The 72,089-nt window shown below is 43.8% G+C and overlaps 1 protein-coding gene across 3 annotated transcripts; it reads left to right on the forward strand.

Moving 5' to 3' along the window:
* Positions 1 to 24,130: 24,130 nt before the first annotated feature.
* CD83 (CD83 molecule) lies at positions 24,131 to 59,951 on the forward strand. 3 transcript variants are annotated; one of them, XM_087438033.1, is made up of 6 exons: positions 24,131 to 24,554; positions 28,488 to 28,584; positions 40,655 to 40,770; positions 52,725 to 52,956; positions 55,324 to 55,430; positions 56,771 to 59,951. In XM_087438033.1, the coding sequence occupies exons 1-6, from the start codon at positions 24,525 to 24,527 to the stop codon at positions 56,897 to 56,899; spliced, it is 711 nt and encodes a 236-aa protein (XP_087294159.1). In that variant the 5' UTR covers positions 24,131 to 24,524; the 3' UTR covers positions 56,900 to 59,951. The 3 variants fall into 3 exon arrangements, with proteins under 3 accessions (XP_087294159.1, XP_004432163.1, XP_014644229.1); XM_004432106.3 differs by lacking the exons at positions 24,131 to 24,554; positions 28,488 to 28,584 and adding an exon at positions 40,436 to 40,563; XM_014788743.2 differs by lacking the exons at positions 24,131 to 24,554; positions 28,488 to 28,584 and adding an exon at positions 40,436 to 40,563 and having other exon boundaries at positions 56,774 to 59,951.
* The last annotated feature ends 12,138 nt before the right edge of the window (positions 59,952 to 72,089 follow it).

Here is a 72,089-nt window from a genome sequence, read left to right on the forward strand (position 1 = left end):
TTGGGTCACATGTTGAAAGAGAATACTAACAGTTTGTGTTGACCTTCTGGCCGGAAATCGCTGACCCCAATAGGGAGCTCTGCTTTATTTCACTTGCTTCCTGGAAATAATATTAGGGAATCCACAGATTTGTGTCCCTTAGAGAAAGAGTTTGTGTTTCTAGTGTTCAAGGCCAAATGAATCCTTTCATAAGAAGAGTAAAATTTAAAATTAAAAGGGAGTGAGAGGTGGAATTAGAAGATTGTCAAATCTCAATAGAAATATCTTAGTAAACTAGAGGCAAATTTTCTTGAATAGTTTCAGTATGTAAACTAACTAAAGGTGGATCAAAATATTCTTTCTCTCCCTTAGGGAAAACCATTGACCAATTCTAAGAGGGGATGTTTTAAAGCCATTCCTTTTGAGCCCGTCCTGTAATCACAACATCCAGGGAGGTGTTTTTATTACACTTTCTAATCATAAGGAAAATGTCCCACATTGCTTCTTTTAGATGCTTCCCCTCCCTCCAAGTTAATAGCATTATTGGTACTTGTTCAACATGTAGGAGTGTAGGCTCATGTAAAGCCTCCAGTCTAGATAGACTTGAGGTCCACTGTGGTCAGATGTCCATGCTGCGGCTTTTCTGCACCAGGTTAGGGGGAGAACTATGCCAGGACAAGGAAGGCAGCCTCCTAGGTGCAGGCCAACTCAGAAAGCTGGCCCCGCCTTGGTCAACTCTTCAAAGCCAGGCCTGGTTGTAATGGGTCGGGCAGGAGGGAAAGGAGGACCATGGAGAACATGGGACAAGCTGATGGTGGAAGGAAGAAGGAAGAGAAGGGCAGCCTATGGAATTCATTTAGAGTTTAAAAAAAGTTAGGTATCCCAATGATTCTTTATGAAAAGGGAAATTCTCAGTGTGACTCAGGCTTACCTACTCATTTCCCTAATTCTATCTTGGTTACCAAAAAAAGGCAAAGGGAGTTTTAAAAGCACATGGGCCACATCCAAGGAATAAACCGGACGTGTGCTCAACTGTGTCCAGCATTTGACTCATGTCAATAGACAGACCCTAAAGCTCTCCGAAGGAAGCAGGAGTGCAGCCTGTGAAAAGACCTCTTCATTTTTAAGGGTCTTTATTTTTTGAGATGAGAGACACTAAAATAATCTGGAGTGAATAAATAAAAAATACATCAGAGGATGTAAAATTTTTTATAATTTAAACATTTCATTTTGGTAAATATCTTTTTAGTTTTTTTGTCTATACATAAACATTTTTATACAAATCTAAACATAACACACCCTTTTATATAATTCATATTATTTAAATATTTATATTATGTACATTTTCTCGTGATGGCCTGTAATCCTTTTATCAACTAGTTGTATACATGGAGGTAATATACTATAATTTATTTATCATGCTGCTATGATTGCACATGCATTTCTTTTCCAATGTTTTGCTGTTTTGAAATATTTCCTCCATAGAGCTTTTTCTTCATTTAAATTAAGGATAGATTTTTAAGATAAATTCTCAAGAACTGCATAACTGGATCATGAAATATGAATATTTTATCTAAATCAATATATATTATCATTTTGCTTTGCAAAATAGTTGTACAAATTGACAATGTCACCAGCAATGAAGGGTGTTCTAATTTCATTACAAATTCACCAGCACAAGGTCCTGTCTTAAAAGAAAAACTTTGCTGGGGCCAGCGCCCTGGCGTAGTGGTTAAGTGCGTGCGCTCTGCTGCTGGCGGCCAGGGTTTGGATCCCAGGTGTACACTGATGCACTGCTTGTCAGGCCATGCTGTGGTGGCGTCCCACGTAAAGTGGAGGAAGACCAGCATGGATGTTAGCTCAGGGCCAGTCTTCCTCAGCAAAAAAAAAAAAAAAAAAAGCAAAAAAAAAGCTAAAGATTGGCATGGATGTTAGCTTAGGGCTGATCTTCCTCACACACACAAAAACCTTTGCTGATTTAGCGGGTACGACATAGTTCTTCTTTTAATTTACATCTGCTTACTAATGAGATTGGATGTTTCGTCAAATATCTGTTTCTTATTTGTATTTTCTCATTTTGGGGATTATCTGTCCATATCTTTCCCAATTTATCTAGTGTGTACTTCATGTTTTCCCACTACATTGGAAGGACATCTTTATAGATATTAACCTTTTGCTATTAATATTTATGGCAAATAATTATTTTTTTATTGTAAAGAAATATATTTTACATGATCAAATGTGTCAATCTTTTTATTTATTTGTGATTTCTCCTAGTGTTTCAAATCTTAGAAAAGTATCATCTCCACAGGTTTGTTTAATATTTTAGTCTCATTCTTGATTTTTAAAAGCAATTTTTAATTTTTTTTTTTTGTGAGGAAGATTAGCCCTGAGGTAACATCTGATGCCAATCCTCCACTTTTTGCTGAGGAAGATTGGCCCTGGGCTAACATCCATGCCCATCTTCCTCTATTTTATATGTGGGATGCCTGCCACAGCATGGCTCGATAAGTGGTGCATAGGTCTGTGCCCGAGATCCGAACCTGGGAACCCCCGGCTGCCGAAGCGGAGTACTCAAACTTAACCACTATGCCATCGGACCAGCCCCACGGCTAGATTATTTTTAAGAACAAAAGACTCTGAAAGAAATTTTGACTTTCCCCCTAACTGCCTAAAAGAATTTAAGATAGAAGGCCTGTCCCAGGAAGGAGCCATCACCATAGATAATTCTAGATGTGGTAGACAGGAAGGCACTAGCAAGCTCATTTTTATCAAAGTTCTGTCTCTCAGATCCCATTGTCTATCGATGGCCCAGCAAACACTTGTTTATCAAACATTTGCATTTCCATCTCCATGTAAATTGCCTTCCTCCCTTTGAAGTCCCAAACCACTACCCCCAATACCCTCCTTTGTCATTAGCTGAAGATGGTATTTAAGGTGGCAGCATGGTGAGTTACTCAATTTCCCTGGGTTTCTCCCATGTATACATGTTATTAAACTTTTTTTGACTTTCTCCTGTTATTCTGTCTCATGTCAATTTAATTTTTAGACCAGCCAGAAGAACCTAGAGAGTAGAGGAATCGTTTTCCTCCCCTACAGATACATGTTAAAAATCTAGATTCCTGGAAACCCTAGATCTACTAAGTCAAATCTATTGAGGCAGCACCAGTGCCACATTGAGAGAAAACATCAGAAAAACCCAAATTGAGGGGCATTGTACAAAATACCCAGCCAGTACTCCTCAGGACATTTGAGGTCATGAAAATCTAGGAAAAGAACAAGAAATTTTCATGGACCAGAGAAGCCCGAGACATGATGACTAAATCAATGTGGGGTCCCAGATTGGATCCTGGAACAGAATAAGGACGTTAATGGAAAAACTGATGAAATCCCAATAAAGTCTGAGTTCAGTTAATAGTAATGCACCAGTGTTAATGTCTTTGTTTTCGCCAAGTACCATGATAATAACATTAGGGGATGTTAGGTAAGAGGTATACCGGAACTGTCTATCTTTGCAACTTTTCTGTAAATCTAAAATTATTCTCAAGTAAGTTTGTTTTTAAAAATGTGTTGAGGTGGGGCTCAAGGGTCTTTATTGTAATAAGCATGCCAAGTGATCCATACAGGTGGAAGGTATGGTCCACGTCTAAGTTACAACTGATGCTGGGATGGGTGAGTGTCACAGAGGTGGGTGGTCAGTGGGGGGAAAATCCATCTTTTCCCTCCTATTTTGAAAAGCTTACTTTAGTAGGGTCTGTTTGTGATTTCTCTGTTCTTTTGCTCAGGTCCATGGTTTGACTTTTGGGGCATTGAAACTGTTCTGACCCAGAGCTCAGTGGGCAGGGGTGCCATGAACCAGCTGAGCTTGGTTAAAACCAGCAGAAGCCAAGCTGGGATGGAGGTGATCCCAGTCCTGGCTCCCAGCCTTCCCACCTCCTGGAGGCCTCTAGCTCCACCTCCGTCCTCAGAGCCCTGCTGTAGATTCAGCCTCTGTCATTCTAATTCCTTGATTTTTTCTTAGCTCAGCTTCAACTTTGGGCCCTGAGCTCAGATGCAAATGTCCAGGGCTGGGGGAACAGAGGCAAGGGAATGGCTGCTCTCCCTGAGCACATTTTAAAGAAATGCTAAGACAGTAAATTGTCACGATATTTGTTTAAACGATGGCAAGATGACCCGAGAAGAAACAAGGAGAAAGTAAGAGTGTGAGACATTCAGAGAAGGTAAACAGGAACACTGCCTTTGATCCCAGGTTGTGTGATTCCATTGATGTGAGGAGTCCAGAGAGGGCAACCCACCCAGATGGGAGGCAGAATGGGTGCCAGGGGGACATGGGGAGTAGCTGTTACTGGGTACGGGTTTCCTTTTGGGGTGATAAATGTGTTCTGCAATTAGATAGTGGTGATGATTGCACAACTCTGTGAATATCCTAAAAAGTCCTGAGTCATGCACTTTTAAAGGGTGGATTTTATGGCATGTGAATTATAGCCCAAAATAATGAGTGCTGTCTTTTAAAATGCATTTACTAATCCTGCCCCAACCGAAGGAACAGACCCTGGCCCTGTCACAGGCTCTCCTCTCCACATTAGAACAGAGCTGTGTCTTGCTTCATTTCAAGGCTCATCGAGCCAGGAACCTGACACCCATTAATGCTCAGCAGTGAGAAGCACAGACTGGATTTAAATCTTGGCTCTATCAGTTGCCAAATGGATGACCTTGAGCAAGTTACTCAACCTCTCCGAGCCTCAATTTCCTCCTCTGTTAAATAAGGATGACAATAATATTTACCTCATAGGTTATCAAGGGATTAATACACCCATTAAAACAACACTATTTGTCTCACCCGTCCTAATTACAGCAGTACTTCTACTACTGGCACTTCCAATTTTAGCAGCAGGAATTACTGTACTATTAATAGACCGTCATCTGAATACCACCTTCTTTGACCTGTGTAATAGTGCCTGGCATGGAATAGACGCCATGTAGGTGTTAGCGCCTGTTCTCGTTCATTCATTCAACAACCAAAAAACACTTTCTCCCTCTGTACCCTTGTCTGTAGGGATACAAAGGTGGACAGGACTCGGCTCCTGTCCTCAAGGACTTGCTGTCGGACTGAGGCAAAACATATCTTACTTGCTTCTGAGGGCTGCTCAGAGACAGGACTTGAGACTGCCTCCTTTCTGAGGATCTGGAGTTGGGCTAAGATGGGTTGTCCAGGCTTTCTGTGGCATGTCGTGTGCACAAGGGTTAACCTTCCCCTTGGTATCAACGAGGTATTTCAATAGGATTCTGTGGTTTTTAGCCTGCAAACTCCACAAAGAACCATCTTGTATGAGATTAGAGGCCAAGGAAGAACAACTAAGGGGCACGTTTATTTCCTGGAGAGACTGCCAGGTCTGAAGGCCCTGAGGAGACAGCCCCCAGTATCCAGGGTTCCAGCGCAACCAGGCGTCTGCACCCTAGAAACCCAGAGATGCGAGGCCAGCAGAGAAAGCAGTCGTGTGACAGCTCTCTGAGGTCTGTCTCATGCTCTGGGGGTCTGCTGACCCGACCCCCTGCAAGTGAGTGTTCTCCTGACCATTGGCCTTGAGTACCAACATAAAGTTTGCTGGAGTTTATTTCCTTGTGAAAACAAAGCCTGCAGGCAAGCCTACCAGGTAGCGGGTCTAGACACTGAGGTTCTAGTCCAAGTTCTGCCCTTCCCTTGCTTTCTGTCCTCACCAAGCCATTCAGGAATACGGAATGGTAACGTGCACTGGGACTCTAGGTCTCTGAGAGCCTCACTTTCCTCCTTTAAACAACAAGTTTGTGGGGTCGGCCCCATGACCTAGTGGTTAAGTTCGCACACTCCGCCTTGGTGGCCCAGGTTCGTGGGTTTGGATCCTGGGCACGGACCTACACCACTCATCAAGCCATGCTGTGGTGGCGACCACATACAAAATAGAGGAAGATGGGCACAGATGTTAGCTCAGGGTAAGTCTTTCTCAAGCAAAAAGAGGAGGATTGGCAACAGATGTTAGTTCAGGGTGAATCTTCCTCAAGCAAAAAGAGGAAGACTGGCAACAAATGTTAGCTCAGGGTAATCTTCCTCAGAAAAAGAAAATGAGAAAAATATTTGCATTGGCTCAGGGCTCTTCAAACCGGCCTTTCCAAACCCCTTAGGGACCAGGGAAAAGGACTTAAGATGTAGGCAGGGCTCTAGGTGCCCCACCGTCTTCATCGGAGCCACTTCAGTTTACCAGGACTTGTGCGGAAGCTTCCTTTGGAAGAAGGAATTCCAAGCTTTAAAGCACGACAAGCCTCAGGAATAGACCTCTCTGAGGTCCCTCCTAGTCCTAACCTGTAATGTGAGAATGGAGGGTGACAAGGTGCTTTTCATTATGAAGACTGTGTATAGAGCAAGCAACGTGTCACCTTTGTCACCATCAGACAATCCCAAGCAGTTCCACACTCCAATTCCTCCAACCAGTGCCTTTACTCCTCGGCCTTTCAGAGAGCCAGGCCCGAGCCGAGCCACGTGAAGCCTGCCCTGGCCCGCTGCCCGGGTCTCTCCCCAAGGCCACAGGGGAGAAGTTTACCCCGTCAGCCACAAGTAGGGGTTTTCTGAGGTGGTGCTATTTTTAATACTCTGACATTTTAAGGCCAGGAAGGCCTTGTCTAAACTCATGGGAGTGGCTTTTTCAGCACTATTTCCTGCAAAGTCCTCTTTAAAGAACTGAAATCTTCAAACTCCAGCAGGCCTGAATTTGCCAGATTGGTTACCAATGTCTCAAGCCCCTGAGTTTGTGGGGTTACAACAAGTAAGGTTGGACTTTTAATCGCCTCCATCTTTTCCTGCAATTTTAAACAAGATAACTAATTAAATCAGTTCTTAACTCTGCTTAAACATCCAAATCACCTGGGGTGGGGGTAGGGGTGGGGGGGCAGAAAAACATTGATGCCCCACTGCCACCCCAGGGAGTCTGATTTTATTGGTCCAGGGTGCGGGGATCTGTTTTTAAACTCCCTCTCCCCCTAGGATTCTACTGTGCAGATGAGTGTGAGAACCACTGGGCTAAGGAAGTATACTGAGACGGGTAGGACACACACACACATATACTGGATTTAATGTCTTCAAATGTGTCTGTTCAAAAATACCATTTGATAATTTCATCTCTCATTGTCTAAAAGGTCACAGGGAAAATATAATTGCTTCAAAGAAAAATGACTTCTGAATCACAGAATTGATCAACTTAAAGGGAATAGCTAAAGTAAAAGTCAAGGTCTAATTTATCAATGAGGGTTATAGTCCCACTTTCCCCCACAGTTCCATCTTGCATTTTAGATCACATAATAGATTGTCCAAAATGGGGTCCTGTATTCCTCCAGGCACTGTGCTCTAATTGTTGACTCTTGATAAGGACCAACCATCACATAAATTAATCAGAGATACAAGTAACCGTCAGTCAGAGAAGCAGCTATTTGTTGGTTAAAATGTCCTTATTTTATACAGTAAAACTACTGTTCAAATCCAGTCCATGGGCATAATGCGTTGTACACACTGAGTATAAGAGGTACCTAAACTTCTGTTAAATGAAGATGTAGTACATAAAAATACAGCCCCACTCTCTTATAAATTCAACTTAAAACTAAGTAATGCCAACTATGGTAATTACCTCAAAAGATTGTTCTGAAAATTAAGACAGGGTAATTAATGTGAGAAAGCTTATTGAAAATAACAATTATAACCACTACATTTTAGGTGTCGACTATATGCCAGGTCCCGTGCCTGGGCACTGAACAGACCTCATCTCATTTCGTTCTCGAGTTAATCCTTTGACAAGGAATTAACTTGCCCCTCGTTCAGGGGCACACAGCTAGGAAGCCGTGACACCAGGACTGATGCAGCTTGGCCTCACCTACAGTTCCTTCCCATAAACCCTGCTTTGCTCAGGTGCCATACAACTGCATGGTATTTTTATTAGATAATGTTCTCGTAGGATTTAGAAAGTCACTCACAGAATTATTTGGGAGACCCAGAAAGCTTTAACAAGTTGCCTAAGGAAGTATGAGCTCATAGTTTCTTTTTCACTTATGAAAAACTCTGACACCAATAGGGGCATTCCATCTTTCTGTTGACCTTGGAGCTGTTATGGTAGGAAAAGGTTTTTGTGCATGATGATGAAGGTCATTATTAAAAGGAAGACCTCAAATTTCAACTCTCTCCATAGACGATCTAGGATATCGTAAGTGAAAAAAAAGCAAGGTTTCAGAGCAGATAAAAGTTAAACTATATATAAGAAGAGGGGAAACACACACACACACAGAGTCCTATTTGCTTCATTTTTTGTAGGGAAGGATAGAGCAAAAACTAATAAAAACGATTACTTATTGGGGGAAGGGACAGGTTGGAGAGGTGGGAATGGAAGCCAAGGCTCTCTGAATTTACCTTGTTTTGTTGATTTGACTTTGGACTTATGCAAATGCTTTATCTAATTACAAAATAAAATGAGACCAAAATAGAAAACAACCCTTAAAAATTGAAAGCAAGTTAACCTGACCACGTATTGAGTCAAGGAACTATTTCATGTGACTTTAAAGCACAGTAATTTAATTGTATAACCCTAGTGGGTCATACCTTAAGGGACTAAACAACTACACATAAATCTCAAATTGTGTTAATAATAATACTTACTAATCATATATTTATTTGGTAATAAATTGATATTGTTCATCTGAAATGTGTGTGTCTATGTTTATAAGTGCAAATAGGTAATTAACATTAAAATTATTAGGAACCAAGGTTTTCAGTTTAAAAGAGATGCAAGTCTAAAATTAAACAATTTAAGTAAAAACTCTATAATTCTAAATGTTAGTTGAAAATATTTGTATGAACTCATGGTATATTTTTTCTTAAAAAAGTATTTCCCACCACTGCCCACCGAAAAGTCTAGAAATAATCTAGCAATGCACATCCCTAGCACTCAGATATTTGTCTCTAAGTACCAATTTCCAATAAAAGGAACCAGTGTTTCTTGGAAAAATGGCTAATTCTAGGTCTGGGACAAGAAATGTACAAGAAGGACCTAGAACACGTTGATTTCCCAGAAAGCAAGGAGACCATCAAAGACTTTTAGAGTTGTGCCAAAAGAATTCAGAGCCAACTTGAAGGGGCTCTCACTGTGCAAAGATGGGAAATTATGAGCATCAAAAATAATAACTACAATGAATTGTATATATTCAAATCCATTAGTTAATTATAATACTAAAAAACAATCCTCACTGTTTCCTTTTGGAGGATGCTCAGGAACTCATTACTTTGAAAGCCAGTTAATAAAGGGAATGAATGAAGCATTTATTCTGTCTTGCCTGCATGAGCTGTACTTCAGGATAAGCAAGTAGTTGGTGTCAGAAAAGTTCTTTATGGACAATTTCAGATAATAAATGCAACAGAACTAAGAGAATTAAAAGTTACATTTTTCAACACCTAGAAAAATAATGGCTCTAAGCAATGGTCATCAGTGGCCATTAAAGCTATTAAATGAAAGGCTGGTGGAGAACTTCCTATGGATGGATCAGGCTACCAGTCCTTGAGGCTGTGATCAGTCATAATGTCACAAAAGGGGAGACACAGACATTAAGGGTCTCCTGGTGTATTCTTGCTAAAATAACCATCCCTGAATCTGGTCATGGGTTTAGGTCTGCCTGCCAGTTTACAGGAAATATGGGGGGACATAGAAACATGTTGTATAGGATCATGGAGAAGATATCAGCAAAATCCAGAAGAAACTGGACAATGTTCTAGATTCTTTAACAAATATATCACAAGGGAAAAAAAGAGAAAAGGAAACTATTATGGGTTGAATTGTGTCCCCCCAAAATCTATATGTTGAAATCCTAATCCCCTTTACTTCAGAATGTGACCTTATTTGGAGATAGGGTCTCTATAGAGATTATCAAGTTAAAATGAGGTCATTAGGATGGGGTCCTATTTAAGATGAGTGGTGTCCTTATAACAAGGGGAAATTTGGAGTCAGAAATGCACACAGAGGGAATGCAGGGTGAAGATGAAGGCAGAGATTGCAGGGGGATGCTTCTTCAAGCCAAGGAACGCCAAAGATTGCCACAAACCACCAGAAGCTAGGAGAGAGTCATGCAACAGATTTTCCCTTACAGCCCTCCGAAGGAACCAACCCTGCTGACACCTTGATCTTGGACTTCCAGCTTCTAAAACTTTGAGACAATAAATTTCTGTTGTTGAAGCCACTCACATGGTGGTACTTGGTTATGGCAGCCGTCGCAAACTAAGATAGAAACCTATTGATTAAAAGAGACTCAAGATATATATTAACAAAAAGTGCGTGTGACTCGTTTGGATCCTGATTCAAACGAATCAACTATATAAAAATATTCAGTTGAATATTTGATGATATTAAGAAATTATAGGGTCTTTTATTTGTAGTAATGTTATTTTGGATATGTTTTAAGAGTCTTTATTATTTAGAGACATATATTGAACTATCTATGGGTAAAATGATAAGATGCCTGGGATTTGCATCAAAACAAGCCCTCAGGGACAAGAGAAGTAAGTGAATATAGATGTAAATAAAACAAGATTGGCTAGCTGAAGGCTACGTGATAGGGATAGGCAGTGATGTGCCAGTGGGAAGCCCTAATTTGGAGCATTTGCCAGTTTCTGTGATGTTCCCCCAATGGCCGATTCCAAGCTACCAATGGTTTAACAGGCAGCTTGCAAAATTTCTGAATATTTAATACTCAGGTCCTGGGAGCTGGTAGTAGGAACTGGTTCCAGCACACCACAGTTCCATTCTCTCTATTTTTGTATGTGAAATTGTCCATAATTAAAAAAAAAAATAAATAGCATAACCCGACTAACATTTGTACTCTTCATTTTATCTTGGAGTTTGGTGTTGGAAAAAGAGCACCTGGCCTTGGAAGAAGCAGTCCCAGTTGAGTCCCAATTCTACAACTTACTAGCTGTGTGACCTTAGGTAGGTCACTTAACTTCTCTGATCCTGGTTCCTCAGAGGAAAATACTATCTCATAAAGTTATTGTGAGGAATACTTGAAGTAACATAAATGGCTTTTCAAAATGTCATGTATTGTTATCATGGTGATTCATAGTTGTTGATTATCAGTCCAAAGACTAAAAGGAAGTAAATGAGATTAAGATTTACAGTAGACTATTAGAATTTTCTACAATCCCTTGAAAACCATAAAGCCATTACTGAGTATTAGCAAGAACTTTTTAAATGGATCTTCCGAGCCCCTTTCAAAATCGCAAATAAAGGCATTGGCAGCGTGGCAAGGACATTGAAGAGACCGTGGGGCACGTGACAGTGGCAAGCAGGGATGCTGTCTACTAGGGAGCCTTGAATAAATGGAGTGTGAGAAACCAAAAGATGGGGGCAACCTGGATTGAAAAGTACTGCCCAGGACCACAGAGTTGGGGGGGGAAAGAGGAGCGTTTAGGTGAATCCTTTATACCAGGAAACCAACCACACACACATTCCAGAGCACTTGGGTGAAATCCGGTGAGAAGGAGCAGCGTGGGCAGCCCCGCTGGGCAAAGACGTCACACAGAGGTTGAGTGCGGGGTGGAGGAAGGACAGGGAATGCAAGGTGGGTACAGCAAGCCATCCCTTTTGCCCGGGTGCTGGTTGTTTGCATGTGAAAGTCCCTTTCTCTCTTTTTCTGAGCTTGGAAATGCCTCTCCTTCTCTGATGAGTACCCTCACTCCCTGGCCCTCGAGATGGCTCTGAGTAAGCCTACCCCTCAGCAGGTCTGCAGAGGGATAGCCAGATGGGGAGGCCAGAGGATGCGGACATCGACTGACACCACTGGGAAAAGTTTGGAATTGACATTCCCCCATAACGGCCCCTGACCCTAAGAAATGACCTTTTCCTCTACCAGTAAAGACATGACTCCCAGATCTCCAGAGTGGATGCTGTATGGAGAACTTTCTAGAGCGGAGGAGCACTGAGACCCTGAAGCCTGGCTTCTGCCCTCACATTCATCTTCCCTGCAGAGAACATGGCTGGAAGGGAACTCTCTGCATGGCCCCAGCAGCCGCCACCATGCTGACCACAGGGGGCGCCATTGCCATCTGACCTTCTTGCCCAAGGTGGGGGGGACGGGAGTGAATAAGTGGGTCTTCCCACTTCCTTCTGTGGCACTGTAAACTCTCCCCTAATTTAAATAAGTGGTTCCTAGAGAAGGAAAAGCCTCCAGGACAAACAAAAACTAGCCCCCTAGATACAATGGCCCAGTGATAGGAGATGGGGCCATGGTGCTGTTACCATGTCCTTAAATCACATCTTAGTGTAAGGCTGGCTAAAGGCCGCCCAGAGGGTGTGGATGCTTTAGGAAATGAGCTTCTGTTCATTCATTTGCTCATTCATTCAATACAATAAAAACTTGGTACACACCTCTGTTAGTGTCCTCTGACACAGACACTGGGTTTGCCGAGATAAAAGAACATAGCTCCAAGCTCTGAAAGGCAAGGTAGCACAGTGTTTAAGTGTGGGGGCTCTAGAACCAGGCTGCTGTGTGACCTTGCGCATATTACTTCATGTCTCTGTGCAGCGGTTTTCTTATTGATGAAATGGAATTTAATAGCATCTCCCTTCCAGAGATGTTGGGAAGAACAAATGAAGAAATACATGAAAAACACTTAGAACAGGATCATGCACTTAACACACACTCAATAGATGCTTGTGCTATTATTATTATTATTGACACTCTAACAGCAATTCTTCTGGATTTCTGGGTATCAAAGTAAATTAAAAAAATAATACTCCATCCATGCAAGCAGTTTTTTCAAAAATCCACAAACTGCCCCGTTGCAGGGCCTGGCCTGTGGCCTCAGAGGTGACATCAGGAGCTGCTTCCTCTGTAGCTCAGAGATAACTTGGTTCAGATTGGGCATTTTCCCTTCAAATAGCTCACTTTTCCAGCGAGCACCATACCCCCTCACCCTCACTACCCTTCTGTCGACACACAGAGTGGCCGCCGTGAGACACTGCCAGCCACGCTGCTCCGTCAACTGTCAACTTCTCTCTCAGGCCCAGCACACCCGGCACAGCCCCGCTTATCTCTCAGCTCAGCGCAGAACACATATGTGTCCCCACTCATCCGGCGCCTGAGCCCAAGTCCAGGTTTCCTGACAGTGAGACAGAGCAACTCAGCCTGTCTTATCTTCTACTCACAACACCCACGATTTTCTGTGCATCCTTGTTCCTAAAATCCCTAAAGCTCCTGCCCGTGAGGATTTCAGCTGGGAAGGGGAGAAATCACACTCTGTAATCGTGCACCAGTCCACTCTCTGTAACAGAGGAATGTGTGAAGTTTGAGCAAACAGAACCTCCCTGACGGGGGTGGGGGTGGGGGTGGTGGGGGTGGGGGTGGGGGGGCTGCTGAGGAAGTGCCTTTGAGCTCAGAGGCTTCGCATTTCACTGGATGAATGGGACAAGGGAGGTGTGAGGGGCTGGGCATGCCCAGAAAGACAATTATAAATATTTTTCCCTTTAACATCTGCTCCTCCCTTTGTGTGTCCTGATTTAATAGAGGATTTTATCTTCGCTCCATAGGTGAAGGAGGGATTCCCACCCTAGGGTGACAGGGATGGCTGGACATACCGCCCCCGACACTGGATAGATGAGATGGCAGCACTGTATTAGTCACACACCCTCACAGCCTGGGTGAGGACACTGCATACCACGCAGGGCCACATAGGAGTTCCCCCTAGGAAGAGAGTGAACAACCAGAGGCTGTGGGGACAGGCTTTGAAGTAGTGACAGGGCGGGTACCCCTGGTTCCCATGGGAGAACGTGACTGGCTTGTTTGAATGATTCCTTGGGCTGGCAGGGAACTGAAGCCCACCACTCAAAGAAATGCGTCTGTTCCCCTTGAAGGGAGGGGTGTCAGGCCAGGGGAGCTTATCCTCAGGAGCGGTGGGGAGGAGAACCTGCACTTAGACCATGAGAGGCCCTCCCAATTTTACCAGATGTCAAGGCAGCACATAATAGTTTTAGGCTTTACGCCTGTTGAAAACAAGACAACAGGCCCCAAACGGAGTCACTTATGCTAAGCCGCACGCATGTCACCAAACCGAGATTTAACTTAATTACAGTTTCGGCTCTCCCAGAAATGGAATCTTAAACCAGTCAATCAGGAATTGCCCAATCTGCACTAATGAGGTTGTCTGCCTCACAGACCCCTGTCATCCCGAGAGGAAAGTGACCTTGCAGTAACCAACCCGCTTTTTTGCCCAGTACAACTTCCTTGCTCCTGCTCCCATCTGCCTATAAAGGTCTTTCATGTTGTACAGCTCCTCAGAGCGCCATTTTATCTTCTGGATTGGATGCTGCTTGACTCATGAATCGTTGAATAAAGCCAATAAAATCTTTAAAATGTTCTCAGTTGAATTTCACTTTTCAGCACACAACCTCATCATCCACTCGGCTGCACGAACCAGAGAGCGGGTCTCCAACTTAACCCCTCCCTCTTTCTCACCACCCACAGTCGATCCACCATTAAATCCTGTTGCTTCTACCTTTTAAATATGTGGAATCCATTCACTTCTCACTGTCCCCACAGCCGCCACCCTAGTGCCAGTCACTTCATCTCTCACATACTTTTTGCAAAATTCCCTTTGTCCATGTTTTCTTCCAGCACTTATGTAATTTCATTTTGCGTCTAGATCTCATATTCATTTGGCAATTATTCTTGCGTATAGTGCAGGATATAGATCTAATTTTATTTTGGGTCTCTCTGTTACAGCTGCTGGCCGCTACAGACTTTTTCCTTGCCAGAGCACCCAGCTTGGCGAGCACAGCTGTGCTGGTCTCTACCCCACTCACCTTGTGGGGCTGGCACCTTGCACAACCTCTGGTCTTATCTCTAATCCTGTTGCCCTTTATATCTAGAGAGCTTTGGAAGAAGGAGATATGACTATATCATTGCCTATTTGTTTCAGGAAAATCCAAACTCATTGCCTTTGGTTTGAAGTTCTTCATAAACTGGCCCCTTCCTTCCTACTTTGCCTCCCATTCTCTCTCCTCTTGCACATTTTACCTGAGTCAACCACCATAAGCTAGTTCCAGTTCCAAGATATGCACCTCCCACCTCAGGGCCTTTGCATGCACTGGCCCCTTTGCTGGTCTTCTCTTCTCCTAACGCAAACTTACCCTCTAAGTCTCAGGGGAGACCTCACTTCTTCCACAAGATTCCTTGGCCCTGGCCAAGTTTGGTTTGGGCACCTCCAGTGTGCCCTCAGGTTCATTCTGTGGTAGCACATCCCATGCTTTAGTATTTGCTGCTCTCCCTGCTAGCCTGTAAGCTCTCCAAGGACTGGGACTGCATCTTTTCACCACTCTCATCCCAGCATTGGGCACAGTACATGGCACATGGCAGCACTCAGTGAATCTCTGTTAACTGAATGAGGGGCATTCCGCTCACAGGGAGAGCGTTAGCCATTATCAACAATTGAGGGCTTGTCATGATCTAGCTTCTAGGTTTCTTAAAACAACCCTGTGAGGTGAATCTGTTGTGAACTATTATCATCCTCATTTTACAGATGATGGTAGAATGACAGGCCCAAGGTCTCATGGCCAATAAATAGTAGAGCCAGTTTTTAAACCCAGGGCATCCTGATTTCAGACACTTGCTCTCAACCACTACTCAGCCCTGCCTCTATGCAAACACAGGGCTGAATTTAAAAAGGATGGGGAGGTAGAACGAGGTGTGCCATTCAATGTGTTTCCTGCTCAGGGTGTGCGCAGAAAGGGAGGGGCTGGCATGGAAAAATCAGCCTGAAGTGTGGTTGACCAGATAGAAACAATGGATGTTAATGAGGGAAACTGACAAGGGCTCTCTTGGGCCTTAGAAAGATCAGGATGGAGAATGGGGCAGTCCAGGGCTGCCTCTGGAGGCAGGGAGAGACGAAGCTGTTATGGAGAAAGTCCCTCTTGAGGTGCATCTGGTGTCAGAGGAGTCTGGAGCAGAGATTCTGGAATTTTCTAGAGGACACTTTGGGATTTACACCTCAACAATCTTCAGGCTTTAACTGTGAGGTTTTGAAGCGCAGCCCTGAGAAAGAAGTTATTACTTGACGCCTGTGTTTTATGAAACACAGATGTGATATTGATGCTCAAAGCCAGTTGAGGAGTAATTCTGTGCTGGTTTCCCAGGCGATTTATTGGACAGGTCTGGAATTTGCAAAGTGGATTCTATTCAATTCATATTTTGGTTCTTAATCTACTTTATGCCAAATACTTCACATTTCAATTTGGTATTTCAGAACTTCTTTAAATAAATCACAAGAGCTTAATGGAAAATCAAAATCAAATTAAATAAATGAGTTAACTGTTCAGCTGCTAGGTTTTGCTTCAGCTATTACAGAGTTAGGAAAAACCGCAGAGCAATTTATAACCAACCCGTCTGCTCAGGGAGAGACCTCTCTATCAACCATCCCCTCCTGGGCATACTTAACCCATCTCAAATGACACATGGAGAAAACAGCTGTTCTTTGACAAATACCGGCACAAGAACAATTCCAATTGTAAACCCAAATCAATACGAAACGTACGTTCTGCTGCATTTTAAACAGAATTAGGAGATCTAGCAATGTAGAATTCATTGCGAGTCATTAAAGTTTATTTACCAAACGTAAAGCTCAGAAGGAAGTTAAATTCCTTAAAATGGAGGAAATGGTACATAAGCTGAGAAGTAAATGAGGAGAGAATCTGAGAGGAAGAAACGGGTTTCTCTGGACTCATCGTTCTCTTTGGGGTCTCTCAAACATCTTTATTTCCTCTCCCTGCCCCACACCCCCTGCCCTACTAGCTAAGCTGTTATTCCATCTCATACTGCGATTGCTGGACAAACTCCTGGAAAGGAAATTTCCCCTCATGTCTTAAGGCTATTTTCCTCCTCTTGCTTCACCTCTTAATCTTCCCTCTCTTTACTTAGATCTGTGAAGATCTGCCTTAGTTTGTGGTGTATTAGATTTTTCTGCAGTAATAAGCAACCCTAAATTTTAATAGCTAGTGAAAGCAAACATTAATTTCTCAGTCATGGGACCGTAGGTCAGTTGAAGGCTCAGCTGTGTTTCAAACACCTGAACTTGGCTGGACTCCACTGGACTGGACTAGGCTTGTTTCCAAGCTTCAGGTCAGGTTCAAGTCTGCTCCATGTGTCTTTTATTTGGGGACTCAGGCTGGGGGAGCAGTGGCTACTTGGGGCATCCTTTTCTTCACGGAGGATGCAGGAATGCAAGGCAAGAAGTGAGAAGACACAGTGCCTCTTAGAGTCTCTTCTTAGTACTGGCATGCTGCCATGGGTATCACATTCCATGAGCCAAAGCAAGTCAAATGGCCAAGCCCAAAGCAAGGAGATGGGGAAGTATGCAACTACCTTGTGCACAGGCCCTTTGTGTCTATTCATACAGTGAGTACTCTTTTCAGGCTTTGCAAACAATACAACTTGTTATGACTGTACTTCATTTCTATTTCAGTTTCTGTTTAGTGCTCCTGTTCCAAAGAGTTGCAGAAACTTAATCTTAGTCACTTTGGGGGTGGTGGGGCTGGTGGAGGTGGGTGTGGTGGGGTATCGCCTGTCAGCGCCGGCACGCTCCTGTGCGTCCTCCTTCCCACGTGGCCTCCAGTCAGGGATGTGTGTAACACTGCCGCTTCATCTACCTCATTCTGACGGGGCCCGTTGGGTCTGGCTCCCCCTCAGCCACTCCTTTGCCTTCTTGGAAGCACAGAAAACATTCAGCTGTGCTGGCACAGCCCCTTTCCTCTTTGATACGCCACGTGGCAATTTCTGCTCTACTGCCTCTCATCATGCTGGGCTCAAGGGACTTTGAGGTCTTATGGACTTCAAAGGTTTAACACGTATTCTTGGGTCTTTAAAGCTAATTGGGGTTTCTATTGCTCCTCTTCCTTCCCTGTGCTTGGACAGAGATGGAGTGGGGAGGGACAGGAGGCAGGGCTCCTTCTGGAACCACCTGCAATGACCAACCCTCTCGACTCCTATCAGTTTCTCTCTTCTCTTGACCTATGGGCTTTTATGTAGGTTCAGGTGGGCTGACCTGGCTTCAGAGAATCTTCCCAAATGTATTGTTTAGGGCATAATTTTATGCTCTGATTCTGTTACCTTTATCGCAGGTAGAGAAGTTGCTTTTGAGTCAGATGAAGTCTCTTCCCAAAGTTGACTAAGTTAGCAAGTGGGGAAAGCAGGATTCGTCAGATTCAAAAGTTGCCACTCCTCCCACTGGCTAAACTGGCTCTGCAGGAAAAAAAAAATTTTAAGCAAAAAAGGGCAAAATGGGGATCATCTGGCATCTCAACTTCAGTATGAAGATTGCAATGACTTGTGTGGGACCCAATCAAACAGCATTTCTAACTCAGGATCTTCTTTTGGGTGGTGGGAGACAGCCTCAGTTGTTGGGGCAAAGTGGAGATGGAGCATTTTCAGGGGCCGGCCCTGTGGCGTAGCGGTTAAGCACATGCGCTCCACTGTTGGCGGCCCGGGTTTGGATCCCCCGTGCTCACCGAGGCACCACTTGTCAGGCCATGCTGTGGCAGCATCCCGCGTAAAGTGGAGGAAGATAGGCACAAATGTTAGCCCAGGGCCAGTCTTCCTCAGCAAAAAGAGGCGGATGGGCATGGATGTTAGCTCAGGGCTGATCTTCCTCACCAAAAAAAAAAAGAGAGATGGGGCATTTTCAGCTCTTGTTTCTAAGTCTACAGAACACAATCTGGATGGAGAGAGTCTGAGGCAAAATTTTCTCCCTTCTAGAACTGGATCCACAGGGTCCAAGATAGTTGGGGGTCGCACAGAACTCAATGATTGCCGAGGTTTGGGGTTTGGAAACAGGCTTTAGTCTGTGTGGCGAGAGAGCAGTGCTTACACAAGGCACTGCTCCTCTCACTTTTAGAAAAGACCCAGTAAGTGTAGACGGCCATTCCGTCTTCTCTGCTCTCTGCCGCCAAGTGGTACTTCTTTCATTTCTAGAGATTCTACTCCATTGCTGAGCACTGGGAAATAAATTTTGTGACTTATAATGAAAGCTATGTTCATACACATGCACACAGACACACACACTGATGGTCTACACAAATGACTGACTTGGGCAAGACATCTCATTTTATCTTTTTTCTGTTAGAACCACGTAGTTTCCTTTTCTCTCACTCTCGGTTTCTTTCTCACTTGTCATGCATTGTGTTCATATTATTCTTGCAAGATATTATTACCAACGAAGAGAGGAAATCAGACAAATTTTCTTTTTGTCTAACTCTTCACCTTTTTCAGCCTCAACACGTTTTCAAAGAAGTTGGAAGTTAGAACACCCCCTGAGTATGATTGTTTGCCTGCTGCTTAGCTTCTCTGAACCTCATGAAATGGGAATAAGAGGAATATTGACTGGGGATCGGAAAGGGGGTCCAAGGTGCATATGTGGCATATCACATTTGTGTTAAAATACATACATGAAGAACTTGCTGGAAGAAAATATGCCAATGTGTTGATGGTGGTTATCTCTGGGTTGTGAGATTATGGGCAAATTTGAACTTCTTCTCTAGATCACATAACTTGATCTCTCCTCTTTTTCACTAAACTTGCATCCAAATGACTTTTCCAGTTTCCAAAATCACATTCATTCTCAAAGGACAGAGACTTGCTGCCTTTAATAATATTTTTTAAATGTACAGCAGGCTTTGAAGGAAATCACTAAAAAGATTTTCAGCACAGTTTTGAGTACTGGCAATTCCTTGGAATAAGTGGACAAAGGGACTGATTTGAAGGAGGAGCATTCATTTTGTGTATAATTTCTGGCATATCACAAAATCAGTCACGGTGCTTTGGTGGTTATGACCATAGATGGGAGAAAAAGCTAGCTTATTCTATTGTTCAATTTTTTTTTAAACTCCAGATCAAGGTACCATCTGAATGCAGTAATTCGACTAGTCATCTGTAAAGTTCCCGTACATGAAAAGTAAACATGTACCTTAGAAAAACCCCAGTTCATTGAATGCTTTAATATAAAAAGCATTTCTGCTTACATAAATAAAAAGAGGAACTACACTGTGTTTGAAACTAAATTGTGAAAAAAATAAATGTGATTCTGAAGAATTGTCTCTGCTCTCAAATATAGAATATGAAAATCAAAGATTATTGGCTTTCATACACAAAAGTATGTTTTAGTAACAAAAATGAAACATATAGAGCTGTCAAATTGGGAGTGAATATTTACTTTTCACAAGGTTTTACTTCATAGGTATTTTAAATGGGTAACTTCTCTAGCTCACTTCTATTTATATTAATATATTTTGGATGGGAAAGGGAAATTTTTATATTCATTATCTTGTGGAATTGGAAATTGAATATTATCTTTATCAAAAGAAGACAAAGCATATGAAATTGAATGTTAATAGATCAGAAATATTTTTCTGATTGACAAAAACTCAGTTACATTTGCCTTTCCAATGGACGTTTCATAAATATTTGAACGTCTCCTATGGCCACTGTGTGCATAGCCTTGTGCGAGCCCCTATGAATACAATGGCAATGCGTTTCCAACCAAAAATTGGAAGGCTTATTCTGACAAGTGTGGGGGAAAGTGGTACAGAATCTTTGTAATTAAAAGGGTTTTATTGCCCATGCCATACTCATATGGTCCCTATTCTCAATGACTTCACAGTCTTATTCATAAGATTTCAAATATGCAATTATTAAATAATATATCAGGCTGAGTTCTAGAAAGTGTTATATTGAATATAAATAGGTGCCAAAATATAGGACACATGCACAAAAGGTTTGAGTGGTCAAGTTGTAGAGGGACTGAAATAACCAGGGAAGTTTTCATGAAAGAGGTGGTCTTGAAGGGTCTACTACACAAGGATCAGGTAGTAAGTAATCTGGCTATAGTTTGGATTAGACCTTACTTTGGTGACAATTTGTATAGCAAATAACCCCCCAATTCTCAGTGGCTTACGTCACAGACATTTATTTTTCTTGCTCACTGGTCTATGGGTTGGCTGAGATTCAGCTGATCTTGGCTGGACTCAGCTGGGCAGCTCCAAATTACACTTTGGGCTTGCCTCCTGTATGTCGTTCTAGGACTGGTACTACCTGGGGCATGGTCTTCTCATGGTGATGGCAGAAACACAAGAGGCCAACTCAAATCATGCACACACATTTAAAGCCTCTGTTACATTATTTTCACTAATATTCTGTTGTCCAAAGCAAGTCATGTGGCCAAGACAAATATCCATGGGATGGGGAAATATACTGCACTAATTCTAATGAGGGATACTGCAAAGTCACAGGTCATGGACATATAATTCTATCACAGTGAAAGAGTGAAGAAGGGGAAACAATAGTTAATCTACCACAGTCACATATTTGAAAAAACAGTGGAAAAATTGCAAACAGTACAGATAAGAACCCCTCACATACAGGACCCGAGTGAAGAACATGGGTATATAGAGATCATTGTGCTTGGTGGGCCTGAAATGAAAAGACTAATAGTCACACTCTCATTAAGATTTTGGAAGTTTGTAATAGGACTAATGCTGACCTGTTCATCTTCCTGGAAGAAAAAATAATAGTAGACTGAAATCAAATAAGAACTTGAGTTGGAAGAAAATCTTCTGTATCTGGGAGCTAAAATGCTGGCAGAACTTGCTGAAGGAGGTGGACTATCCGTTTCTGGCTCTTCTGAGAGAAACAGCTGCATCTGCCTCATTGAGGGGCCTGGACATGATGAACCTTCAAGTCTTTTTCAGTTCTATGTTTCTGTGATGTCAGTGTTACTTCCCCTCCCAAAACCCCCAGCAGTGGCCCAGTGTCAGAACGCCACATCACAAGACCCATGACAGCTTGTGTGAGTTCTTCTTTTGGTTTCTCTGACAGAGGCTGACAGAGGAGGAGTGAAAGGCTGGAGGTCTGCTTTGGCGTTGTGATCTCGGGACGGCTAATTGATATCAAGATACCACCCCTGGAAGCCTGGCTGCCAACCCCTGGCAGAATCCCTGTGCCGAAGAGCATTGTATGTGGGGAACTACAGAGCATGAGTTGTGTGGACTGGTCTTCAAAGAAAGGCTAGATTCTACTTTCAAAGTTTTTGTACAAATCACAGGACCCTCAGAAGTAATCTAGGTGAAACTCAAGGGTTATTGAACCTCACTCTGCCTCAGTATCCTCTGTGCAATGGAGATGATACCAGCTACCTCATAGGGTTGTCATGCAGATTAAACAAGAAAATACATGTAAAGGTGCCAGCAGTGTCCAGCACATAGTAAGTATTTAATTAATGGTAGATTTTTAATTTTTTTTAAACACAACACTAAAAGTATCCTGTTATTTGGAAGCAATCAGGTGATTTTTTTTTTTTTTCCTTTTTAAAATTCAGTTTGGTGTTATATAGACACAGCTAGCCTGAGGCCGTACTGTGAATTGCAGGTTGAGGCCCTGGTAAAAAATTCCTCAGATGCTCCCAGCTAGGGAAGTCTGGTTACAAAATCCTTACAAAGAAATATCTATGGATAGGTAACATAAGCTGGCCTTGGGCCCCACTGCAGAAGTGTAGTAGGTAATTTGCACAAGCGCCCCCTCCCCGCCCCATCGATTTCCTGAGCCCCCAAACATTTGACTCTACTGGCTTGTAACTTGCTCCTGGGTGAAGGCAGTGTCTTATTCATTGTTGTGGGCTCCATAGTGTTAAGCCTAATGGGTTGTAAACTCTATGTACTCAGTTAATGAACGTTTGTTGAGTGAATGAATGAACACATCAAAAATCAACCTATATCCTCAGTGCTCCACCATCCACAGCAACTCAGGTGCTTCACTGATTTTCAAATCATGGGCTAGAAATTAACACAGGTATATGATTATACCTTATGGTATAGGCGGTGTTCTATCTTATAAGACCTTCACATCAGCTGGGTTTGAGAACCATGACTTTGTGTTGAATGAGCTGCATAATGAACAACATTGGCTGGCTCATCTGCCGGGGCGCCTTGGTTGAAATTTAATTAAGCTTTGATTGACCTTTCACCAAATGTACTGAGAACTTTTATTTCCTCTGTCAAAGCATACAACCAGATTCAGGGGAACTTCCCCATAAGTGTGTTAAGACCACCTGGCCTCTTGTGGGTTCCACATGGGAACCCACCAGAATGTCACCCAGCCTTTGTAATGTTCTGTCTGGTTTCCTGTTCCCCAGCCTGGTACCTGTTCACACCACCAGGAGACCAGGCCCTGACCTGGACTTAGGCCATCAACGTCACTAGTTCCCCTGCCCCGCACCCAGAAGCTGGGTTTCTTGCCTCTGAACTGGCTTCCCTCTGTCTTTGATCCTGTTCCTGCACTGATCACTCCCCTCTTCAAAGCTCACCTCTGGTCCACCTGCCAATCACTTGGCTATTGGAGTAGATATCCTAGGTTTGGTATCTCAACCAACAGAGCTTGAATCCTAATTCTCATTTCCTCTCTTTCATCCATGAACTTTACGTAGCAATCTGCACTTACTGTTGTGTCTGAAAACTCAGATGCCTCCTGGCGCCGAGCAGATCACTCATGAGCGAAGTTGGTGGGCAGCATAGGAAGTGGGGGCGGCAACGACAGGGACCTCTCGGCTAATCCTTTGCTTCCCCACTTTGGAGGACACACGGGTGCAGAGCAATAGTCTTCTGCTATGAGACAAACAGCTGTGTGAGATGCTGAATGGTCACTGGTTCAGCTGCAGTAGGCGGGGGTGGGTGAGGGGGACTGGAAGGCACAGTAGCCTCATGCCTGGAGAAAGGGGGCGTATATGTCACATTTCTAGCCAGCGTTCCCAAGTCTGCTTTGTTTGTTTTCAAGAGAAGGCAGAAATCTGGATTTTTATGTGAAATATCCCAATTTTTAAACACTGGCTGGCTTATTTAAAAAACTCTGTGCTGGCCAATTAACACAGCCTGTGTGCTGCGTTCAGGCCTGTGGGCTATCAGTTGGAGGACTCTGACTTACAGAGGCCTCTTAGAAGCGTCGGTTCTTTGATTCCTTGAGGCGATATTATCTCCTCCTTTCACATGCAGGAGGCCACAGATCCACACGCAGGAGTGGAAGAGCCAGGATCCAGAGCCAGGATCCAAACCCATGTCTTCTGACTCCAAGCCCACGGGTCTTGCTGCCACAGTGACGGATTTCCCAGTTGCTGAGTTTTCTCACCACACATCCTGATGTGCCTGGGATAACAGAATCTTCCTTCTACCCTCATGAACACGGAGTCCACTAGACCCCAAATGCCTGTCTGGGCCGGGAAGTCTTAGCGATCTCCAGGGAAGGTCATCCCACCATAGCTGGAGCCTTGGTGGCCCCACGCGATGGCCTCAGAACATCTCCTGTCTCCACCTGAAGGTGTACTGTGGTCCCTGATGAAATCCACTGCCTGTGAGCAGCCAGGGACAGGTTGACCTACACTGCTAAAGGTGTCAGGGACACGTTAGGCCACGGGAGGCGGAAGCTGCGCTTTCTTCTGCTAGCCGTCCCTTCCACCTTGGATGTACCCTCTTCCCCGGTTTCTCCCTCAGGTAAGCCTGGGGTGAAGGGCATCTACCACACTGACTCAGTAATCTGAACTTGGACTCAGAGGATCCAAGTGTTGGCACCACCTTTGTTATCATGTTCCAGCATGATTTGGGGTCTCTCTCTTCCCCTCATTGGGTCTTAGACTCCACTTCTATAAATGAGAGGCTTGAACTAATATGTCAGATGAGACTCTTTGAATGTGTGCGGCAGAAAGCCTGCCTCAAGAAGCAGGAAAAGGCAAAATATTTGAAATAATTGGTTAATGTAATTAAATAAAAATAGCAGGGGCCTGAACAATGTTTCCATAAATTGGTCTCGTAGATCTTTCAGCTCTGTTCTTCTCCATTTTGACGTTATTTCAAGGGCTGCTGGTTACTCCAGATCTATAACTTCCCGGATTCAAGCCCAATGAAAAAGAGGAAGGTGGCTTCTCTCAGCACAATAGTAGCCAAGGGCTTATAGCACATCAGTGGCCCAGTTTGTCTTAGGTGCTCAGCCCTGGCGAGTCCCTATGGCCAGAGAAATGCAGCAGGCAGAAGTGTGTCCCATGCCCACCACACTTGAAGCACCCATGGGTCAGCTTGTGGGAGGAGTGCTTCCCCAAGGAAAATCGGGGTGAGGCCACCCAAAGAGGGGCAAAGGGGTACTGGGTGTTAAACATCATTATCAATTTAATATTATTTTTTGATATGTAGAACATTGAAATGCTACCAAAAGTCGAAACAATACAGAAAGGTGGGCTCAGAGGAGCATCACTCCGTGCCATATTTCCTTCACCCCACTCCCCACACTCCTTGTAGGAAACCAACTACAATACTTTTTGGTTTATTTGTCCTGTGCTTCTTTCTGTAAAGAGAAGTAGAGATATGCAAGTCTTATTATTTCCCTTCTTTCTTACACAAAAGATAGCAGACTACATATGCTCTTTTATACTTTGCCTTTTCACTTCACAGTATCTCCTGGAAATCATTTCATATTAATTCATAGAGCACTTCCTCACACTTTTTTATATCTCGGTATCTCATTGTGTGTGTGTACCATATTTTATTCAACCAGTCTCCTGTGCTTGGGTATTTAGGTAGTTTCCAATATTTTGCAATTATTTATAATATTTGCAATGAATGACCTTGGACATCTGTATTTTTATATTGTTAGAGGTATATATTCGGGGTAAATTTCTACAAGTGGACTTGCTGGGTGGAAGGGTAAATGCCTACGTAGCTTTGTTAGGTGTTGCTGAGTTCCCCTCCAGAGGGGGGTTACCATATCACATTCCCTCCAGCAAGGTATCCGAGGGCCTATTTCTTTAGCCTCACCAACAGAGGGGATTGTTAAGCTTTTGAAATTTTTTTGCCAATCTGATGGGTAAAAAATGCTATTCATTGTGGATTTAATTTGCATTTTTTATTAGGAGTGAAAGTGATCACATTTTTGTATGTTTAAGGACCAGTCATATCTCTTTTAATGAATTTTCCATTCATGTCTTTTGTCTACTTCTCTGGATTGGATTTTTTTGTCTTTTTTCTCAATTTTCAAAAGTTTTAAAAATATTAGCTATTAGTCCTTTATGATCTATGCTATAAATATTTTCTGTCAGTTTTCCTTTGTGTTTTGACTATGCCACAGCCTTTTTTTTTTTTTTTCACATTTTTTGTAGTCAACTCTCTTTGTAGCATCTGGATTTTTAATCATATTAAAAAACATTTTGCTATCCAGGTTATGTAGAAGTTTATCCATGTTTTCTTCTAGTACCTATGTAATTTCATTTTGCATCTAGATCTCTTGTTCATTTGACAATTATTCTTGTGTGTACTGCAGGAAATAGATCTAATTTTATTTTTTTAAAATGACTATCTAGTTAGCCCAATACCAGTTAGCCCCAGTGATTTTGGTATAGCATCTTTATTATAATCTAGATTTCCATAAGTATTTGGGCCTATCTCTTGACTTTCTATTTTTATTCCATTGGTCTGTCTCTCCTTCTAGGTGTTAGTATTACACTATTTTGCTTATAGAGGATTCACAGAGTGTGTTAATACCTTGTAGGACCACTCCTCTTTCGTAGATGATATTTTTTTAAAGAGAGGAGTTGTCACAAAATATTTGTAGGCTGATGGGAATGACCGAGTAGAGAGTTGGACCAGGAGAGAGAGGGGACAATGGTGATGTCCTTGAATAGGCGAAGTAGAGAAGTCTTGGAAAGGAGTCAGAGAATACAGGTTCAGGAAGTTGGTAGATTTGTTAGTGAGAAGAATTCTCTTCTGATTTTGTTTTCCAGTGAAATAATAACCAAGGTCATCAACTGAGAGTGGGGAAAGAGGAAAAGACAAGAAAGAGTCAGCTTCCAGAGGGGGACTGCAGAGTGACTGGGAAGTTAGAAAATGCTGAGGGCCCACATGAAGTTTGTGGTCATAAATATAAAGCAAGACTCGTCAGCACAGTTACGTGTTTTCCTCTAGCCTCATACGATGGCCTAGGTTGGGGAGCTGAGTAGACAAAGAACTGAGTTTAAACAGAGTTGGGATTTAGCCAAACCAGTGAAACAAATGGAGACAGGGGTTAAGTAGTGGATGGAGCATGGATGCAAGAGAGCAGAATGATGGGCCAGGGAGCCAAGCTGGGTAAGGATGGAAATGAGGACGGTAGGTGAGGGGGGTGGATGTGAAGAAGATGGTAGTGTCAATGGATTAGAGATCCTGAAGGGGTCTAAGGAATGTTGGAGTCTTTGGAAGGGGAGGTAGTGATCCTGGGTAATGATCTAGGGAATGATCTTGGGAGTGGGTGGATAAGGTGGGATAGAAGAAAAGATGTCAACAAGGGTATAAAATGACTGAAGGAACAGCATGTAGGGTAGGTTGTCTTCGTGGTTGTGACAATCATGACAGAGAGACAGTGAGCCAGATCTTAAAGTCTTCACGAATCAGGGGCAGTGGCTGGGAGGTGGTAGATGACTGCAGTGAGAGGGGGTGGCAGGTGGTATCTCAATGAATCATTCCTCACGCACCTGCAGAATTACAGCACTAGGAAGCTCCAGCCCCTGTCACCCGAGAAATCTCCTCATGCTTTTCTTCAGACTGTTCTCCTGGCAACCTTCCAGGGTTGGATTTAGCTATGAAATCTGAGTCTAAGACTCTTGCCTAATAGATTTGTCTTTAAGTTTGAGAGCCTGCCATTTCTTAAAACTCAGATGCAATTAGAGATTCTTGAGGGAGATCATCGAGAGCCTAATGGGACAGTTTCTGAAGAGCTGGCGTGAGTTCCACCAGGCGAAAGATCATGGGATTCCTCTGCATTCACCAGGTGAATGGAGAGGCCGCTTGTTGTCATACAGGAACTCAAAGGGGTGAGCCTAAACTCTCAAAGGGTCAAATAGGCAAAACTCTGTTGAAACCATGGGGAGCCCTGCCTACAAGAAGAGGCACTGTATACCCCTAGGAGAGCCTACCCGGGCTCCAAAATCAAAGGCTTAGCTCTTTCTCCAAGAGCTGCTGAGTATTGAAAACCATCCTCCTACTTCAAGCTTCCTTTCCCATCCTGACTTCCTGGGAATCCCCAAATATCTGAAGTCAGATTCTGGAGGACTGTGTGTCCCAGCCAGGTGAACTGGACCTGGGCCACCTTCAGAAGGCCAAAGCTGTAAAGAGCCCCGGTGACCCCACTGTGGCTTCTGCCATGAAGCTGAGGCTGATCACTCCTGAGGTCTGTTGATTGGAAAAGCCCCAGGTCTTCCCGAGGGAAAAATAGATAGTTTAGAGGCAATCAACCTTTGAGGGAGCAGGAGTAATTAATGGTTTTAGGATGGGGTCCATGTATGAAGTGATAAAAGGGACAAGAAAAATGTCAGATCCAGTCTTTGTTAAGAATGAAAGATTATGGTCTATGACCAGTTAAGATGTTAGAAATAAAATTCAGGTCATTGTTTTTTTCGGTTGTAGCTATGTGGTAATTTGGAAGTTGGCATAGAAGGAGAAGAAAAGTGCACACTGGACTTGGGGCCCACTGACTCATGCTCTCCTGGACTGGAGAGGACAGGTAAGAAAAACCCATCTCTATTTCCATGCTGTGTCTCAGGAGAGGCAAGGTCCTATCAGGTCTTACTCTCAGGCTGTAATTTGTCAATGGGTTTGGGTTCCAAGGTTGACAGACAGGGCCTGAATTGAGGTAGGAGAAGCGGAGGTTGGGGGGAAGTTTCAGATACCTCTACCCTCACCCATTCCTGCGGTTCCTTTGCTCAGAAAGAAGTGGTGCTGGGGGAATACCAGCCCTGAATCCCCATCTGAAAGAGATGACTCAGATCTTGTAGAAACACATATGTACCCACTCCCAGATAGGCATATCCTCAAATCCACAAAGGCAGAGTTGTAGTTTTTCTCACTCAGACACAAGCTGCAGCTGAGGAACCTCTACTTGCTCAGTAATGTGAAGTCCCTGGTGAGAGAGAAGAGCATCACTATATAGAGAACGAGTTTTGAACCCCAAACACCGAAGTTTGTTAAACAACACAGATCAGTGGAGATGCCTTTTGATAAATAAAGGCTCCCCAAATCCTGTGCCTCCCACAGCTTTTGGAGAGTTAAAAGCTATTTACAACACCCAGCTCCAGGCTCAGCAGCCAAGGGGCTCAGGGAATGAGTCTGAGGGCCCTGGGTGGGAAGCTTTGCTTAGCTGGGGGGTCTTGGTCCTGCCTAACTTTGGCCTAGTTGCGCAGAGGCCTCAGGGTCAAGGTTCTGGCCTTGTTCCCCAGCCTGACTTTCCTCTCCAGAACCCTGGTCTTGGCCCCTGGCACACACTGTCATATCCCCTGATGCCAAACATCTGCTTTCCTGACCACCCGCCTCCCAACACACACACACACACACACACACACACACACACACACATACACACTCTGTCTGCCTGTTCCAACTTGGACCAACTTACTATACTTCAGACTTCATTAAGATCATGGCTTCTGCTCCCCAAACATCTCACCTTCCTTTTTCCTGGTTGGCTGACATCCTTTTACAGATACACCTTCTGCACTCATGTCCCCCACACAAGCCTGTCTTTGGAATAGTAGACAGTTGACTGTTCTATCACGTTGAGATCTTTAGGTAAGGTCTATTCTGTTAGCCATGAGACCTAAGAAAGACAGCCTTCAATTTAGTGATGTTGCGGTATTTTGCCCTTGCGTAAGCTACTGCGTATATGTTCTTGAGGAACTTTCTTTAGCTTGTTTGCTTCTCCATTACGTAAGTGACCACAGAAAAATTTGAATTCTCTCTTCTCTTTTGGTTTGATTGTCTCTTGTGTTACCTAGAGGGCATTTATAGGATAAGTTTCGTGGGGCACTAAAGAAGCGGGGTCATTGGGCTCGTCACTGGCAGAACAACAGAGTGCAAATTCTGAAGTCTCAGCTAGGGAAGAAGGTTTACTGTGGAACAGAGTATTCAAAATCTGGAAAGTTCGAGACATATGATTACCATATCTAAGAGTGGTCTCTTGGGTCAGGCTAGCTGGGCATCAATTCCCTCAGGTATAGAAGTAGGCATTTTAATACCACCTATCAGAATTATTGTAACAATTGAACGGTGCGATGTGTGTGTGGTGAGTACCATTCAGTAGATGTTACTTTCTTTTCTCTTTATGGTCCTAGTGGAATGTACTTCCCGTGGCACTGTTGATATATATTCTTGAAAATAACCCCCTTAAGAAACCTTAGATGATTTTGTGCATGAAGCACCCTCACTGCCATTACAATTAGAGATGAACGCTTTGCCATCTCGGCTCTTCCTCCGGCAGCTGCTCCCAGGTCTGTTCGGGTTGGGGAGATCTTTCCTGGCTGTCTTCAGAACCATCATTTGTGCAGTGTCCCTAGGGCTACGAACAGCAAGGAAACGAGGGAAAGCAAGCAACATCTGGTGCTAAACAAACACCATCATCTTACAAATGACTCGTCTCTGGGATAATGATTCCTGCACGTGTAGAACAGAGGGGAGTTAACACCAGGACCCGATACTCGAGAATAAACACCTGAAGGGCACTCAGAGGCCTTACTGACAGCTATACTGTGTTGACAGCTAAATTCCATTTTGGAAAAAGGAAGAGGTGCTGATGTTCATAGTTCTTTGTCACACCAGATAGAAAGTCCACCTCTTGCTCTCTGCTTTGCAGAGCAGAATTCTGCAAACAGAGACGCATGATAGTGGGTCAGTGTTTGGGGGGGTGCCTAGTGGAGATTGAATGAGCCTGTGAGCATCTCCGGCCTTGTTCCCTCGCCCTCGGCAGAGACCGTTCCTGTTGTGCTGTTGCTGATGCGGTTGGGAGTTCCTGAGACGTTCTCAAGCATCATACAGAGAGTTATGTGTGTAAATGACTAAGACAGATGCTTTATGCTGTGCCTGGTTATTCTGGGTGTTATACCCCCAAAGAAGAAAAATGTTAATGAATCATTCTATAACACTTAAGTGACTCCAATTAAGCTGTGATGGGAATGGCCCTGGGCCAAATGGTGGGGAGAACTTTGTCTTTGGCGTCCACTTGTTATATCCTCTCTCCTCTTAGCATGATTTTTTCTCTTTCAACTGAAATCCATGACCCAGCTGCATGTGAAGCAATTGGACACCTCGTGCTGACCCAGGCCATCAAGGATCCTCTCTGTAAGGTCCCAGACAAGCCTGCTGCCACCAAGACATAAATAAGAGGTTGCATACTGACAGCCATAGATGTTTTTAGTTTGTCTTGCACAGTATTTTGAACAAAAATCAATCATTTGCAGAATTTAAGAGATTTCATATAAATATCTAACTTCTCAGCTTCTCTGAAAAGAAAACAAAAACAAACCTGAACAATATGGCAACACTGGGTTAATATTTTCACATTAGCAACAATTGGCTTGAGCTGAGTGGTGGCTGCTCATTTTAGATGACCTGCTGCTGTTCAGTTTACCATAGTCCCCAATACTCCCTATTGCCTCCATCCTCACATAGGTCAAATTTATTGTCAGGCAACTGGCTCTTTTTATTCACTCACATTTACCTTCCTGGCCCCATCAGTACCAACGTTTGGAGTCTCTACTTTAGACCTTTTAAACTCCTCTGTCCTCACTTGCTTCCATCTAAACTTTGTCAACTTGTGCCCATTTCCACAAGCTATCCTGTTTTGGTGACAACCAAAGGAACTCTAATTGGATCAGCAAACTCATAGAAAAATACTAATGGTCCTTAATTTTTTGACGTCTTTATCAGTTAATTATGGCCATGATAATGCTGCTTAAAAACTAATCATAAAATCTTTGCAGGCACACAACAGAGGCATTTATATTGTTCAAGTGGTCTGCCCATTGGATGAAGGTCAGCTATTCCAGGATGGGCTCAGCTGGAAAGGAAGGGGGGAATGACTCTGCTCCATGTTTCTCATCTTCTTCCTGGGACTAGTGGCCTGGAAATGTTCTTCTTATGGTGATGGCAGAGGTGTAAGAGAGAAAGCGGAATTGGCACACCTTGATTTCTGCCTCATTCTATTGGCCAATAAGGCACATGACCAAACCCAAGGTCAAGAGGTGGAAGAATATTCCCGCCCACAGCTCAATGGCATGGCAAAGTCACAAGGCATGTGTGTAGTGAAAAGGCAACCTTACCCAGAGAGAGGTCTGGCCTTTGCCCTCTGCCCTCGGCTACTGGGAGGTGATCAGGTGATCACTAGAAATGTCCTCCCTGATAGGAGTGTCTTTGTTTGCCTGGGGGCTTTAGCCCTGGACTGTTTAACAATATGATTATAACGGAGGCTCTTGGTGGAGGTGGTGGGATCAATTCTGCCTCTGGAGGGACTGGAAACTAAATGTCAGCTATGAGAGTAGTATGTGATTTAGCCCCAATAAAACCTCTGGACGCTGAGGCTCGGGTGAGTACTTCCCGGGTGGTAACATTCCATGCATATTGTCACACACCATGGCTGGGAGGAGGTAATGCCTCCACGGGGAAAGGACCCTGGAAGCTTCACATTTGGACCCCTCCCGGACTCTACCCTATGCCTCTCTTCCTTAGCTGATTTTAATCTGTATCTTTTCCCTGTAATAAACCATAAACATGAGTATAACAGTTATCAGTGAGTTCTGTGAGTCCTTCTAGTGAATTATCAGAACTGAGGGTGGTTTGGGGAACCCCCTTGAACTTGAATTGGTGTCAGAGATGAGGACAGTCATCTTGTGTGGGCTGTTCCCCAGCTTTGCAATTGGCCTAAACTCTCACAGCATGGAAACAAGGAGAGATGAAAATAGAAGTGAATAATGCAAACTGCCAAAATATCCCTCTCACGTACCTCTTTATTCATTTAGTCATCCATTCAGCAAACATTTATTGAGCACCTACTGTATGCCCAATACTATTGTAGGACCTGAGACTAAAAGAAGTGAATAAGAAGTGAATAAGTACATCTTTATTCATTTAGTCATCTGTTCAGCAAACATTTATTGAGCACCTACGATATGTCCAATACTTTACTGAGACTAAAAGAAATGAATAAGAAAAGAATTTAAGAATAGCCTTAAATTCTGGTGAAGGAGACAAAATATAAAAAGCAAACAAATATGTGAGATAATGTCAGATTGTGAGAAGTACTATGGAGGAAAATACAGCAAGGTCGAGGTGGTGGTAGGGGTTAGCTCTTTTATAAGGGTGGTTAAGAAAGACTTCTGGAAAGGCGGCCTTTGAACAGACTTCATGAAATGAAGGAGAAAGCTGGGCTATGACTCAGGGCAAGAAGCTTCTAGAAGGATGGATGAGCAAGCCCAAAGACACAGGGAGGAGCATGTGAACAGGGCACTCCGGCAGAGGCGTTACTGTATCACAAGGAATTCATCTGTGGAAGGTTTTCTTCATGCGGTCCTTGTGGAGGAGAGTGGTGTGCCTGTGAGGAATGCAGATGAGGGAGAAGGCTTTCCTCCAAAGTGTCTCAAATCAAGGCTGAGGCCAATTTGTCTGTGTTTTCTTTTTGCGAAACTTGCTTAGGTCATGTGGTTTCTTCTTCACGGTCAACGTGGGGAACATTTCACCTGCCTCTTTCCTCCCTCACAGAGGATGAGCAGTGTCTCTAAATGCTTCTAGTTTCTCAGAAGGAAAAAAAAAAGAAAGCAAGAAAGGTACAGGAACAAGAGTTATTTCTATTTATTTTGTTCATTAAGTGAACAAATGAGCACACAGCTGGAAAGTACAGGATGACTAAGAAGTAGCCCAAAGGGAAAAACCTAAAGGGGAAATTTTATTAAAAAACATAATTTACATATCCACACTTTGGGCTTCCCTCTCAGCCTCCTGTGGTTCTCAAAGCTCCGTGAGTGCGCAGGCACTGATGCTGGGAGAAGCCTGAGTGGTGGAGAGTGTACCGAAGATGCTATTGGCTTCAGGGAAGGGCTGTGGGAGTGGGAGCCCAAGACCCTATGGCTAGCTGATAAGAGCTCTCAACTTAGGGCTGTTGTGGGGGCTGAGGATCAGAAGGAGCTTACCACAAAGCTTAACTCTCGACAGGGCTCAATAGTTGGTAGCTGCTGTGGTGGATTTGTTGGCAGGACTGGTTTAAGTGCATTCTTTTTTCTCAAGAACTCTTCTCTGGAAAGGAGGTCCAGAAGGCACCCTTGGGGCAGAGGGGAACCCCGCCTTCCCCTTTTGTAGAACTTCCTCATCCGTCATGTCAGTCAACCCAGGAGGCGAGAGGCTGGGTAGAGAGATGGGTGCATGGGACAGTACCATGGTTTTGCCCCCGGAGCAACCAACAGCGGTCACCAGATGAGCCATTCCTAGTCAATCACAAGCACCTTTTGCATATTTGTGATGAGCTCAGCATTTGATAAGTGTCTGAAGACGATACCAAAAAATGTGTTCACTGTCCCCTCCTGTGGGACTTTTCCTTAAAGGGCATGCCTTACTCTCATTTCCTTTTTCTCCTTATCCAATCTCTGCCTTCCCTGATTGCTCTTCTCACTAATTCCTTCCCTCCTTGTAAAACTGCCCTTCACCTCTGTTCATGACACCCCTCACCCCCTGCCTCAGACCTTCAGAGAGAAATTGTGTAGAATTGAGAGACAAAGCAAGGCCCACTTTAAGAAACGTGTCCTCCCATGTAAACTTCCTGAGAACAGTTTTTTCCTACACACAACTTACATGCTGCTTAGCAAATGTTTAATACTGAACTAAAACTTCCGTCTCTCCATGCCCATCCCCGCTGTGGCCCTGCCCTGGGAGGGATAGGTGAGGAGAACTAATATAATATTCTAGAGCTTTCTCCTCCCCTAGTCTCCAAACTCTGACCAGTTTCTCATATGTCTGAGTTCCAAATGTAATGACATGCTCTACTAGGATTCTCTTTGAGAGAAATACAATAACAAAGCCACAATCCTGACCTAAGTAATAATAAGAAGAGAGGGTCTGAGGGTCAGCAGAAGTGGTGAGGGCACCGGTTATCTTTGTGTTTTGCCCAAGGTTAATGAATGCCCGCCATTGGCAGAGAGAATGTGTAACCACAACGTTTCCTTATGATGTAGGGTTTTTCTCTCTTTAAAGTAACAGAGAAGAAAGACATGAACTGACAGCTAGTGGTTTCAGAAAGACAATAAGCACTTCCTTTGTATTCATTTTCCTTTGTAGTGACAGTGAAGAGCAACCAATCTGTAAACTCCTCTCACTTGTTCAAGGAGGACTCCAAGGTAGTACCTGGACCCGTGGCTCTCCCCCATCCATGGCCACTTCAGATACGTGCTGTGAAGTTCTTTATTGTAATGTGGCCTGTGGTTGACCTGAGAATGTTTCATAAGGAACGGCCTTCTCAGAAATATGTTCATATTCATATTTAGAAGATGAACAAGAATCTGGTAAGGGTGAAAATATACTTGGGTACTTCAGTGCATTAAGAGGGAGTTGCTGTGAAGTCACATTTTTAGGCTATTAAATAATAGATTGGGTACTTCTATTTTCAGCAATATGGTTTGCTGTACAATACAAAAAAAACACCTTCTGCAAATTTCTAGAAATGACAAAGTCTATCAAATGTCTAACTGTACCTGCAAGAGAGTCAGGGCAATCTGGAGGATCAAAAATGAAGAAAGAGCTATGAACTAGCATGAGCTGACCCTGGGGCTATAGGGTAGGGGTGAGGCGGGTGGGGGGTGGGGCAAGGGGTGGGGGAAAGGGGGTGCCAGTTGGGAAGAGCAGTTGTCCAGGCTCGGGAATCAGCTGGGAAATTAAGGAGCTTAGGCTTCAGTGACTAGCAGGCACATAAGAGGAAGCCTGGGCCCCAGAAGAACAGAAAGTTAGAACTGAGATCCCCCCAAGTGTAAGGATGAACTAAAAACAATTGTCTGCTCACACAGCAGGATGACTTGATTCTTTATAAACAAAAGCCTGTCTGTAAAATTCATAATCATAGAGGTGCCCTCACATGGATATGATATTTAAATTTATATTACTAGACTGGTCTAGGACACACCCTACCAAGAGATTAATAGAAAATGCTGTCACAGGCTGCTAATACCTTTGGGCACCCAGTTGAAACAACATAAAATCTCTCTGGCAGGCCACAACCTCAGGCCAGACCCTCCAGGATTCCCCTATGTGAAGTCCCAACTAAAGATTAATTCACAATTAAAAATTGCAAAACACATGAAAAAACAATCCATAAAAAACAAGAGTTAGCAAACAAAACAAAAATCAATATGAAAACCCCTAAAAGAACTTCAGATAATACAATTATCAGGAAATTATAAAATAAACATGCTTAAAATTCTGAAAGTCATAAAAGAAGTAATAAAGAACACAATAAAAGAATAAGACATCATCAAAGACGACCAGACTGAATAAAATAAGAAATCAAATATAAGTCCAGAAATTAAAAAAATTAAAATTTAAAACTTAAAAGGATAACCTCAAGATTAAATATCCCTGAATAAATAACTAGTGAATGGAAAGACAGATATGAACAATATTCAGAAGGATGAACAGAGAAATGGAGAGAGAGAACACATGAAAGAGAGGCTCAGTCACATGGAGTGTGGAACAGGAGGGTCCAACATACACTATCCGGTGTTCCAGAAGGAAACAACAGAGAGAATGGAGGTCAGGCAATATTCCAAGAGGTAATAAATGAGAATTTTCCAGAACTAATGAAAGCTATGAACCTCAGCAGGCTAAATAATACAAAATTCTCTACTAGACACAACCTAGTACAAGTAAAACAGCACCAATTACAAAGGTGAGATCTTAGAAGCACTTATAGATAAAAGACCAGATATCTACAAAGGAACGAGTATCAAATTGTCCAGAACTTTGCAACAGTAACAACAGAAGCCAGAAGACAATGGAATAATATATTCAAAGTGCTAAGAGAAAATAACCATCAACTAATATAACAATTAAATTATCATTTAAGAATATGGGCAAAATAAACATTTTCAGACAAGTAAAAAAGAAGAGCATTTACCACTAACAGATTTTTGCTGAATTACTCAAGAATGTACTTCAGAAGAAACTGACCCTAAAAAGAAGCAGTGAGATGTATGACATTAGATAGATTTGAACTAATATTTAACATATAAAAAAGCCTACTTGGGGAGTGTAAACCAAGATGGAATGAAAGTACTGGTCACAATAGAGTGTAAGATGGGCAGGGGCTGAGCAGGGGTCAGGCATTTTGGGGAGAAGGATGGCAATACTGATTAACTTTAGACTTTATTAAATCAAATATGCTTAGGAAAAGTGGTTATAATAAGAGTAGACAAGTTGTCTTTGAAGCAAAAAAAGGAATATTAGAGGAAAAAAGCGTCACTAAATAAAGATAAAAAGGAACAATTCGCTGGGAAGAGATAATTATAACTTGCAGGCACCTAAAACATAGCATCCGGTTATATGAGGCAAAAAACTGATAAAATTTGAAAGATAAATGGGCAATTTCATAGACACGGGATTTTAACATCTCTTTCAATAATTGATAGTTTAAGAAGACAAAAAGTTAGTAAGGATATAGACCTAACAGCACAACGAGCAAGCTTGATCAAAGAGACTCGTGTGGAGAATGCACATTCTTTCCAAGAACACATGACACGTTTACCAAAAGATCACACACTAGGCCACAAAGCATTTCTTGATAAGCCACAAAGAATCAGACAAACCCTATCCTTGAGCATATACAACTGCCAGACACCACTAGTAATAATGAAAACCAAAGAATATACTTAGAATTTTTTGAGGAAAAACCCTCTAAATAATTCATGACTATAAAAGTATCTTAATTGAGAATCTAAGAACAAATTGTTAACAGTAATAAGAAAGTTCAGCGAGATTGCTGGTTATACAAAAGTAAATTTTTGTTTACCGACAATGAGCATCTAGAAAAATATAGTTTAGAAAATATATATGTGAAAATAGCAACCAAAGATATAAAGGTACTAGGAATAAATCTACCAAAAGATGTAGAAAACTTCTATGTATGAAATTTTAATAATTCTTGAAGACCTACATAAATGGAAAGATACCCAATATTGATGGATTTGTAGAATCAATTTCTAAAGATGTTAATTTTCTGCAATTTATACATTGAACGTGTTCCTATTAAAATTCAAATGAGCTTTTTGAGGTTCACAAGTTGATTCTGATATGTATAAGATAGAGCAAAGAACCAAGAATGCCAGGACAATTTTGAAGAGGAAGATCAACACATGAAGGTTCACTCACTCCACCACCATAGCAAGACTTAACTATAGTTTAATTAAGTAATAAGAAAGTGTGCTATTAGGGCAGGGAGAGACAGAAACAGTGTCTAAAAACAGGCCCACACACATATGGAAATTTGTATATAACAGAGATGCTATTTCAAATCAGTGGGGAAATAAGGACTTTTAGCAAGCAGCATTGGAACAATTGGTTCTCCATATGGAAAAAATAAGTTAGATCCTTCCATCAAACCATATTTAAATGGATTAAAGACCTACATATGAAAAAGCATGACTTTAAAAGTTTGGGAAGAAAATAAAGGAGAATGTTTTTCTAATCTCAGGGTAGGAAAAGATTTCTTAAACACAACACCAGAAGCACAAACCATAAACAGAAAGACCAATAAATTTGACTACATTAAAATATTTTAAGAAGTTCTTTTGTACATTAAAGACACCATAAACAAAGTGAAAAATACAATCCTTAGCCTTGGAGAAGATATTTGGCAAGCATATAACCAAGAAAGGATTTGGCCCTGAATTTATAAACAGCGCCGATGGAAAAGGCCAAATGATATGAACAGACACCCTATGGCCTCGAAACACGCGAGGTTGTTCTTCCCTCCTCGTGTTCGATGTCCATTAAACAAAAAGGAATTACTATTTCACACTCATTAGATTGGTAAAAATGAAAAAAAAAAATCTGACGATGCGAGGCTCTGCTGAGAGGAGCATAAATGGGCACACATTTTGGAGGATAAGATGGCACTGTCTAATAATGCAGCGGGACTGCTGGCCCAGAGGATTTGAACATCCCCAGCTTCACGTGACGTTGTGTAGAACAGTGAAAAATTGGAAGAAAGCTTAAATGCCCAGGTATGGGATCTAGCAAGGGACAGGTGTTTTACTACGAATACATTGCACACAGATGTGTTGGATTCTTTTATTTTCTATACTTATTTTTGTAGGCCTAAAAATATCCTAATTAGCTTATGAGGGTTTATGGGGAAAAGGCACTTACACATGGCTGGTGTGACTGCCAATGGGTACAACCATTACCGAGGGCAAATTAAAACATCACTGTGACGCCATTCTTTTTAACCCCTTGAACGGACGAAGGTGGAAGTGTGATAATTTATGTTGGTAAGAGTGTTGGGACGCAGGCACCCTCATACATTGAATAGAGGTTGAGAACAACTCAGTGGAGGTAACTGGGGCATTATCTAACACAATTGTAAATTCCCTTTGACCTAGCATAATTTCCTCTGGGGATTTATTCTAAGAAAAGAACCACTATTAGAGCAGAGGTTTATCTACATGAAAGTTCATCACAGCAATCACAGCATTGTTTGTAATATTAGTAATTAAAGAAACGACCGAACACTAACCCTATCTGGACTAATAACACTAGACTGATAATGTCTGATGCTAATTTATGGTACAACTGTCCGATGGAATATTATGCTGTCACCAAAAGGATACTGTTGAAACTTTTTAATGATGTAGAAACTCTTGCAAAATATTAAGCTAAAATAAAGTAGGTTACAAAACAGTATGTAGAGTATCCCCTTAAAAATACTTATCTATGCACTGAAGCAAAGACGCCAAAATGTTAACAGAAGTTACTTCTGGATGGATAATAGGTGATTTCTATTTTCTTCTAGATTTTTGTTTGTTTCCCCAAAATTCTGTGCCTGTGTGTAATTTTTATTTTAATAGGAGAGGTTCCTTCTGCTGAAATAAGTTAAATAGGCTCGATGATACGGACTGATGACCCCAGAAGGCAGGGAGCCAACTACTGCAGACTTGGCGCGCGCGTTCCTTCAGAAGTCTAATGAGTTTTTGATTGTCACAGAATCGTGGAGAGGAGTGAGGACCTGGGATCACCAGTGACATCACCACGGACAGGCTGGCCATAGGCGAAGCTGCTCAACCTCTCTGAACTTGGTTTCGCCTCCCTAAAAAGGGCATCACAGCTTGGGCTGGCCCGGCTCCCGGCTTTGTTTCAAGGGGCAGCGGGAGGGTGTCACGCGTGCTAGCGCGGTGTGCAAAGCCTCAAGCGCGGTGCGTTACGCGGGGATGGTTGTCGGGCCGCAGCGACGCTAGGGGCGGGGACGCGCGGGGGCGGCGGGGGACCGGGGCGGGGGCGGGGGCGCCCCGGCGGCGGCCGGCGGGGGAGGGCGCCGCCTGCTTCTGCCGCCCGCGGGGATTCCCCCGGGCCGGCGCCCGGGGAAGTCCCTGCGCGCGGGTACAAGAGGGCGGCGCGGCGCGGGCGCGCCACAGGCCGGCAGCCCCAGCCATGTCGCGCGGCCTCCAGCTCCTGCTCCTGAGCTGCGGTAGGGCCCCAGATCGCCTGTCGCCCCCCGCCTCCCCGCGGGACCCCCCCTTTCTCGCTTGCTCACGCCTCTCTCCCGCTCCTTCTTACAGCCTGCAGCCTGGCGCCTGCGACGCAGAAGGTGAAGGTGGCTTGCTCGGAGGATGTGGACTTGCCCTGCACGGCCCCCTGGGACCCGCAGGTCCCCTACACGGTCTTCTGGGACAAGGTAAGCGCGGCGATTTGGTCAGCTCATTGGAGGCAGCGGGAGTCCCCACCTCCCTTAGGCTGGCGACCCTCTGTGGCCGGGAGTCGAGGGCGTCTCCCGCAGCTGAACTGGAAGTACCCAGTCTCCCGACCTGCCTCCTCTACCCGCGCCCGACCCCATCCGCATCCAGGTACAAGGCCTGTTTAGAGTTTGTTCCCGAGGACCTCGATCCTCTCCCTGCCCCTAGAGGTGGTCTGAGATGAATGATCCAAATCAGACGTTTTGGAAGGGCAGAGAATCTCTTGGATTAATTCTGGAGGCCACCTGTGGTTGTGGCCCGCAGGCCCGGAAGAAAGCAGCTAGGGTAGATTTGGATATCGGACGAGAAGAATGTGCCTGTATTTCTGATTTCTGGTGTTTTGTGACTATGATGCCCATAAATTTGGGGAGGAGGGAGTGGGCAATTTGAGAGGAAGGACTGAGACGTGATTCAGGCTTGTTTCTTGAGTGGTAGTTGTCTGTCAGTCATCCCCTTTCTGGGATCCCCTTGCCCCCTCCCTTACTCCTTGCTGCTCTGCCCTCTGGCAGCGGTGAGAGGTCCAGCAAGGAGGGCGTCTGTGAGGGTGCAGGAGTGGCGTCCACATGTGTAAGAACACACGTCACTGCCCCTACTGTAAGAGGGTTGAGTCGCACTGAGGCTTTTGTAAGGATTCTTCTCAACTGGAACATTTTCAGATTCTAAGATTATGGTTCTGGTGGCATTGCCAAGTCAAGCAGCCACTGTTTGCTGTCACTTTGGTCACCTTCTTTAATCAGGTTACTGCCACAACAGCGCCTCCAGTTTAAGCCAAAGGGATATGGTATCCCAGCCTTACTCTGCAGCTCTCGCTGATCTGCCGTCTTACCTTGGAGGAAGTCTCTGTGCCTTTGTAGCCTTCCACAAAATGCCAGATGTTCTCCTGCCCACCATAAAAGATGCTATAAGAACCTGCACACGTATCTGGCCTTTTAACAAGGCAACAAAGGACAGTTATCTGTGTGTTTGAGTGTGTGTGTGTGTGTGTCTCCTCTCCTAACCGGATTGTCAGGTCCCTGGAAACAGACTGCACCACTGCTTTTGTGTATTCTGCACGATACCCACCGTTTGCCCTGTTCATTGCGAAGGTGCCCACTGAATTCAGCCTGGCACTTTGTGAGTTACAGTGGAAATGGTGCTGCTGCCTGGAGGCACCATTGTGTATAAAAGTAGGTTTATCATTAATCCTACTTCATTTCCACCTTATTCACTGTGGGTTCAGAGAACACAACAATTCCAAAATTGTTCTTGTCATAAAAATGATAGTATTTAAACAAAAACATTGTAAAACCAGTATTATTTGAGTGCTTGCCATCTGTGAAGCTCTGGGGTAAATATTTATGTACATTAGCTGTTTTAATGCTTCCAATGGGCTTATGAGATCGGTAGAATTACTATTCCCACTTTACAGATGAGAAAACTGAGCCTTAGGGAGTGCAATGAACTGCCCATGGTCACACAGCTGGCTAAGTGGCGGAGCTGGGATTTGAACCAAGCAGTCTGATTCCACAGCCTGAGCTCTTAGAGGTCTGTCTTGATGGTTCTGTTTTCTACCTCAATTACTTATGGTAAAGAAAATAAAAATGTCCCTGGGCTAGCCAGGCAGGGACTGAGTTATCTTAAAGAAGGGGGAAAACATGAAACCACTATCCCTTCCAGAGGGTAATTAAAAAAAGAAAACAATATTAAAATCCCTAGGGGAGTAATTAAAAAGTACTCACAAAACAAGTAGATGAAATTTCAGACTGTAAAGTTCAAGCAGTTGTCAAGTTAAATCTTCTTGTACAAGGTCATTTGGAACGAGGCAGTAAACCATAGCAATTAACCTTTGACTTCTCTTTAGATGTCAGCTGATGATGTAACTCTAATATATGTGCTTGTTTATTGAACACGGTTCTTGCATGATTTACTCGGAAGTTCTCTCAAACTCTGTTAAAAAAAAAAAAGAAGGACAGGAATCTCTTGGCATTCTCTTTTTCTGTTGGTCCATGTAATAGGGTCATTGAAAAATCATGCCACAGTTATTTTTTTAAGAAGTTAACTGTGATTGAGTAGTGGTGGGTAGGAGAGCTATGCTATGCCAATAAACTACTCAGATACCTTGAAAGTGATAGTCATTGTTCCTTCAAGGACTTTTTAACAGGTCTCAGCATATTCTGTAGATATTTGTTATTTAATTATACTTTTGCATCGATTGTGCTTGTACAGCAAAAGTGGATAGAGTGCTCTGGAAATAAGGCCAGTGGTGAAAAATACTGAAATATTTGGTTTTACAGAAGATTAAGCATCTTGTCATTTCCCCCACAACTTTCTTGTAAAATGTTTCAGTGAAACAGAGAGGTAGCTATAGTGAGGAATTTAAACTGGGTGACCCTAGCCAGCCCAGCTCATGTCGCCTCCCTGCATCATCATTAGTGCGGTTTGTAAAACCTCTTTGCACAGCCATGGGCTGCATGCTGGACAAGTAAAGCAGAGAATGTGGGTTTTCCCCGTCCGCCAGATTGAATCACATTCTTGCAGGCTTTCTGCATATCACAATTATGGTTATAATGACTCAAAATTTAAAATTCCGTTTACCACTGAGTTCTCCGGCACTGTGGAGCATCCTGCCACTGTCCAGTTGGCACTGATGACTTGTGGTTAACAAAAGGACCCATGTAAACCATGTGTTTCTTATCATGTGCCTTGTACCAAAAAACTCAAAGCAGACGGTGTCCAATTAGTGTTTGTAACCTTAGGGTGAGTCAAGAAGGAGTGGTGTCCTTTTGATTCTCTCTGTTTCAAAGATGCAGTGAGAGGAAGCTGGAGGAGGCTGAATATAGACATGTGCAGGGGGTCAAAGGTGGAACCAAGAATGGGCAGAGGTAGCCCAATTCCTGTTAACTCAACTCTTCTTTCCTGTGGACTGATGTCCTCCTAACTGGGATCCAACAATGGGTCCTCTTCTCCTCTCTTCCAATATTGTACTTTTTAAGGCAATTTACTGAGAATGAATGAGAAGAAATAGAAAAGTTAATACAGTATATCCATTAAATTTAGCTTTTAAAGTTGTGACTTGGTTGTGGTCGTTTGGGGAGGTATTTTGAGAAAATATGTAAATAGACTTTGGTCTAGCACTCATTCCATTGGCTGTGACCTTGAGTTAGATTCTAGCGTAAGAGGGCACAGCACAATCCCAAGTCTGCCAGGAGTAAGAACATTCATTGAAGGGCTATATCTGTGCTTCATGCCGAGCATCACTAGGTTCACATTCTCTTTAGTGAAGCTGCATTGGGTTTGGAGGGAGATGATGACACTGGATGGAGTGTTTGGGCATGGTTGATGTTTGCCAGTAATAGTAATGAGTGGTTATTTATCAGAGAAATGTAGTACCATCTTGTGTCATGCTAGGAGCCCTGATAACCTGTGTTGATGCATAACGAAAGAGGATATATAATATCATCTCTGGGTGACACTGCGGGGGTGAGGATAGAGATGCGTCACAAGACAAGTGCCCTTTTACGTGACTTCCAAGGGAAGGGAGAAAGGAGAAGTGAAACTATGATTTCAGAGAATAGAGCAGACTTGCAGTTTAAAATATTTAGAAAAGCCGCAGCTGTGGCAGATCATGGGCTATCCCATGGACTAAGGGAATACTTGGAGAGCAGGTTAATGGCTTGCATGAGGCCACTTCAAAAGTTCCAGGATAGTCACCACACAGAGATTGCTTGTCCTTGATTCGTTATGAAGCTGTCTTGGATGTATGTTGCTAATCTCCTATTCAACAGAGTTATATTTTCAGTCTCTACCATCTTATGTAATAATGAGTCACAAGGCAAGGGGGCACTAAGGAGAGCAGAGCACTTTAGGAGGGGCTGGTGTTGACGAATGGGCTGGGTGGATGTCATCTGTACAGCCACAAACCCTGATGGACCCATGGAGGAGCCAATGTGTGCTACTCTCTGCATTTCCTTGATTCTAGAATGCCGTCTGTTGTAAGATAGATTTAAGAACATGCTTTTAGGAGAAAAAGGAAACATTTCTACATTAAATATGGAAGCACTGAAACATTGAAATGTGAAAACAGTGTGTGTGTGAGCATCAAAGAAAAATCATACTGTCCCCATTGGCACCTACACTACTTGACCTGGTTGAATAACTTTTAGGTCAAACTATGAAAGACATAAAGTTGGTTTTCAGGGGTCTCTCATAGTTATACTTTTATTATTTAGTAACTATTTCTAAGTCCCAAATGTGTGCCCAGTCCTAGGCCTGACATTGGCTATCCCAAGATCAACACGGAACTTTTGCTAGAGGCCCGTCTTGAGCAAAGGCATGGACACAGGAATCCACAAACATTTTTGGGAACCGATAGGTAATAGTGATCTAGAAGGGAGAATTATACAGCAGAGGGCTAAGAGATAATGTCAAAAAGTAGACTGGAAACAGATTGTGAAGAATCTCGAATGCGAAACTATAAGGGCTGGCACTTTATCCTTTCGGCAGTAAGGAGCCATTGAAAATTTTTAAGCAAAGAGAATGACATAATGAAAAATACGTTAAAAGAAAAGCAGATTTCTTGTGTGAAGGACAGAATATGATTTATCCTAGAAGATGAGTCTCAGAGGGAGGTTTATTCTTTCACTACCGGGAAACTTCCATCCGGTTAACTCAGTAAGACTTGAACGCATTCATGGAATTTGCCTTCCCTTCTGTCTTGGTCGCCGGTCCTGCCCATGTGGCTCTGTGGAAGAGTGGGCAAGGCGGATGTGGCTGCCTCAGAGGGGACTGTAGAAGAAGTTTCAGCCGCATGAGAATGGTGAATCACTGAGCTTTTTGGCCAATGATGAGACAGAGCAAAGTCGCTAAAATCTGTCAGCTTGGAAGAGGGTAGGGAGGAAGAAGGCAGCTGAAAGTTAAATACAGAAAAGACCAAACACTTGTTTTCCATGAATAAAAGGCGGAACCTGGATCATATGAGGACTAGATTATTTTATGTCACAACACAAAGAAGAGGAAGTTAGAAGAAGGTCTCAGTGATGCAAGGGAAGGTTTTTTGTAGGACAGCACTAAAAAAAGATTCATTACCTAAAAAGGGGTTCCTCCATCTAAAACTGTTTCCATGATCCCTTCCTGGTTACTCCTGCGATAACCCCAAATTTTCTACCAACAGTCCTCAGCTCAAACCAGAGCTAGACTGAGGTACCTCCCTAAGATTCCTTTACACCCACAAGAGTATTTTTGATTTTTGTTTTTGCACTGGGGTGTATTTGGGTAAAATTCCTGTGTGTGTCATGTAGTACTGGTATAGACTTAAGAGCTCAAGGTTTGTCAATATCACTTGATATTTTCCTGGAGCATCAACTAGTCTACTGTGAGTTCTTGTCTCAATTCTCCAAGAGAGGATAGATTCCAGAAGAGCTGGTAGTTGTCTAGGATTATGGGCCCACATGGGGAAAATCTATGGGAAAAGAAGGATGCTAGTTGCTGTAAATAATTCATATTCACCTTGGACCTGACTCACTGGGTCAGTTCTGGAGAGCAAAGATTCTGAATCCAATCATGCCTTGGTGTCTCCTTCCCTGAGAAGTGGGAGGCATGTAAGCCTGAGGGACAAAGCAGGACTGGCCTAGAAGCTGGAGCCATGTGGAGTTAGCCCCCTGTGTGCCACAATTATTTATGGGGTGGTGCAAGGTGCTGGTATCAGGAATCTTTTTAGTTGTGAATGATTGTAATCCAATCAAAACTAGCTTAAAGAAAAGAGAATATATTGGCTTAGATGATTGAAATGGAAAAAAAGGTAAAAATCAAAATATAGTTCACACTTCAGTTATGGCTGGTGTTGTGGGTTGAATTGTGTCCCACAAAAAGATATGTCTCAGTCCTAATCCCTGGTATTTGTGAATGTGACCTTATTTGGACATAAGGTCTTTGCAGATGTAATCAAGTTGAAGTGAGGTCATGCTTGGTTAGGGTGGGCCCTAATCCAATGACTGGTGCCCTTGTAAGAAGAGAAAACAGAGACACAGACATAGACACACAGGGAGAACACCACGTGAGGATGGAGGCAGAGGTTGGAGTGATGTGTCTACAAGCCAAGGAATGCCGAGGATTTCCAGCAACAGCAGAGCTAGGAGCGAGGCATGAAACAGATTCTACCCTAGAGCCTTCAGAGAGAGCATGGCTCTGCCAACACCTTGATTTTGGACTTTTGGCCTCCAGAACTGTGGGAGAATAAATTTTTCTTATTTTAAGCCACTCAGTTTGTGGTACTTTGTTATGGCAGCTTTAGGAAATGAATACAGCTAGATTTAGAGGTTCATGAATATCCCAGGGCTTGTTGTCTTTCTCTCACCTCTTCCTTTGTTCACGTTGGTTTCATTATCAGCCTTCACGTGGCAGGGAGATAGTAGCTGATAACTGCAGACGTGTATATCCTCCCAAGATTAAGTGCAAAGGAAAAGACTGTGCCTCTCTTCTAGTATCTCAACAAATATCTGATTATAATTAAGTGGCTTTGATTGGGTCATATGTCCATCAGAGCCAGTCTCTCTGGTCACGATGTCAGGCCTGAGATAAGTGTGCCTCCTCTAGAACCAGACGTAGTGCCCTCTGAAGGACATGAACTCAGAGCTTGTAAGGGGGTTCCTTCCAGGCCCAGCAGGACCCACAAGATGCTGATGGAAGAAGGATGGTTGGCATGAACAATGAGTGGCTCGACATTGCCTTCAAATCCCAGTTCCGAAAGGTTTTTTTGTCATATTACCATGGTGCTTTAGAAAATTCAGAATGCAGTGGATATTTTGGAGACATTGTGGGTAGAAAAATAATTTCTCACTAGAGTAGAGATTGAGACTTCTAGAACAACTTTGCCAGAGAGGAGACTGGAAGTATCAGCAGTAAGGAATGACTGTATGGGTGGATGGAGGGGAAAGCTGTCGGATATAGCAGCAATTTCTATTACCAACATTATCAATTATAAAGCACTATTCTGTGTTTGCTCATTTGATTCTTAAAATAACCCCATGAGGTAGTAAGGTAGTTACAGATGAGGAAAATGAGACTCAGAGGTGACGTGATTTACTGAAGATGACCCAGCTAACTGATGGAGAAGCTGAGACTTGACTTCAGGCCTTCGATCCCAGAGCCAGTGCCTTGTAACTTTCTCATTGTTCCTGAAATTCACTCATTCATTCAACAAATGCTTTTTGAATATTTCCTATGTGCAGGGAACTATTTAGAATGTTGAATGAAACCTTGGCTATGGAAATAAGAGAGAGGACACTATGCTATACTATCTACCTACATCATCTTCGGTACCTTCACTCCAACTTTGTGAGATATAATTACCTCCCCATCTCAGGGGAGCAACCGACACCTGAGAGCTGTTCAGTCAGTCGGCCAAGAGCAGAACTAGCCGTGGTTGGGCTGGGCTTTGGTTGCAGGTGGGCCCAACTCTGAAGCCCGTGCTCTTAATTACGTTGCCTCTGCTATACTCATAACTCTGTTAACAGCCATAAATCCAGCTCTGTCTGTTAGACCCAGTAAATTTCAAAGTGGAAAATCATTTTTCCAATAAAACTACACTTAGAAAAAAAGATGTTAATGCTCATACATTCTACTCTCATTATGACATCAACCTCCGAGCCAAACTATTTTGCACATTATAAAGAGCTGTTTTTATGATGAATGGGGATTATATTGGCACTTTAATTGAGTTAGAAACCTAGGGACATGAATGTTAGTGCACTAGAAATGCAATAAAAAAAAGAAAGCTGTTCAATGTGATTGGAATATATCAGATTAATTTAATACCACCTTTAAATACTTACAATCTATACCTTTAAATATGTTTAATCAAATTGTTGGATTAAATATTTATATGCATATATATGTACACACATTTTCCCCCTCAAAAAAACTCTTTTTCTTTTAGTTTCCTATCATGTTCTTAACAGATCTCATGTATGATAAATTTGGATTTCCAGTTTGTGATCAAAACTCTTTCTTTGCCATAGGAATGGAACTATTGTCTTCTTATATTCAAGTATGGTAATCTGGGAGGTTAGCATACATTTGGATAACACTATGTCAACTTTTAAAAAGTCACTTTCCACAATAGCGTTTTTGACTGAAATATTGCTTCAGGTTCAGCCATATTTAATTACTTATTTGATTTCTTTCATTCTAATTCAAATTTGTCCATCATTTAAAAAAAACTCAAATCACATGCCCTTAAAATTAGTACATGTATTTGCTTGATTTAATATTCAAGAAATTAAAGAGAGCTTGTTTTACTTTAGGGCTTTTGTTTACCTTAAGGTCAGATCTTCATTTTAGAGACAGAATATGGTGTTTAAATTATTTAGTCAAATTGGAGGCCTTGAGACAAGTCAAAGTCTGTAGGCTTTTGGAAAATGAGATGTCCTATATTTTGCCCTTTTCTAATTCAATCAGAAAAATAGAATTGTCAGCATGAGAGTTAATGCATAGAGTGTGGATTTTTAAAATTAATTTGCCCAAATCGTGTTGTGGTTTAGCACGCTACAATATTAGCGTTGTAAAGCACGCATTAAATAGTTCCCGTCATTTATGCTTGGCTGTGAATGAATCCGAGGGTTCCTTTTGTTATAAATTACTGTTTCCTAAAATGCTTCTGCAGAGAGGCAATGAAACACTTTTAGATTTGCAGTGTTTAAAGAGCTGTTCGTGCCAGTGGTTGATTGTGAGCCAGCTGAAATGTTTATAAGAACTCATAAAGCAAAGCGAAGTTGAGGATGGCCCATTTGCTGTTACCTCATTTTCCTCTCCCTGAAATTCTCCTTTAGTTCTTGAACAGCACTGCTTCTGCCACTGCTGCCTCACCTGATACTGCGGTGTGATGGTGCTTGGCCACAGAGCTGAAGAAAAGAATTTGATCTTTTGCATGAAAAGTCTCTTGGTACTGCTCGTGCCCCACTCCCATCCTGAGCATGCAACAGTAACGTAAGAATGGCCACTATTTTTGCAGATGTGGGCAAATCCCAGATTCCCCAGATGGAGTCACATAAGAAGAGATATCTTAAAACGGCAAAAAGAAGGGGGAATAGGCATTGTATATACATACAGTTTGAAGCTAGAGGGAGGATTATGGAATATTTCCAAGTGCATTGTGTGAATGTACAGAAGGTTCTTTTGCTATAGTTGATCATCAGGTGGAGAGAGCTGTTCATTGCTTTGGCAAGAGTTCCCAGGTTGAGCCAGTAGTTTTCTTAGTTTGTTGGGTCTTTCAGGAAGACCCAGGAAGGGGCCATTGGAAGATGACCCCATGAGAGTTGAGATATTTTGCTGTGGTCCCATTGATGGCTGTGGCCATTCAGTAAATCCAAATTTTGCAGGTTCCTTTCCCCTTCTTCTTCTTTCTGCCTTTCTAATATTCTCACCCTGCCTTTGTTTTGCCATCTGAAAATAACTAGAGGCCTGCTGGAGGTTTTGCCAGAGGACCATGAAAATCTGACCGTCAAATTAACTACATTTTATTGTTGTTACTGCCGATTTTTAAAATGAATTCTGTTCTGCAAATAGGCAGAAGGCCACTGCCAGCCAGTTCTGAGCATCAGCACACAGTTGCTTCAGCAGTTTCCAGCAGCCAGCATGATAATGGGACCATCTTTATGTAAATAAGCACAATCGTTTATATTTCCACCAGCTCCAGAGGGGCTCAAAGTTTTGATCTTGACTTTCAGCAGGGCCTTTCTGAGTCGAGGAGGGGGGTCATTGGATAGGAGACGAGGCCCCCAAGGAGAAAACCAGAGGTAGATGATCTCCAGATGGTTGTTGCAGCCAAGTTTCCATCTTTTCAGATGCAGGGATTTCTAGCAAAACAGAGACCCAGTGAAATCTGTTAGAAAGAAATCAATTGAGCGCATTTGGAGGTTAATTTAGAAAAGAAAAGCAGGATGAGACATCATCGCAGACACTGCCGAGACCAGGCTGAGTTAATTAGTTCCAGTTGGCCTTGGCAGGGTGTGGGGGACCTTGGAACAGATTGACCTTGGATGGTCCTAGGCACCAGGCCCATCAAAAGCTGGTAGGAGGGCGCACCTCTGCCAGGCATCGGAAGAGGGGAGAGGTGTGGGCACGTGATAGGCCTGCAGTTTGTGGTTTAATTAGACTTGAAAAGAGAAAAATTGGGCTAAATTAGACATGTTCTAGAATCAGTGGATGTTTTTAATTTTCTCTAAGCTTCCTTGCCCACAACTCCTTTTTTTTTTTTTTGCTTTATTTTTGGACAACTAAAGGCCGCAGTCTGTAGATCCTTGATTATTTAGGAAGGAATCTTTCAACACAAGAAGAACCATCAAGAAATGGGATATATGTTCATAGACTTTGCCTGAGAAAAGGCCATTAGTCTCAGCCCGGTGCTCGGAGTGGATGGAGCAGGGTTTCTTGCAGGAGCAATAAATCTGCCACCAGGTGTCTCTGTAGCCCACTCCACAGGAACGTTAACACGAGCCGAAGGCTGTGGAAACTGGAACCTGAGCTCTCTGTTGACCTCGTAGTGCATTCCCTAACTTAATAAATTAAGCAGAAACCACTGAGGGTGTGTGTTTGCGTGCGTGTGTGTGTGTGTGTGTGTGTATTTTCTTTCCTGAGCTGCCTCGGCCTCATAAAGTGTTGCCCTAATTCTTTGGTTATTTATTTCCCTGCCCTGATTCCCTTATGAAATGTAGGAGAGGAGATGTAGGGTGCTTTCAGAAGAGATTAAACATTGGTAGGTGCAGGAAAGACAGCAGCAGTGAAGCCTGGTAATCGCTGTGTCTTTCCCTAAAGTGGCTGTCTGGTGCTGTTACGATGCTGGGGGCAGGTAAGGAGGGCCACTGAATCCTGGGCTCCCTGCTGGTCCCCAGCTACCCAGCAAAGGGCTAGGGGCTGCCCACAACCACTAAAAACAGTGATTTGCCTTACTGTTTGTGTAAATAAGTTTTAGAAGCTTTAAAACATTTCAATGGAGGATCAATGGGCAAGTTAATTAGGCAAATTAAAAATATGTCCAGGAAAGAGAGAATTGATGGTGAATGTGGTGTGTGCCTAATCATTGAAGCAGGAGATGTTGAAAACACCCATCAATTTCGTCACAAAGCTAGTTCAGGGGAAGAAAACCAGCCAGATGAGTTGTTTGGTTAAATTTGGTATTTACCTGAGTCAGGCTGGTCTGTCCTGGGGACGATGATTTAAGCTGTAACTGTCCTTCCTTGTGTATCTTGATATGACTACCTAATGATTGATACATAACAGCTCCACATGGCACTCTTCTCAGCTGTCTTCCTGCCTTAGCAGAGAGAGTAAGTGTGGTACATTCTGTGACATCATGGATGACACACAAATACGAAGTCTTTGAAGAACAAAGTGACTATTTACAGGAGGCGTGGATCATCCGCATCTGTGTTTTTGGTTGAGTTGTCTGGCAATAATCTTAACAGATCTTAACGTTTTATTTGGAACGTTTCCGAATAAAAGGCTGAGAAACAAAAATAAGAATTAGTCAGTGGGTGAGTTGGTATCTGAAGAAAAGAAGAGAACATTTAATATAAAACAACCAGCAACAAAATATGATTCAAAGTGATTCATACACTTCATCACATCATCATCCTCAACACATCCTTATCATCAATAGCAATACTCTTTCCTTTAAATAGGGTAGAAGTTGTGCTACAAAGCCTCATAAAATGCAGTCCTGATCTTATTCCAAAAAAGATATCGCTTTTAAGAATTTTCTTAGATTCTCTCCTCCTCCCCCAAAGGTCACACATACACGCAATATCTTGTTTTAAAAAAATTAGTTGAGGGTATGAAAACGGGAGGAAGAACCTTGGTGTGGAGACCAGTGCTCGCAGGTTCTGTCAGTACAGCATGATGTGATATAATTCTTTTTTAACAGCTTACGGAGGGCGGTGAGGAGAGGATGGAGATTCCCCAGGAAGATCTGCATCTCAGTGGGCAGTACCATCAGCAGAAGGAGCAGAAGGGCTCTGTAGAGGCCTCTGGGGAAAGGCTGTATTCTCTGAAGATCAGAAACACTACCAGCTGCAACTCGGGCACATACAGGTGCACTCTGGAGGACCCGGAAGGGCAGAGAAACCTAAGTGGCACCGTGATCTTGAAGGTGACAGGTGAGTGATCTGCTGCACCTGTCTTCTTGCAAAATGCATGTGCACTTTCTGCAGGTCCTAAAATTGATCCTCTCAGTCAGAGTCTAACTCAGAAGCTTTGGATCACATTTGTGGCTAGAAGCTAAATTCTACTGCAAGAATGTCTTAACTTTTTCTGTCTGTCTGTCCTTTTTTTTTGGAATAAGGACAGATCTACCCCAGCCTGACTGGAGTGGATGTCACATGTTTTCAAACAACTAATCTGGGTGTTGTTTTTTCATATAAGAGTCCTTCGGAGCAAATAGGAAGTATCCAAGTCTAATTTTTGGAAGATGGAGACACTGTGTCATCCGGAATACATCAGATAACGGGATAGTGTTGTACTGTCTGCTCATTTAAGGCTTTCTACCCTGGCCTAAGAGCGCCGCTTCATGTCTCCACCTTTTTAACATGGGAATGGCATTTCCCTCCCATTTTACAGTGATTGAAATTCCCAATACCTCAACTCAGGCCAAGGAAAAATACAAACAGTACAGCAAGAAAATAATGTTCCGATGTCAGAATACACATTTTTGCTCCATGTGGTGATACCAAGATTCGAGCGTCAAGGCAAGGATTATCTCCTGGATTATTTTCATAACCTTTATTAAAATATACCTTGCACTTGACTTTTGCCCAACTCTTGATGGTAGCTGAGGCTTGAAATGACACACATGCTGTTGTCACAGGGTCTCTGATTTTGTACAGTAGCTGCTTTCTCCTCCTATCAGGTGTCTGAAAGGAATCTGACTTGAGATAATATCCTTATACTCACAGGAACACAATCACTGTGTAGGGGTCAGTGTTTGGATTTGGTTCTCTGTTCCACACACCCGCATATGCGCATGCACGCACTTACACACAGGTGCACACACACACACACACACACACACACCTTATACCTTCTCGGTCTCTCGCCCTTTACACCGCTTTGCTTGCCTTCACAGCCCTTATTACACCTGACATGCTGTGCTCTCTGGTTTGTTCTCTGCTGTCTCCTGGCACACAGTAGGCCCTCAGTGAATATTACTCACATGAAGGAGAAGTGAGAGCAACCTAGCAGGGAAGAGCAGAGAGGGGAGGCACATCCTGTAGAGAGCGGAGAGGAACAGAGAGCAGCTGATTGTCTTTTCTTTCCTGCTCAAAGGCAATGTTGCCTCCAAATTAGATGGTCAGACTCTAGAATCACTTATCTGGTTCGAATATTAGCTCTGTTGCTCGTCGGCATGTGACCTTGGGCAAGTCGCTGATTGACTCTAAGCTTCAGTTCTTTCGTCTCTGAAATGGGGATAATAATATCTACAGCTAGGCTTGTTGTGGAGGTTCAATGAGACATTGCACTGAAATGCTTGGTACAGTGCCCGGGTTGGACTGAGTGCTCAATAAATGTGAGGAACCGTTAGGGCGATGGCTCTCAACAGTCACAGACTCCTGTGAGAATCCGTCCCTAGACTACTGTACAAGATTTTGAATCCAGTTTCAGGGTCAACAGCTCTCTCGAGGCCCATCCCTGGCCCCGGGGGAGGAACCTGTCTGATCATGTGCACTGCACCTGCTCCTGCCCGGGCCTTTATGCAGACTCAGTTAACAACCTCGCTACCCCAGACGACACATTGGATGTTGTGCCTGAGTGGAGAGAGGCCATCCCTGCCGTGTCCCAACTCCTCCTGCCCTTGCCCTCCCAGAGTCCTGCAGCCACAGCCTTTAAAGCCACTTAGGGAGCTGTTCTGTAGCCCACCTTTGCTGCTGGCCTTGGTGGAGGGGCTTTAACCGTTCTACAGAAATGTGTCGACTTACTGGGTAACAGCAGGGCAGCTCACCTGCCTTGTTTCACAGACCCACAGTCCTCCCGAGGTGGATTCTGCACAACATTCTACACAACACTGTTGAAGCTAGATGATGTACAGATTAACAAATGATGGTTCATCCGTTGAGAAGACAAAATAAAAGCCAGGAAATGCCTGATCTCTGAAATGGAGGCAAGTGGGCAGCAGGATTAGTCTGGACCAGACTCCTGGCTCTGCCACCCGCCTGAGTCCCTCAGCCTCTCTGAGCCTCGACTTCTTCATCTGTAAAGTGGGGGCCCTCAGACCTGCCTCTGAAGATTCAGTGAGATGCTGTATGTCAGTCCCATTGCACACAGCTGGGCAGAGTGAGAGCGAGTGCTGGCTGCTGCTGCGGCCGCCGCCACTGCTGTCATTACTGTGGTTCTTCCCTTCAGCACAGAGTGAGGGTAGAAATGGGAGACAAGTAGGACTTAAAAAAGCAGGAGCAAAGCGTTCTTAGTTTTTTATCATGGTAGAAAAGTCCTGTTAAATGGCTTCATATTTTACTTATTTTTTTTTTAAGGATGCCCTAGGGAACACAAAGAAGACTCTTTTAAGAAATACAGAGCTGAGATTGTTCTGCTGTTGGTTCTGGTCGTTTTCTACTTAACACTCATCATTTTCACTTGTGTAAGTATCTTTTTAAAACATCTATTATTATTAAAAGATCACCTGAGGCCCCAATCCGAATATGTTTTGTAGCTAGTGTGAATCATTCAATAATGGTGAGAGATGTTATTCTCCGAACCCTGGACCAGTGGAGGCCCCGCGGTGTGAGCGTCATTACAGGAGGCCCCCAGCTTGTTTTTCTTCTAGTGGTTCTGCACAGAGCACTGTGAAGAGAAAACGAAGTAAGATATGTGAAGGAGCTTTCGGATGCCAAAGGATCCCGCCGAACACCAGGGGGCCTTGTAGTTATAGTGGTAGAAAGTGCAACACCAACTGGCCACCCCTGGGGGCAGAGGCACCGTTCTTCCTGTAGGCAAGTGAGCAAGCCAGGCTACGCCAGTGATAGGTCAGTCTCCTTCCCCTGCCCTGGAACTGTTTTCTCTTAGGAGTTCTTCCCTTGTGTTTTTGGTATTTCTTAAGAATTAACCCTGAGAACCCAGAGCGGTGGGCTACACAGGGAGTGTCCTGGGGTGGAGGATGGCTGGCCAGTGCGTGGGTGTCTTTGACATACCTTTGAGCTATTGGTAGCAGACTCCAGCTTAAACCCTCTGAGCCTCGCCATGCATGGCTGCTCACCTGGGTTGACAGTAGTTGTGAGGGAGCAGGGCCAGCAAGGGGCCTGACCCACTAGGAAGTGGTCTGTCCCATGTGTTTCACTACCATCTGGAAGGGCTGGTCACTTAGGGACCAGGACACACCTCACCCAGGAGCTATCCCAGGGCTGGTTCTCTTCACTCACTGTGGCCTTCTATTCACTTACTTGCCTCTCTGGCTGAGCATGCATCTCTCTGGCTGCTACTTTAGACATCAGTCAATCAGAAGACTCCACTGAGCGCCTACTGTGTACAGCTCCTCATGCTAGGCACTGTAGGGGATATAAAAAGGTGTAAGACATAGTTCCTGACCTCAAGGAACTTAACAGTTTGGTCATTAGAGTTATTTGCACATAAGAAGATCATTAGAATTACTGAGCAGTATATTTAAAAAATGAGTGACTTTACTTTCTTGTTGGCAAATGCCTGTTTCTATGGGCACTGATTTTTCCATACAAATAACTAACAGTAGGGGCTTGAAATGGCCCCAGTCTGTAATCAGTGCATCTCCTGGTCAAAGCTTGGAGATACCAGTGAAATAGTACAAGCCCATTGTAGCATGAGTGAGGTAGCCAGTATAATGAGGGCTTCTAGAATGAGCTGTGTCCAGCCAGCTCTTAGTGAATGGAGTTTAAATCGAGGTGACAACTGATGCAGTTTTCCGATTATTCACTTCTCAACTTATCTCTGTTTGATTTTCTCTTTCAGAAGTTTGCACGGCAACAGAGTATTTTTCCAGATTTTTCTAAACTTGGCATGGAACGAGCTTTTCTCCCAGTCACCTTCCCAAATAAGCATTTGGAGCCAGTGACTCCTCACAAGACAGAACTGGTGTGAGAAGGATTTCTGCGGGTTGTTTTTTCTGAAGTCAAAGTCTCAGTGGTGTGCAAGCATGTCACACTGGACAAGAGAAGACTGAACCCCACACTGAAGATGGCATCCTTCCTGTGAAGTCCTTCAGCTGACTGAAGCATCTGAAAGTGGGTCCCACCCCACTTTTTGTGAGAAGGACCTTGAAAACAATTACAGGACCACATAGCATGGGGCCACCTACAGGGTGCTCTCTAGTGCTGGTTCGTCACAGCTACCTTCTTACCATTTCGTTCAGCTATCTGGTCAACCTCTTGGAAATTTTTTCAGTCATATAAAAGCTATGGGGAGATGCAGTTGGAAAAGGGTCTTGGGAAATATGAATGCCAGAGCTGGCCCTGTGACAGACTCTTGAGGACAGCTGTCCTCTTCCACATCTGGGAAACATCTCTTTGAATTTGCTGTGTTTTCTTGCACTAGCCCAGATGTTTTATGTCTGGGAGAAATTGACAGGCCAAGTTGTGAGACAGTGGGAAATATTTAGCAAATAATTGCCGGGTGTGAAGGCCTTGCTATTACTAAGGAGTATTATGTGTACATAGAAATAATAGGTCGATGAACTGTTCCCCAACAAGGCTTTTTCGTCTGGGAAAGACATCCATAAAGAAGCAATAAAGAAGAGTGCCACATTTATTTTTATATCTATATATACTTGTCAAAGAAGGATTTGTGGTTTTTTCCCCTTTTGAAATCTATGTCTGCAGTTAGCTATTGTTGCTAACTGACAAGCAGCCTGAATATGGAGAGTGAGAAGAAGTCAGAGAAGGTGACAATAGGATAGAGAGCTATTTAGTGACCTGATGGACATGCTGGCCCAACCATGTAATCTGGGTTCTAGCCATCGTTGTCCTGCTACCTGATCTTGGGCAAGATCCTTATGGTTTCTACATTCTCGTTTGTAAACCAAAAGTTTGTTGTGTGAGTTGATTGAAATAATGTATGTGAAAACCCTTTGAAAAAGTATAAAGCACTATACAAGTTCTAAACTCCAGTGGGTCCCTATCCTTATTACTACAGTGGTGTTCTGGGCATGAGAGAATGCCTTTCATTTTTCATGTTTTCAGTTGTTCCAAACAAAGAAGGCTATGAAGGGCCCCAGCTGGTGGCGCAAGGGGTTAAGTGCGCGCTCTCTGCTGCGGCAGCCCGGGGTTCGCGGGTTCGGATCCCGGGCGCGCACTGACGCACTGCTTGTCAAGCCATGCTGTGGCGGTGTCCCATATAAAGTGGAGGAAGATCGGCACAGATGTTAGCCCAGGGCCAGTCTTCCTCAGCAAAAAGAGGAGGATTGGCAGATGTTAGCTCAGGTCCCATCTTCCTCACCAAAAAAAAAAAAAAAAAAAAAAAAAGAAGGCTATGAAGACGACTTTCCCATAATCTTCAGTATGAATTCCTTTGGGGGAAGTGAGGAGGCCAGTTCAGTGGTCTGTTCTTGAAGCACCAAAAGTCCTCCAAGACACGGACACACAGAGGCCACTGGGCCGTGGGGAGAAGGGAGTTCACAAAATGTTGCGTTGACATTTTGGCAATTGTTGGGTTTCTCTTATCAAACTTGGCCCTTTCCCTACTTATTTTCCAAAGAGAATACGGCCCACACTAATATGAAAGAGTAAAAGAGATGCCAAGTTGATTTAGTGTTTTTGCCTCTTCATCAAGGATTTCATATTTTAAATGTATGCATGTGAATAGGGAGTGTTTTTCTTTTTTATATTTAAAACTACTCATAAGACTTGGGGATGAGTGCTGGGGTGTCCGTAAACTAGATTGAGAACCAGAACCCAAGATGAAATTCTAGAGAAGAAAGATCGGTTGAGTCCTTCCTCTGAGAGGGAGGGCATCTATGGCAGGTAGGCCTCTATGAAACAGCACCTCTTCCTTCCCAAAGATGCTCCTGAGTCCATCCTCAAGTGGCCTTGCCACCAGGTAGTGCATGATCAGTTTGACCACATGTGACCACAGGTGTGAGGGATGGAAAGAAGGAGAGTTTTCACTTCAGAAGGATGTGTGAAGTCAAGGTCTCTGCACCTGGGATTCATGGGGTTTTCACTCAAGATTCTCAGTAGGTCCATTACCCCAAAAATGGTGAGAATAATTTAGTACAAGTGGTTATAATAGTTATGAAAGCATCATAGGTGAATCTATTTTGGAGAACATCTCTTTGTAAAGATGAATGCCCACAAAATGTCTGTAAAAGCTGTAGATTCTCTTTCAGTGGAATCAACTCCATTCTCAAATCCTTTAACAAAAGTGCTGCAGGGACCGTTTAGCATGGAAATTAAGAACTCAGATTTGAAGCCCAGCCTTATCGCTTAGAAGTTTTACCACCTAGGCAGGGGCCTTGCCTCTCTAAGCCTCAGTTAGCAGATCTTTAAAATAAGAATAAGAATAGGGGCCAGCCCGTGGCTTAGCGGTTAAGTTCACGCGCTCCGCTACTGGCGGATCCCGGGCGTGCACCGATGTACCGCTTCTCCGGCCATGCTGAGGCTGTGTCCCACATACAGCAACTAGAAGGATGTGCAACTATGACATACAACTCTCTACTGGGGCTTTGGGGGTGAAAAAAAAAGGAGAAGGATTAGCATGGTTGTTAGCTCAGGGCTGATCTTCCTCACACACACACAAAAAAAGGAATAAGAATAGTATCTGCCTAATAGTTTGTTGTGAGGATTAAATGAGGTAATATCTCTAAGAGCTTAGCCCAGTGTCTGGCGAATAGTAAACCCTGGATTAACATTAGAACAAGAAAGAAGAGAAAGTGACAGTGACCATGAATCTTTGACAGACAAAGTGCTTTTGTTAAAAGGAATGAATGACTTGGTGGGGGAGTCATGTTGCTTTCAGAGGATTAGTACACGATGAAACTAAATGCTTCACAGCCATTAGAATTATAGTACCTGAGAAACCAGAGAGAGGGGGCTGCCCTTCATCAATTTTGGCTGACTTAAGCTAAAAACACGATGGAAATTTGAGATCAAGTTGACTCAACATTTCACACCTAGTCTTTGGTATAAGAGAAGTTGTGTGTGTGCGTGTGTGGTGGTGGTGGGGGGTGGTCCTGGTGGGCAGGGCGGAATTTATCAAGGAGAGTGAACTGGCTTTCCACTGGCTTGATTGAGGCCTATCAAGGTATTTCAGAGGAAGGTAGATAACCGTGGACCATATTTACTCTTTGTCTCCACTGCCAGAGAAAGCTTTGTTCTCGGAGCCTCCTTTGTCTCTGGAATTAGATCTACAGTTATAATAATTTAACCTTGGGATGTCCTAAGACACAAACACAGGCATGAATATCAGCTCATCCTTCCAAATGAAGGCCTGTGGTTTTTGTTTTCATAGTAATTCTTAGCAAGTTTCATCATAGAAAATACTAAGCTGCACTCACAGAACCCAGCAGAGCCCGATTATTTGCTGGGGCTGCAGAAGAGATCTGACAGCAGCCTGTGGACATGAGGAGAGTACATGAGGCTTGCGTGTTTGACCCCACAGCACAGTAAGAGTCGGGAGTCTCTGGATAACTCAGTCTGGTTCCTCACCTCTTTCCTCATTGGCAACTTTATTTGGCTGCATTAACTGGATAATTGTTTATTACTCCATCTTTCCTCTGTAAAAATAGCCAAAGGCCTGGAAATCTTAGGATAGGAGCTGTTTGCTTAATTCAACGGCAATTGTTCCTCATAGTTTTGCCACTGACTGTTTGCAGAGCCAGATTTGATCTAATTGGTTGGTAAGATACAATCAATCACTTCTTTGGTCAGAGTCTATTATTTCTATTTTTTGTCTTCTCAAGACTAGGTGTACTTATTTTCTAACTTTCACCATTAAATTGTATAAGAAGTCACACTTGTACCACCTGCCTTTTTGTAGTGTCTGTTGAATGGATGAAATTATGCATAAGTATATTTGTTGAGCATTTACTCCAGACATAATACAGTTGTAGGCGGTCTGTGTAATACTCAAAAGCAAGAGACAATCCTTCCTTTCAAGGAGCTTACAATCCAGTGGAGGGAGAAATGAGCTCAGAGCTGTAAGTACCACTACTTGTTTTACTTACCATTAGCAAGTAGACAGAGAATAGTGGGAACACAGAAAAAGGACTGTGGGAGGTTCCAAATTCTTGTGGGAGCACCTTAGAGGACTTTAAAGAACTGATTCCATTTGAACTTGGACTTGAAAGATAAGCAGGATTTTCAATAGTAGTAATGGGATGGGGGGTGGGAAAGGCAAAGGCAGAAAGATAGAGAGCACCCTTGAACAGAGAAATGTATGAGAGTTTTTGTGGGCACAGGGCACCCACAGCCCAGGCCAACCAGGGAGAAGGCGATAATGGAGGATAGACAAGTTCTTGTAGAGAATTTGTATGGTGGGGCAGTATCGAAGGATTTTTAGTTGGGGAGCCATATAATTAGATCCATTTCTAGGCTAATTACCAGAACAACAAAGTGAAGGGTGAAATGAAAGAGCTGGAGGAGATGGGAAGAAGAAGACCATCTAGCAGGCTGATGGAAGCCCACAGAAGCACAGCATCAATGGAAGAGAAAAGAAGGAATAGAAACAAGCTGGTTCCCAAATGTTGCCCTTTCTGTTTTCAGTCCTGGCTTTTCTCATGACCCTAGCTGCTGTACATACTTTTTATTTTTTACTTAGGTCTCCTTTCCTTTTTAAAAACAACAGAATGGGGGCCGGCCCGGTGGCGCAAGCGGTTAAGTGCGCGCGCTCCGCTGCGGCGGCCTGGGGTTCGCTGGTTCGGATCCCGGGCGCGCACCGACGCACTGCTTGGCAAGCCATGCTGTAGCGGTGTCCCATATAAAGTGGAGGAAGATGGGCACAGATGTTAGCCCAGGGCCGTCTTCCTCAGCAAAAAAAGAGGAGGATTGGCGGATGTTAGCACAGGGCTGATCTCCTCACAAAAACAAAAAAAACAAAAAAAAACACAACAGAATGGAGAAAAAGAAACTATCTCTTCCATCTTGACCTCTACATAACTGGCTGAACTTAGTCATCTTAGACCACAGAAGAGGTCCCCGTGTGTCATAGCCATCGTGACAGCTACTAGAAAGCTTCTGGTGCTGCTAGAATCGTAGATGTTTCATGACAAACGCTGGTTTTATCCATCTTAACTCCCACTCCAGCCTCAACTTTCCTGTCCCAGCAGATATTCCTGGTTTTCTCCTTATATAATTTGATATTATTTTTGATCAGCGATTAGTTGATTTAGGAAATACAGGGTGCATCATCCAAGCTCTTTAGGTTTATTTTTCCCGTTTACAATCATAGAGCTAACATTTGCTTCTTTCATTGGTTCTGTACCATCATACTTTTGTCCGACTGATTACATTACGTAATTTCTCCTTAGTGATTTTTAAAAATAAAATCTTACAGCAGTTGGTTGACTAACAGACCTTGCAAACAAAGTTGTGGATAAACCAAAGATGCATTCAAGGGATCCTAACAGGTTGTGTGTGGGCAACGTGGGAAGGGTCTGAATACATTTTAGAGAAAAGGAAATTGACTGTGTAACATTCTCTGTTGCCCCAGAGCTTGATAAATTGCGCAGGAGCCCCACTTCGTCCTTCAGAGACAAGGCATTTCACTTGCAGACGTATCTGCTTCCTTTTCCACTTCTTTATTTCATTCTCCCCATGGGATCCTGGGCAAGCGCACAGTTAGGTAACAAAGAACTACCAGGAAAACATCATCTAGGCGGGATGTATGTGTTTCCATGGTTCCTGAGAAGTTAGGGGGATGGAAGGAAGTGAAACTTGGGCGCTGAAAGCAGACCTTCTCTTCCTTCCTCCTTTCAAAACAGAAACATGTGCAGAATCCCTCTGGGCAAGGGAGACAGACCTCACTTAGTGGTTCATTCAGATTCTGCATGGTAAGGAGATATTGTATTATTCTTCATTATAAGAGGGGCCATTTCTTCAAATTGACCATTTCTCTCCCCTCCCTCTTTTCCAAAGTAGCCTGTTTACAATCTACTTTTGTCGATTACAGTGCTTAGTAGAGACAAGTGGAGAGAAATTCAGACACTGAAAAGCTTCAAGACGTCCCACAGAGTCGGAATGCTTTTTTCAAAGGGAAAAAAATCTGCAAATGTGTATGTGCTTGCCTATGTACCCGAAGGAGCCAGCTGGACAGCCCTTAAAGGGCACCCATTCAGGAATAACAAAAGCCCATGTCAGAAGTCAAGGGACAGGAGGCTGAGAACTAATAATAATTTTGCACTTACGCAGCAGTTTTCATCTGAAGACCTCAGAGTGCTTTATAAACAGTAATTAAATTGCCCCCCAGCCCTGTGAGATGGCTGTGTATCAGGATTTCTAATTTGCAGGGGTGGAGGAGGAGAAAGGCAGTCATGGAGTGAAGTTGGAACCAGGCCACGCTACAATGCATGTGGACTCGGAAAAAGCAGTGGGACCTTTTCCCCCTGAACCTAAGGCTGTGGTCACGTGTCATGGTACCTGCTAGGCCGAGGGGGAGATGGTCTGGAGACAGAGCTATCCAGGATGACTCCCAGCAGGACCCAGTTTATGCATAAAGTGAATGGAAGGCTGCCTGCACTGGGCTTGGAGGGTGCCGGCACCATCTCCCGCACAAGCTCATCACCACGTGCCAGATTGCCATCATTACAGACTCAGCCCTTCATTCCTTTAGTGGGACTTGTGATGGCAAATCGGTTTCACCTCAGGTGCTGGCTCTGACTGCTTGGAGATACAGCCAGGATAGCTGCGTGGAGAAGGATTGAGGTGTCTAGTCTGCCTCAAAGAAAATCCCGTGATCCATGATTGATGTCTGCTCTGCATGTGGCAGTTAGTTATTGTGAGTTGAATTGTGGCCCCCAAAAAGATATGTTGGAGTCCTAGCCCCCCATACCTATGAATGTGACCTTATTTACAAATAGAGTCTGCAGATGTAATCAAGATGAGATCATGCTGGATGAGAGTGGGCCTTAAATCTGATGACTGGTGTCCTTATAAGAAAAGGGAAATTTGGACACAGACACACAAGAGAACGCCATGTGAAGATGGAGGCAGAGATTGGGGTGATGTGTCCACAAACCAAGGAAGGAGTGGAATTAGTGGCAACCACCAAAACTAGAAGAGGCAATGGAAGAAGTCTTTCCTTGAGCCTTTGGAGGGAGCACTGCCCTGCCAACACCTTGAGTTTGGACTTCTCACCTCCAGAACTGTGAAAGAATACATTTCTGTTGTTTTAAGCCACCCAGTTGGTGGTACTTTCTTACAGCAGCCCTAGGAAATGAATACAATAGTCTAAATATTGGATGCTTCCAAATGCAGGATCATTAAAACGGTAATCTATTTAAAAACACATCCCACCATTGTAATAAGTGCAGGAAGGTTTCCTGGAGGCATTGGGCTGTGACAATGGAGAGGAGGACAGGGTGGGCTCATCATAATGGTGATGAAGGTGACATCACTGTGGTCCTCTGGCATGGCACACACTGATGGTTCTCAGCCACTTAGATGTCTTGGTGGGTCACTTCTGTTGAACGTGTTGATTTGCAATTGTGAAAATGCATCTAACACATTCTATTTCTTTGTTTTTTGTTTTTGTTTTCGGTGAGGAAGATTGGCCCTGAGCTCACATCTGTTGCCAATCTCCCTCTTTTTGCTTGAGGAAGATTGGCGCTGAGCTAACATCTGTGCCAGTCTTCCTCTATTTTGTATGTGGGTCACTGCCACAGCATGGCTTGATGTGTGGTGTAGGTCTGCGCCCAGGATCCAAACCCACACACCCAGGCTGCTGTAGCTGAGCATGCTGAACTTAATTACTATGACACCGGGCTGGCCCCACATTCCGTTTCTTAATCCCTATAATAAAATAGAAAGAATGTCAAGAAATGCGTCTAGCAGCCAGATCAAGTGTAGCAAGAAGGAAAAATAATCTACAGGAATTAAGATCCAAACTCTGGGAATATTTATCTGGCATGGATGAGGTTGCCGACATTTGGGCCAAGAGATCATCTTTGTGTTCATCTTTAGTCTTGTCCTTTTCAGGCTCTTTCTTTCAAAATGCAAACAGTCCTGGGAGGGGTAACACATAAAACAATGCTATAATATCAGGCAACCTGCTGTTCTGAAAAGAGAATGGTCTGTGGAGTCAGACAGATGTGAACTGGAATCCAGGCTCTGTCATTTACCAGCTCTGTGGTATTAGGCAAGTCACTTGACCTCCTGGTGCCTCAATTTCCTCATCTGCTAAGTGGGTATAATGAGATTTTCATAAGCTTGTTGTGAAAACTAAATGAGTTGATATTTGTCTAAAAGCTGCTCTGCAGTATAGTATTATCAGTAACATTTGCTTCTGCTCAATAAGTGGCTTTCCTTCCCATGGAGAGTGGAATGAAGTGGGAAAGCCAAGCTGGAGAGGGGGCAGAGGGTGAGGCCAATCTAAAGATCCTGCGTAACTGAGTCTGCCACTGGACTGTGGTTTGAAGAGAAGTTGCTTCCTTCTCCACTTGGCCTCAGGGTAGCCCTGCTCCCAAGATTCTCCTTTTCTCCTCGTCCAGGGTTCCCCAGAGCTGCTGGGAGTGACAGCAGCAGCCTGCCCATATTGGTCAGCCACAGGCAATGGAGCTACTGCGTTCTCTGCCTTTGTTCTCTGAGGCAGGGCCCACATCCGGGGAACTGGAGCTGGGGAGCCGCTGGAGGCAGCTCCAACTGTCAGTGGAATCCTTTTCGCAGGTTAGGGGCCAAGGAGTGCAAAGAAAGGAAGTAGAAGTTGCTCCTATCAGACTGGGCCAAGGGAGAAGTCAGCAACCTTACCTTCTTTGAAAGTGATCTCTGAACCCCAATTAAATGCATCAACTCTAATTTACCCAAACAGAAACAATCTTTGCCAAATGGCTCATCATCTTTTCATTTTTTTTACAAATGCTAACAAGTTTTGAGTATAACTTCTTATTTCCCCAGGGTCTACATAACCAAGGGCATGAGTAACGGCCTTGATAAGAATAAAAATATCCTTCATATTGAGATTCCCACCAAATATGGCTGGCCCCCAAACATTGGTCCAACTCCTTGCAGCTCACCATTGCCCTTGGCCACCATCGTTTTCTTCTTGGGATGGCCATGCCATTCTCGCTCTGCCACCTGGTGGACCGGTGCAGCAACTGCGTCCCGCATTCCTGCTGCTTAGGCATGAGGCTGACTGTTGGTATTCCTTGCTGTTCCTGCCACTGCTGCTGGGCTCATGAAAGTTGGAAAAGCCTCTCTTGACAATAAAAGCTCCATAAAGAAGAAGCTAACTTCTTGACCTTTCTTTCAGTTCCTGAACTCAAAGCACTTTCCACCACCCCAGAGCTGCATTCAGAAATACCTTGTCCCCCTATAATCAGCCAAAACCCACAGTCAGGCCCAGTAACTTGACAAAGACTCTCCTTTGACCAAACTTTAACCAGGCTCTCTGGAGTCCTCTACTAGACTAGGCCCCTCTGTCCGTGTAGAATCCAGTTGAGTAGGAATTCTGCTAAGTCAGTTTAGCGAAAATCCCACACCCCTGGTGTCTGACCACACTTGATGTCTTATCACCCTGGCCTGCCTTCAGCAAGAATTCTATTGAGTTGGTCTAGCACGAATCCCCCTTACCCCTGATGTTTCCCATCCCCTGACCCCCACCTCTCCTTCACTACAAATCCTCACTTGTCCTTATTGGAGTCAGAGTTGAGTCCAATCTCTCCCCTACTACGAAACCCCACTGTAGTGGCCCCCACTGAATAAAGTCTGCCTTACCATCCTTAACAAGTGTCGTGAATTATTTTTCCTTCAACACACTTTAGCTGTCACTGCAGGAGGCATGCCCTGCCCACACAGGGCATCACAGGTTGGGACAGACTTTCTCACCTCTGAGACTCTTAATCCCAGGAAGGACCTGACTCATCAGATTTAAAGTTTCTTGATAATCTCTCCCAGGAGGCCTACTGAGGTTGGCAGCCATATATCTTAGATTTGGGAAGCCATTTGTAATTTTAAGTCATCTTTCTCACTGCTGGAAAATGAGACCTGAAATTTTGTTTTACAAAAAGGTCTCCAGGGGCCAGCCCTGTGGCCTAGTGGTTAAGTTCGGCATGCTCCACTTTGGTGGCCCAAGTTCGGTTCCAGGGCACAGACCCACATCACTTGTCTGCAGCCATGCTGTGGCGGTGACCCACATACAAAATAGAGGAACATTGGCACAGGTGTTAGCTCAGGGCAAATCTTCCTCACCAAAAAAAAAAAAAAAAAAAAAAAATCTTGGTATTTTCTGCTTAGGTATATCAGAGCTCCTGATCATCCCAGCTAGGAGTGATATTTACATTCCCTCGTCCTGGGAGGATGTGGGACTCAATGTCCAGAGCCGGCATCTCCTTTATGACCCTCCCCACAATGAGCTTAGAATCACAGCTGACTGACTGCAATGCAGCCGGCTAGTCTCCTTTCTTGGTTTCCCAGGTCCTGGGGACTAGATAGGAGCACAAGAGGAGAAGGAAGAGGAGGAGACACACCTTTGTTCTTCTTCCTCCTTACCGCCTCTGTCCCCATCATCACGCTGCCTGGGAATGTGATGCTCTGATCTGGCTACGTTTTTCTCATGATGATCCAGTCCCACAGTCCCCAGTGCCAAGAGCTTGGTAAAGAGTAGGCCGAGCCAACCCTCAAACGTGATGACAGGAAGCAAAAGCAGCCTGGAGATTTTGGGCATAAACAAGGGCCAATGTAAGAGACGGCAAGAAAAGAGAACTATGTGGCAATGCTTTGCTGGGAACTGGCTGGAATACACACGTGAGAAGCATGGGCTTGGCGCCAGGCACTTTACGTCCATCAGCTTTTTAATGGATTAGGTAACAGAACCCCAGAGAGGGTAAATAATGTCCCAAAGTCCCATAGCTCGTGAGTGGAGCCAGGAGTCAGACTCAAGTCTGCAGATCTATTTGACTTCCATGCCCTGGATCTTTCCATGAAACCCTGTTCCTCCCATCAGGAGAAAAATGTGTGTGCTCTTGAGAACAGGTATGCAGTTCTCACACATCTTCTAGAGAAGATGCCCATCTGTCTTCATTCTCCTGTCCCTCTGTGCCTCGGACCTTGTTACCATTCATGCGGTTTCCAATAATATATTCATAATAATCTCTGAGATGACAGAAATGGTACCAGTATGCTGACATCTGGAGAAGGGCTCAGGGCTGCCATGACCACTGGCACAGGTTCCAGCCTCAGCCCATACCCACTATAGACCACAGATGGCCTGAATCAGATACCCGGGCAGGGAAGGGCAGGAGCAAAATGGTAACCAGGCCTGGGAGGTTTCCCTGAGATAGAGCCGTGAGTTATGTCCCTTTGGTGAGGCCAATCTGTGCAGCAAGCCCTTGGGGAGCAGATAACCCACTCTGACAAGTGACCTTGACAGCATTACAGAAGTCATATTTTCAGTTGGTTGAGCCAGGCTTGGTCAATTTCTCTAGAGTATTAGGTGCAAACATAAGTCTCCATCTCCGCGTTGCACATGCACGTGTCTGCCTCTCCCCTTTTGCTTTTTAAAGTATTTATCTGTGCCTTGTACAAGCGACACCTTTCTCTTGCTTCGTGGGGAAGGGCTGGGAGTGAGAGTCTGCAGGCTGCCCTCCTCCCTGGGCTGCCCGTGCAGTGAAGCAGTGCCGACAAGGATCTTGTTCCAAGCCCACTGAGCAGTGCTAGCATTTAGTGACCTTCTGTGCCAGTAATTCCATCCTTCAGGGATTGAAATTGATTTTCCTCTTTCTGTGTGTGAACACAACCCCAAGGTATGGCTCTGTTACAAACGCTGATCTCAGGTGTGTATTTAAAGGTGAACAGCAACACTCTTGAAAAGGTAAATGAGAACAGTTGTTTTAAGAATGCCCTCTATAACCTCTACAAATGAACAGGATGCGTGCTTTCATTTTCAAAGAGTAGCTTTTAATTTCTCCATGCCATTGCGGGTGTGTGAACATGTGTGTGTTGGGACGGGGGTGAGGGTGTCTGAAGCTGTGAGAGAACATGTGTAAAACTCCAAATTCCTGGGGCCGGCCCGGTGGCGTAGTGGTTAAGTTTGTACGCTGCACTTTTGTGGCCCGGGGTTTGCAGGTTCAGATCCCAGGCACAGACCTACACATTGCTTGTCAGGCCATGCTGTGGCGGCGTCCCACAGGTGAAGTAGAGGAAGATGGGCACGGATGTTAGCCCAGGGCCAATCTTCCTCAGCAAAAAGAGGAGGATTGGCAACAGACGTTAGCTCAGGGCTAAACTTCCTCACCAAAAAAAAAAAACCCTCTCCAAATTCTTGCCCATGTGGCCGGGCCGAGAGCAAGGTAAAAAAGGCTCTTACCTCTGGTGCAAGATTTGAGGAGATACCCAAAAAATCAGGACTCAAGAGAAAATGTGTGTGTGTGTGTGTGTGTGTGTGTGTGAGGAAGATTAGCCCCGAGCTAACATCTGCTGCCAATCTTCTTCTTTTTGCTGAGGAAGATTGGCCCTGGGCTAATATCCGTACCCATCTTCCTCTATTTTATATGGGACGCCGCCACAGCATGGCTTGAGACGCAGTGCATCCGTCTGTCCCGGGGATCCCAACCTGTGAACCCCAGGCTGCTGAAGTGGAGTGCGTGAACTTAACCCCTATGCCACTGGGCTGGCCCAAGAAAAAATGTTTTAATGTGATGTATTTAAAAAAATCAGAATTAATGCAAAAAACCCCACAAGGAGCAAAATATCAAAATTTTAAATGAAGAATAGGTGTTATTGCTTTTTCCTTTTGCCACGGACTCCAACATGGCTCAGCATGACACTTCTCCATAAACTTTTGATATTTTTTTATCATGGATTTTTTTACATTTATTTTGATTTTAAAAATATCGCATGAAGATATTATTTATCTTGATTACTGTGTTTTCTGGCATCCCCTTAAGTTTTACAGCCGAGGTGAATCTCCTTGCCCTGGTCCCAGCTCCCTTCAGTGACAGCTTGAATAAGGCACAGGGCTGTTTTTGAGATTGGCTAAAGATACTAACTGGCATTTATTTTCAGCCTCCAAACTGAAAATGCATTGTTGAACTATTCCTCTGGATGGTAACAGTTTAAGCCAGAATGGCATTCAGATTTTGCCATTTGCTTGGTCACAACAAAAGTCATCTTGGTGCCGAGCAGGGGTAAAGTGCAATTGGTTGTCTTGGGGATGGTGTCAACTCTGTATATACTGTGGATGGTCCAAGAGCAGTCCAGACCATAGGAAGGTACAATGAGGGTCCAGGCCATGGGAGGCTACAGTGAGGGTCTTGGTAGATGCTCAAGTTTAATTTCAGTGCCCAGTCCTTGCTGACGATGTTTGTAGAGGAGCCTCAACCTCCTCTCCCAAGATGCCCAGCTCATTGCACATGCTCAGCTGTGTGCCCGGAAGCACTTCCCACACCCACGTCATTGTCCCTGGTGTGCTCACTAGTGACAGGCTGTGCAGGTTTCATTTTAGTAGTTGCCCTTTAAGGCTATGGTCTGATGGCTTCTGGTGCACCTGGAAAAGCTGGCTATTCCATAATTGTAAAATTGATCTCTGTTCCACAGCTCCACGACACACGGGAGTATTTCCTGGAGAATCCATCTAACCCAAAATTAAATGACATTTCCTGGCGAGAGATGGGAGAGTGGTTGAAAATATCACAGCAATCACTCGGCTTGACTTGTAAGATTCCTTTCCATTCAGTATCTCAGGTCTTCCCTGGGTCTATTAACTGGCGAGGTTAAGGGGCGACACTGAGAGCTTGGAGTCCTGCCATCTGGAATGAGAGGTCAGCAGGAGGCTGTCTGACTCTGGGTTTTACTTTTAACTTTTCCAGTGTCTTCTTTCCCGTCTCAGATCTGCTCTTCCTCCTCCTGTGTGCCTTCTGTCAGGAGCTGTCCTCATTGTCTGTACCCAACCCAACGTTTCCAATTTTATCTCCTTAACGGTTTATATCCCACTCTGCGCCAGAGTGATCTTGTTAAAATGCTGATGTGATTGTGTCATTTTACTTTTTAGAACCTTCTACAACTCCTTCTAGCCTAGAAGGTGAGGTTCAGTGTCCCTATTTTGGCTCTGCTCACCTCGCTGTGCTCATGGCTCATTGTTCATCCCACCTGACCACGTGTAGCACTGTCTCAACCCCAGGGCCTTTGCACACATCCTTCCCTCCTGTCTTGCTCCAATTTCCTGTCGGAGGGTGACTGCATGGCTGCCAGGATAAACTGGCAAACTAATGTACATTTGTTTTTTGATTAAAGTAACAGATTGATTGTAGGTATGAAATTTTTTATGATTCCCCATTTTAGTAGACTTTTTGATCCATCAACTAACCATGATCGTATGTTGGGTAGAAGGGTTTGTGAAAGGAAACAACCAGGGATTCATGCTAAGGAAGAGCTGAAGGACCTACTTAGAGAGGCGTGAGTGGTGTCACCCTCTGCCTGAAAGAGGAACCACATTACCTGTGTCCCTGTGGGTAACGGTATAAGGTTCAGGGACAGATATTATTGGACCCATTAAATAGTTCAGAGCCCTTAAAAAAGACCAAGTTTTCATTATGCCTTACAAGAGTGGGCCATAATTTTTATTTAAGTACACACGAGCCACAGAAGTCTGAAATGCATTACGACTCAATGTATGTAACTGTTTGGCGTGTGGGAGATCACCCTGAATTGCTACTTGGGGAGCCATGTGCGGTCACTGCTGGCAACAGCCAGTCACTGGGGCTGCGCTTTCTTGGCAAGCGTGCACAGGATCTTAGAGCTGCGATTATTTTGGAAAGGAAAGCGAGCAGATGTGCCCTGTGCCTGACTCCGTGGCCTGCCTTGGGACTCATTTGCACATTCTATGGGGCTCTGATACCCTAAGGCACATGTTGCTTTTGGTTAATTGTTATTACCGTGTGGAAGAAGAACCCTGGGTGAAATTGCCAAGTCTTTTGCTTGGGCCAAAAATGGATCTTTCGAACAGAAAATGAAATTTAGTTTGGCAACTTAATAGATCATTAGCCTGAAAATGTACATTTGGCCTTGCAGGTAGGTTTGAGGAAAGGAATCGTAACTATGGAGAGTTTACACCCTCTGCCCGGAGAGGCCAGCCTCCTGCCCCACGGCCCGATAGCGTCCTAGGGCTGGCTGAATCTCTGCTTCAGACA

The sequence above is a fragment of the Ceratotherium simum genome, chromosome 13 (genome assembly GCF_057802395.1).
Source record: "Ceratotherium simum simum isolate JZ-2026a chromosome 13, ASM5780239v1, whole genome shotgun sequence".
Taxonomy (NCBI): domain Eukaryota; kingdom Metazoa; phylum Chordata; class Mammalia; order Perissodactyla; family Rhinocerotidae; genus Ceratotherium; species Ceratotherium simum.

Coding starts and splice junctions, on each gene's coding strand:
- CD83 (XM_087438033.1), top strand. CDS start 24,525: ATGTACCCTCTTCCCCGGTTTCTCCCTCAG. Junction 24,555..28,487: donor TTCCCCGGTTTCTCCCTCAG/GTAAGCCTGGGG, acceptor TTTCGGTTGTAG/CTATGTGGTAATTTGGAAGT. Junction 40,771..52,724: donor ACACGGTCTTCTGGGACAAG/GTAAGCGCGGCG, acceptor CTTTTTTAACAG/CTTACGGAGGGCGGTGAGGA.